General features: G+C 39.4%; 2 protein-coding genes, 1 long non-coding RNA gene and 1 pseudogene across 9 annotated transcripts in view; 1 reads left to right on the top strand and 3 right to left on the bottom strand.

The window, feature by feature from the left end:
* The window catches only part of LOC144050585 (uncharacterized), a 961-nt gene extending 119 nt beyond the window's left edge, over nucleotides 1–842 (bottom strand). The window contains exons 1-2 of the long non-coding RNA XR_013293874.1: nucleotides 693–842; nucleotides 1–620 (exon numbers count right to left, since the gene is read on the bottom strand). The exon at nucleotides 1–620 is cut by the window's left edge and continues 119 nt beyond it. This is a non-coding gene — a long non-coding RNA (uncharacterized LOC144050585). The remainder of the gene's footprint in view (nucleotides 621–692) is intronic.
* Nucleotides 843–6,537: 5,695 nt separating this feature from the next.
* On the bottom strand, nucleotides 6,538–9,277 carry LOC144050584 (retinal cone rhodopsin-sensitive cGMP 3',5'-cyclic phosphodiesterase subunit gamma-like). 2 transcript variants are annotated; one of them, XM_077563969.1, is made up of 4 exons: nucleotides 9,146–9,277; nucleotides 7,212–7,345; nucleotides 7,110–7,144; nucleotides 6,538–7,030 (listed from the first exon to the last, which is right to left on the bottom strand). In XM_077563969.1, exons 2-4 carry the CDS (start codon nucleotides 7,322–7,324, stop codon nucleotides 6,954–6,956), a joined length of 225 nt encoding a protein of 74 aa, XP_077420095.1. In that variant the 5' UTR covers nucleotides 7,325–7,345; nucleotides 9,146–9,277; the 3' UTR covers nucleotides 6,538–6,953. The 2 variants fall into 2 exon arrangements, with proteins under 2 accessions (XP_077420095.1, XP_077420096.1); XM_077563970.1 differs by having other exon boundaries at nucleotides 7,212–7,326; nucleotides 9,146–9,275.
* A 21,549-nt stretch (nucleotides 9,278–30,826) lies between these two features.
* LOC144050878 (ras association domain-containing protein 8-like) lies at nucleotides 30,827–44,634 on the bottom strand (annotated as a pseudogene). The gene is made up of 5 exons (XR_013293962.1): nucleotides 44,501–44,634; nucleotides 42,736–42,863; nucleotides 35,236–35,873; nucleotides 34,896–35,152; nucleotides 30,827–34,801 (listed from the first exon to the last, which is right to left on the bottom strand). The product of XR_013293962.1 is annotated as a ras association domain-containing protein 8-like (transcript).
* A 4,297-nt stretch (nucleotides 44,635–48,931) lies between these two features.
* Nucleotides 48,932–72,089, top strand: part of tpcn2 (two pore segment channel 2) — a 41,614-nt gene continuing 18,456 nt past the window's right edge. The window contains exons 1-8 of one of the 5 annotated variants that reach the window (XM_077563073.1): nucleotides 48,943–49,049; nucleotides 49,123–49,305; nucleotides 58,929–58,981; nucleotides 60,559–60,635; nucleotides 66,148–66,325; nucleotides 66,408–66,524; nucleotides 67,588–67,694; nucleotides 69,694–69,766. In XM_077563073.1, the coding sequence (XP_077419199.1) occupies nucleotides 49,167–49,305; nucleotides 58,929–58,981; nucleotides 60,559–60,635; nucleotides 66,148–66,325; nucleotides 66,408–66,524; nucleotides 67,588–67,694; nucleotides 69,694–69,766 (744 nt within the window). In that variant the 5' untranslated portion in view covers nucleotides 48,943–49,049; nucleotides 49,123–49,166. Of the gene's footprint in view, nucleotides 49,306–58,612; nucleotides 58,743–58,928; nucleotides 58,982–59,944; nucleotides 60,075–60,558; nucleotides 60,636–66,147; nucleotides 66,326–66,407; nucleotides 66,525–67,587; nucleotides 67,695–69,693; nucleotides 69,767–72,089 lie in introns of those variants that run through there. The other 4 variants (XM_077563075.1, XM_077563074.1, XM_077563078.1 and 1 more) reach the window with 4 other exon arrangements.

Genomic DNA, 72,089 nt, shown 5'->3' with positions numbered 1-72,089 from the left:
TTGCAAAAACCAAATAAATAAAGCAGAACACACTGGCCTGGTGCTTTTATGACTTCTTTAACTGGGCGTACAGTACTTAATGTTACAAGTTTGTTGGGCTTGCACAACAGTTACCATATACTAAAAAATTCTTTAACCAAATTTTCAGGTAAAAAAAAAAAAGAAAAGAAAGAAATTCACTATAATTTTTACAGTAGTAACAAATGATTTATTGGTTGATGTAATGGTGCAAAAATAAATGCTGGTTTCTATAAATTAGTATTTGTGTATATTTTGGAGGAATGCTCTTTGTCAATTTCTTGAAAATCTTTTTAAAACATTATTTGCATAAGGGAATTTGTAGATTGAGACGTGACATTTGAATAGCAGAAAGAAGAGAACCCTTACAGAAAATACAATCCAATATGGCAGGTCGTGACAAGAAAACCTCTGTGTGAACCTGAGCTTCAGATATTTTTCCCACATGTATGAATTGACTATTCAGTAATGCTGCTTCTATGCATATATTGGAGACGTCCATCCGATGAGGGCCATCCTGCGAGTCTAGACAATGCCAAACTGAGCCAGGTCGCTTAGCTCCATGTCTCCAAATGCCTCCCAGGGACAGATCACTGCAGAGTCTGAAGAGCAGATGGACAAAAACACTTATAAAATGTTAAAGATGTCCCAGATTCAACTTCTAATCTACTTACCCCCAAGACCCTCCATCCCTGGAACATCATTGTCAAACCTTTTGAGGGAAAAATAGTACATATCAGTGTGTTCTGATAAACAATGTCCAACTAGGTGGAATATTATCAAGCTTACCCTTTCTGGCCAGCTTTGGGAGCCTTGCTCTTGAACTGTCTGTTTTCCTTCTGTTTGAATTTAGGAGGAGCAGCCTTGTTTCCTCTTTCTCCTGCTGCTGCGTTCATCTTGGAAAACTTTCATCAAAAATGGTAAAAGGGAAGAACTTTTTCCAACAAGATGCACTTTCAAACAGTCGTCTTGTGTTAGACTGCGCCCTCATAATATTTTCACATGTCTTATGTAACTGATCAGTCTAATGCTAGTGCTTAAGTCAAAGGTCAGCTGTAACCGAATCAGCGTGTATTAGGGGCCAAATATTGCTTCTAAAAAGATCACACTAATCCATCTCATGTTCTGGGACAAAAGTGGATTAGGACAAGGATTATAATCTATTATTCACCAAATGATCAACAACATCAACACTAACAAGGTTTTCATGGAGCCACGTAATCCGATGAGAATTAATCCAAACAGCCAAACAAAATGAAAATGGTCCATGTAAACACCTCAATTGGAATGAAAAGACTGAACTCGATTGGAATTTTTGATTCACAGGGGTGGGTCACAGTGGAGAAGTTGTTGGTTCAAATATGCATGGGCAGGGCCTTAGTGCGTGGAGTTTGCATGCTCTCCCCCTGCCTGCATGTGTGGGTTTTCTCCGGGTACTCTTGTTTCTACCCACATTCCAAAAACATAAATGGTAGGTTAATTGGATACTCAGAATTGTCCATTAGGTGTGATTGTGAGTAGTATGTATGGTTGTTTATCTGTATGTGCTCAGTGATGGGCTGGTGACCAGTTCAAGGTGTACCCCGCCCAGGGTTATTATAGTTTTGGAATTTTCATTTTAGTTAGTTTTGATTTAGTTTTAAGTTTTGTTTTGTTTTGTTTTTTAATTCAGTTAGTTTTAATTAGTTTTCAGGGCTCTTCTGTTCATTTTTATTAGTTTTAGTTATTTAATAAGTGCTTAGTTTTTGTTTAGTTTTAGTTAGTTTCAGTATTAGTTTTAGTTTTAGAAATGTGTATTACTTGTGCGCAATATTAAAAAAACACCATGGTAAAAATAAATCTGCTTAACATCACATTTAAAAACATCCCCAAAGGCTCATGCATTAAATTAATTACCAATGACCAAAGACTAAAATGAAGGGCAGTTTCACTATACTTAATTATAGTTAGTTTAAGTTAGTTTGGTAAACGCAAAATGTAGTTTCAGTTAGATTTTATTATTTTATTTTATTTAGTTAACGAAAATGTTTTTTAAATTTTAGTTTTAGTTTTTGTTAACTAAAATAACATTGACCCCGCCTACTGGCCGAAGACAGCTGGGATAGGCTAAAGCACGCCTGCGAGTCTAGTGAAAATAAGCGGTTGGGATAATGGATGATGGATGGATGGATAGATTTTTGTGGAATTCGTTTAACACCTATAACGTGAAAACTAATTTGTGTGAAGTGATTTTAGTAAATGGAACAAAATTGTGTTAAATAAATTCTACATCATGGTGTTTAGTAAATTCCACATAATGATTGGTAAATCTAACAATGTCGGGTTGATTCAAAGATGATTCAATGACGTTTAATATATTCAACGTAATCATAGCCAAGTTTCCATCCATTTGTTTAGAATTTATTAAGCAAATTTACTGAAAATGTGCAAAATGGACAAGCAAATTATGCCTGTTTCCATCTGTTCTTCTTTTGCGAATATTAGGTGTAATGTAGGTGGCGGTATACACCATAGAGATGTGATCCACCAGTTAATTAAAAGAAGAAGAAAAGCAGGAAGCGACATTGTTTGCTTTTGTAATTCTTGATAAACCATAGCATTTCTTTGGTGTTTTTCATCTAAAATAGCATTAATATTTGCTTCTTTAATTAATTCTTAAAAGATTTCTGTTTTGTCGTCCCCCCAAACATACCTTACTTTATTATCCACCATTGCTTTGTGACTACAAACGTATGTGTGACGTAATATCCGGTCAAAACGTGTATCCGGTCTTGTCAGCGTTTATTTGCAAAACCTGTTTCCATAGTCAAAATTTGTATTTTCCCTTTTCCGATACGCTTCAAAATGCACCCCCTCCAAACGTAAACACTTTTTTGTGAATTTTGGGCCCTTTTTCAAATTTCCAGCGTTTCCATTTAGTTTTATTTTCGCATTACTTGAACTTTTGAATACAAATGGGTGGATGGAAACCCCACTAATGTTGAGTAGATTCAACATAACAGCACTGAACAAACTCAACACAACTATATGATGTTGTAATAAATTAAGAACGTCTGCTGAAATGTAATCATCCCAATTCTTCAAATTAACATAAAATAGTTTTGTGGGACCAGTTGACGTTAAATCTGTATTTCTTTGAGTGTACAAAAGAGCAAATGAGTTTTGCTCTTTTCACCTTTCTTTTAGAATTACATTTACCACAATGGCATTTAAGAAATGTTACATTTGCCTTGAGAAATGCTGAAGATAGGAACAATCCATACCAATTTTTTAAAATGTAATAAATAATAATCATCATATTGTGTAAGAAATATCACATACTTGACATTAATGTTTAAGAAAAAGTATCTCTATCAGAAAATCACACAAACAATTCACTTACTTATTTTGTAGGAGTGCTGAATTTCAAAGAAATTTCTCTTTGCAGAGAAGAGTCAATAAAGTAGCTGCAAGACAAAGATTGAGCCTTCTTTCTTCTTGCAGTCTCTCTATTGGTCATGTCATTATGTTATCAACTTGCCTTTATAGCCATGTTTTACAGTAAGCACCTCCTCCCAATGGTTTAGTGACAAATTTGGTGGTCATACAACTATAGGAGGATGAGGGTATTTTGAGTGTTGACTTAAAGGGGCAGGGGGATTAAATCATCATCTTCAGTAATCCTAGGGTCAACAAAGGTAAATAAGACACTGTAGACCAACCCTGAAAGAACAAACAAATAAGAAAGTAATCAGTCAAAAGTGTGGACTTCCTTATTATAATGAAAGATTGACTAGTACTACGATCTGGTTTGAAACCCTACTTAAGTCAATACAAATCTCTAACGAAGGCCATATTTGTGTTCTTCACTTTGGTTCCTCAGTGGTTTCTTGATTTATTGTGCAATGGCTTAAAAATATTTTTCTTCAACCCCAACTGATCAGTTGTGGTTGGTGAAAATGTATTGTTAGTAGCAATGCACTGACGCTTCATTTGCAAACATTATACAATGTGAAAAGTGTGACATCACGCACGTCCCTGCTCTTCACTGATTTGAGCAGGATTATCTATACGGCTGGCTCAAAATATACCACTTTAAAGACAGAGGTTATGAATAGATTGCTTTCATAATTAGGGGAGAGTGGGGTAAGTAGTGCCAATTTTTACTTAAAGTGCATTTTACGCAAGGGGATTACAGGAATGCCTCCAACTAAAATATGTTCATAAAGTTTAAGATGTTGTGCAAGTTTTACTTAAAAGTGTCTTTTACACAAGGGGATTACAGGAATGCCTCCAACTAAAATATGTTCATATAGTTTAGGATGTTGTGGATCCCTGTGAGCAATCACTTTGGATCTTCAATAAATTGTTTGAGAAGTATAGCTTTAGAAAAAAAAGTGTTTTTGTGGCACAACTTGCCCCCAGTGTGGGGTAGGTTGTGCCATTAGTCAGAATTCAGTGGAGTAAATTGTGCCATTGATAACTGAAGTAAAAAAAGAAGAAAAATAATAATTTTAATCTCACAAACGATAATGCTATATAAAATGAAAAGAAATTCAATACAAAACTTTGATTTGTAGGTTTCAGAGGCCTTTTCTTCTTTCATTCTTTTTTTCTTGTTCAGCCCTTTTTATCTTCTCTTTTTTTGTGATCCTTCTCCAACTCCATCTTCTCAGGTGTGTCAGTCACAATTCTTGTTTTCACTTTCTTTCTTTTTTATTTTATTTTATTTTAAAATTATGTTTTTTCTTTCTGTGGATTTTGGCAAGGGAAAAATTACTTCTGAAGACACATAACCCAAGTGAGCAGAACAACCAGATTTGTTACCTAGTGAATGCTTGGGAGGGAAAGCCTGAGCCAGTTTTTTTTCTTATCCCTATATTTTTCTTCTGGCCATTCTGCAGATTTTTATCTCTCCAACCAGACGTATGGTCTTCCCCTCTTTCACTGCTCTTTACAGCTCCTCAAGAGGAGTTGAAACCCTGTCTGTCTTCCTTTTGTATCTGGTGACATGATGAATTTTGGTCAAAAATTAAGAATGGCACATACCTTCGGTGACCCAATGTTAGAATACAGTTAACAACAACAATAAAATACAATAAAGTAATATATAGTAAATAATCACAATTTAGGGGAAGTGTGTGAAGTGTGAAGTTGTGCCATTTGCACAACTTAACGCAGGTCGTTTGGCACATATTACCCCCAGCACACAATTTTGAAAAAAATGCATCCACCAGCATCATGCTAACCATATAGAGTCATGATGTAGCTTACAAAAAGCACTAAAACGTGTGTTTTCAAAGTTGTCTATCATTGTTCAAACACAGCCATCAAAAAACCTTAATCATAGAAATTTTACTTTGGAGGGCAAAAACATGTTTTTTTAACTTATATGTGCTTACCTCTCAAGCCATGTGTCTCCCTTTTTTACCGGATGAGGAAAATGGATTGGAAACTCTTGGGAGAGAGAGAAAAAAAAAAGCATACCGGACACAGTAACCGAAGCATGTGGCAAGAGAATTTTCGTATGATCTACAGGTTTTATAAAGACTTGTATGAAACAGCAGAACAAAAGAAGGAGGAAGTCACTACCTGACAACCCCATCAAAAACATGATAGGTGATAGACGTACATTTGAAAAAAAAAAAAAGAAGATGATCAAGGTCATACTGTATATCAAGCATACCGCACACTAACGGTAGTGTAAATATTACTTTAGGCAGACAAAATAGATACATATGCAACAAAAATATAATTCAAGTCAAATCAGATTTATTTGTTTAGGAAGCCCTTTATCACAAAAGAGTCTTCTTAAGTCAAACCCACTGTTGACAGAGTTTAGAGAGGGAGGAAGGAAAAACTCAAAATCCCATTTGAAGAAAAAAAGAAGAAACTCTTTCTGGTTATGAAAATATATAATTTATTTACATAACTTTTAAGCGAGTATTTCAACCGATTTCAGATTTATGGATTTAAGCACATGCCATCAGATTATTTACTCACTATGTATATAGGGAGTATTTCAACAGATACCTATAGGATTTATTTCAATAACTCTTATGGAGTATTTTCATATAATTTCAGGATATAGTATAACTCAATTTTTTTTTACTCATGCCGTTAGGAGGTAAAGCTTAAAATCAAGGGCTTTCTATGACTTATGCAAAAATTGGTTTGTTCCATGAAAACATTATAATCAATTGATAACTTATTGTAATAATAATAAATCTAAATTAAAATAAAGAAAGCAGTCTTAACTCAACAATATATTGATTCTGAACAGACATTTTTGCCTTGACTTAACTAGAAGTGTATTTAAGTTAGGACAACCTAAAAATCTCAAAACCGTTCTTTAAAAGCTGAGTACAAGACGGACGTGCCTGGACAGCAGGGCAAACACGTTTTACTATTGATAAACACAAAGACGGGAAATGTGATTTTTGTAATAAGGTGGAATCAATAAAAAATGGAATGTAAAAAAATATGAGAAGAAGAGTGCTTTAAACAGAAGAGTAGAATGAGTAGAAGAATAATGGTTGATATGTTAATATAATAAAAAAATTTAATGCAACAATCAGATGATGTACAATCATTAGATATTGTTTTCAATTTTTGAGGACAACTGGACTGTATGCGAGAATTTACAATTTGCAACAACATGTTATTGCGCAACCATTATACAGTACATGTACTAAACCCAAAGCAGTACAGTGTGTTACACTTTTACAAGTGCTGGGTTAAACTGGATGACAACCTCACAACAGAGACCTCTTGGGATCGACTCAAAAAAGGTGATGCTTACAGCGCAAAATATGAAAAATCATACTTGTCCAAGAATTCCTCCATTCATTTCAAAACATTAGCTGTTCCCACTTAATAACCATACCAGCCTTGTCTCCATTAGTCAAAGAGAGCAATGAATATGCTATGAATAAGTTGCATTTTAGTACCACAATTTAGACGATGCCAAACTGGGCCAGATCACTCAACTGCATGTCCCCCAAAGCCTCCCAGGGGCAGATGACTTCTGCATCTTCAAGAAAGAAAAAATTCTGAAAAGTTCATAGGGTGATGGGGCTGTCTCACTTTGTGCTTATTCTTGTGATGGTTACCTCTGATGTTCTCCATCCCAGGAACATCATCAAATCTAAGAAGAAGATTCCAATGTTTTATTCAAAGTTAATGAGCGATATTAGTGGTGTCTGTCAACTTACTCCCTCTGTCCAGCTTTGGGAGGCTTGCTTTTAAACAGTCTGGTCTCCTTCTCCTTCAATTTGGGAGGGTTGGCGTTGGCACCCTTGGATTCTGCTGCTGCTGCTGAATTCATTTCTATAAAACCAATAATTTGCTGCAAAATTTTCAAACAAAGACAGAAAAACACTTCATATACAGTATGTGCAGTTCAAAAAGGTAATTATAAAGTTTTTTCTACATCATGCATGCTCCACCAATGCTCAGATGAGTACAAAATAATAGCCCTGACTTTTTTTTTACTCCGACAGCGCCTACTAGCTTGTATATTCCCTTCAGGGTGAAGTGTTCGGGACAAACACTTTCTTGGGAGAGGGGTCATGCTTGTCCCCGCGGACATTTAGTGTTAGTGTATGACAAGATTGGGATGGAAACTGGAAAAAGAAACAAACAAGAGGCTGGCTTCGAGCACAGGCCAAAAAGAAACCAATGAGCAAATGTACATTAAAAGGGATAAGACATTTTACACTTCACAAGTTACACCAAGTGAAGTTAAACCAGCAAGATTAAGGAAGCTAACAGTGTACTTTTATTTTGAAAATGTATTCTCACCACTTCTGGTGCACTACAGAACTGACTGACAGTAATCGTAGGAGGCTTTCCCATCATGCTTTGTTGCTGGTACTAATAAATCTCGTGATGGTGTTTTGCCTCTTTTATGTGTAATTTTTGTACAGACAATGTTAAATATAGTTATATTGTTATTGTTTCTATTCGTGGATTAAAGTTTTGCTACTTTTGATAATAGATTATTGTAACTCGGTGACACCCTTAGTAACAAAGACAGGCAGTCAGTGCTATACTGTATATAATATAATGGCCTGTAAGGATGATTGGAGTTACAATGAGATTAAATTTAAAATGATGTGGACACGCTTTATTCACAGGCTGATTTTGAAACGAATGCGTGGGCTCCAGCCTGCCGATTCATGGGTAGCCCACCGGGAATTGTCACGCCCTCCAGATGGCCCAGTCCAGGCCTGTTGACAGACTAGAACAGTAGTTTGCCTAAATAGTCATGAGTCTGAGTGAACAAAGATTGCATGCAGTGTTCCACAAGGCTCCATTCTTGGACCACTTCTATTTACGGTAATATCAACACACCGCTTCTTGCACATATTATGGAGCATCACAACATCTCGTATAGACTCAAGCAGATGACACGCAACTTTACATTTCCGTCTCATAATAATATAAATATATTCGTCAAATCATTGAGTGAATGGACCAGCATTTTCTCCAGCTCAATTCAGACAAGACGGAACTTGTAATTTTTTTGGGACCTAAAAATGAAAGGTCCAAGATGAGCGGTCACCTTGCCCCTATGTCAAAATGCTCCAAATCAAGCCAGAATTCTTGGTGTAATTATTGGCTCAGATCTAAATTCAAAATCGCATTACACCAACTGCAGCCACAACTTCAACCCACTTTCAATTGGTCTAAGATTAAACTTCTTTCTGCCACCAAATTGTGGGGGGCGTGGAAAAGAAAACACCCTCGGTCCGCCCAAAAGTGCAGCACGACGCAATGCAGTCAAATTAACTAGATTTGCCCTGGAACAAAAATCTAGATGTGCCAATTTTTAGCCGTGTGTGCTTTGTGCGCTAAGAAAATAGAGCCCTAAATCTTCTTAAATTTCAATATAAAAAACTGTTGTGTCAAAAACAACCTTGACTAACCTTGGGTAAAAGTAACCCAATGTAAAAGTAACCCAATGTCCTCAAAATTCACAGCTACCCAGCAAATGGTTTCGGAAAACAACCCAGCATTGTATGGTGTATACAACTGACTAGTCAGAATTCTTATGCCCCTCCACTATAAATCAATTATCAATCTGTCAATCTACAAAGTTCAGAACAACTCATAAAATAATGTGTATTGTCAGCAGGATTCTAACCTGTATGTTAGATTGGGGTTTGTTTGAATCCAGAAGAAGAATTAGTCTGGAAGTCCTGGGAAGAAAAAGATGCAAAACAAAGAGACGTTTCTCTTTCTTTTTGCACTCCCTGTTCTGTGCTTTCACTACGTCGTGCGCTTTATATAGGGGATATACACAAAGCCGTTAATACAGCTGAGACGGAGATATCATCATGGGGGATAATCTTCAGAATTTGAGAACAGCATGTACCTGTGTTGGAACATGTGCCTCATCTGTTCATTCATGTTTGTTTGTTTTTTATGTGCACTGGCTGCTCATTCTCACCAGCAATTATGCTTCTTTACAACAACCTGGCTGTATATATCACAAATTTACTACTAACTACAGTACTCAAGTTTGATCTGTATTATGGTTGTAGTAGTAGGCCTATTGGACAGTTGTCCAACATCATAGAGCAACAGGAAAATAATCTCCTGATTTTTAACTACAGTACAGTAAATTAAAGCTTCATGAAACACCTGCAATAATTTTTAAACCTCTAGATCAGAGGTGGGCATCGAGGGCCGGAGTACTGCAGGTTTTGCAGGTTGCCTTTCTCCAACACAGCTGATATATGATCAGCTCATCAGCAAGCGCTGCATAAGCCTGATAACGATCCTGTTGATTGGAATCAGCTTTTGTTGGAAGTGAGAAACCACCAAAACCTGCAGGACTCCGGCCCTCGAGGACCGAGATTGCCCACCTCTTTGAGATTGCCCACCTCTTCTGATGCTTTCCCAGATAGCAAAATGTGGTTGAATCAATGTTGAAACATAGTTCATCTTAAGTACTGAATCTACGTTGAGATCTAAAGTTTAAATTATACAGAAAGCGCAAGGTTGATAAAATGTTGAGTCAACGTTTGCTTTTCAACCATAAATCACACAATATCAATGTTAATTCAACCATCATCTAAATTAGAATCTTCATCTATCCATTCATTTTCTTAACCGCTTGTCCTCACAAAAGGTCGCGGGGGGCACTGGAGCCTATCCCAGCTGGCTTCGGGCAGTAGGCAGGGTATACCCTGAACTGGTTGCCAGCCAATCGCAGGGCACACAGAGACAACAAACAACCATCCACACTCACAATCACACCTATGGACAATTTAGACAGTAGAATTAACCTGCCACGCATGTCTTGTCTTTGGAAATGTGGGAGGGAACCGGAGAAGCCAGAGAAAACCCACGCAAGCACAGGGAGAACATGCAAACTCCACCCAGGAAGGCCGAAGCCTGGACTCCATCTCTTGTCCTCTGCACCGGGAAGCGGACATGCTAACCAGTCAGCCATCGTGGCCCCCTAGAATCTACATGCATAATAATAATATTTGTGTAATATTTCAGTCACTTCCTTCACCTTATTAGTGAACAAATACTTATTTGGAATAGACCAGACAAAGGCTCATTTATGCTTAACGTTGAATACGGATACAGTTACGTACATTATATGAGCCTTTCAAATGACAATGTGAAAGTGGAGGACTTTGCCTAGGAGTGTCGCGTAGAGATGATCCTTATATTCACGTGTCGTCTCAGCAAGCTGTATAACATTCTATAAAATGTGTCCTTAACTCCCCACAGGTTTGAGTTATTAAGCATTGAAGTATGAATTAGGGTTAGTCTAAAGAGTGAGAACTTTGAGTAGCAATTATTTGGGTTGCCGTAATAGCTTAATGAGAAATTTAGACAATACTGAGGGGAGTTATAATTTCCTCATATAGGCATTCGGTGGAAAATCACGTGACCGCGGAAATGAAGCGTTGTTACGTCACACGCGTGTCGGCCGTGACTGTCATGTGTTGTTTAACTCCAGGTAGGGAGGGGTCGAGTCTGTCAATTTGATTCTGAGTCAAACTCACAATGCTTCTTGGGGGCAAGATTGAGACGAGGAGAGCTTTTGTGCATATTGAAGTCACTGAGAATGAGGAAGGGTGCACTAAAAACAATGAGTAATATTTGCTTGGGGGGAAAAAATCTAGGAAAGTGTTTTCACTCCAAAATTAAGTAAATTTTTCAAGTAGTGTTCCGAGTTCATCTTATCAGATTGTTTGTTTTTTCCAATGAAAACTAGGATTGAGGCACGAACCCACAACCTTCAGTGGGTGACAGCTACGCTAGGAGCTGAGTCACGCCACTCCTGCTGTGTTGCTGGTGTCAGGTGGAATCCTCGTACCTTCAAGCCATTTTTTGTTCCGTTTAGTCACACCAAAAATACATTTAGCCTATAATGGCAAACAACAAGACTTATATGGCTCACATGATTGAGTGTCTGCCTACCAACCAGAAGGTCATGAGTTCGCTCCTCAATAAATAAAAATGTAAATAAATGAATAAACTGGGAAAATGTACCCAAAACTCTCTTTAAATTTATAATATAATTAAAAAGTTTAATAGCTTTTTTTTTTCAAGTAAATATCACTCACTCCCCCATCCCCCTTTTTTTTTTGACTTCGCAAGTGTAATTTCCAAGTTCAAGGGGACGTTCCTGTACACACTTCTTGGTTTGAACTCGGAAAGTCCGACTACCGACTACCCTCGAATGCAGCATAAGTCCTTGTCTTTGTCACACCTTGTTTCCTGCACCTATGAGTCCTGTCTGTTTTCTTTTGTTTTGAGTAAGTTTATTTCTGATTATGATTTGTACTTTGTAGATTGTTTTAGACATTGTTTATTTTTCATTATCACAGTACCTTATTTTTGTTTTGTTTTTTCTTTTTTTACACCTACCTCACTTCTCTGCTTCCTCGCTTTTGGGTCCACCACCATACTCAAATGTGACAAATTGAGATTCTTAATTGTTAAAATGGATTCGATTATATAGCATTAGATCAGACTAGAGCAGAATATTCTCATGTGCATAGTTTTTACAAAATATATGATATAATTCACCAAAGCAGAACCACAAGCGTTTAAAAGTGTTCTTAAAGACAGCTAACTTGTTACAGGTGATACACGGCAAGATAGACACATTATCAATGTCACAAACAGCATTTAATATGGAACATGCTGGTAAGTATTTAATTGGATTACACAAGGTGGCCTTGATTATGAAAGTATTATGCATACTACAATCCTTTATGTTAACCCGTGGGCAGTATTTTATTTTGAAATGGCTTTGTCAAAACCATCAAATTTCTGATGTAATCTCCTTTCTCAAGATGGTGAATTTGGGATTTTCGTTAGCTGTGAAAAAATAATAATCAGTGGCTTCTCTGCCATGAAAAAATGAGTGGGGCACAATAGTGGGCTATGGAGGTAAATATGGTGCAAAAGTAACTTGTACCTGTATCGCAATTTCGCCTATCGACTCATCAGGGCTTCTTGTCTACCCCAAGAGCGTGTACAAAGCCAGGCTATGCAAGCCTGTCTTACGTTAGCCTTGATTAGACGCGGCTGCAATGGGTTAGTGGAACGACTTGGCGCTTTATTTGGAGATGGTGTTCACTTCCAGCCTCGCTTTTTTGCATGAGCCTCGCTTTCTTTAGCTGCGTTGCTGGAATGCCCCCCCCCCCCCCCCCCACCCCTCCCGATCTTCAAATCAAGGTTGACACTACCACAGTAATGGATGCAGAAACAGCTCTTCTGGACATCAAATAAAACATTTCAAATAATGCACAATCTTGTTTATTGAATGATACATGTTGTTATTTGATCTGACTATTTCAAATAACTCTCAATATGGATTAAATTGTACTCCTTTAACATCAACTCAAAATTGGAAGACGTCTAGAAAGCATAATTTCTTCACTTTCCCAAAGGTGACTGCAGTGAAATTCTCTCAGAACAGTAACCAGTGTATCGAGGATTCTCATTTGTTGGACTTCACAGCCACTTTGAAGCAGGTTTGATGTAACACCATGTACCACGTCTAGAGATGAATCAAGAAGTAGCTTTGATTGACTGCATGCTGGCATCTGTGCAAACAGAATGTTTGGGTCAGCATATTCATACAATAAAAAAATTATCATAGCTTCCTAGCTGGGTCATTATCAAAACACAGCCACTGACGTTATACGTAATCGGTTACACGTTTAGCTTTATCTTGTTAACCAGAAAAAACCCGAAGATTTTGTCACATCTTAATATCAGAAATAGTGGTAATACTGATAGACACAGACATTGTTCATAAACATTTCCATTTGCATTATTTTTATTTGGCTTCAGTGTTGAAAGGCAAATGTGTATGTTTTCAAGTGTTAAGAATGATCATTTGAATTTCACTGCAAAACTTGTTTTAACAACATAGGATACTGTATGTACAGTATAGGCTTTTGAAATAAAAACGACAAATATGTCATCTTGAACTCACATCATATGAAAGGGTGTCGACCTTAATATATCTCAATTCAAGTATACAGGTAGTTTTTGAAGACATTAAAGAAGTGCAGGGACAAGCTATTGATCGTATGTTTACGCTGTCTCAGCTATGACAATACAAATGGACCAGGTAAAAGGAAATACATTCAGGACAGAAATTCACAGTCCTAAAGTAGGCTTCAAATCTTTAAATGAAAATCGTGACTTCAATGTGTTAAGTTTTTGTGACAATTAACAACATGAGATGAGCTAGCTAGCACCGGATTATGAGCTATGATCGTACCATAAATCTTACCTTCATACTAAAACTTCTTTCTTTCTGCCCACTTTGAGTGCTCTGCATGTCAACCAACATTTAAGCTGTTCCACACGGTGTTTGTACATTGAATCATGTTGAATTTTTCTCGCCTGGGACGTCCTCTTCTTCCAAAATGGCGCGTAAACTGGTGTGGCTACTCTGTTTGAAATTTCGGACTTGTGCATATTAATGATAAAAACATGGCGTCATTTGAGATCAACCCACTGTCGTTCGCTGAACCAATGAGGTTGAGCTTTAGCCCACCCAAATCCTCCCGCCCTCTTATCTATGAGTACAAATCATGGAGCTCTACAAGAATCAGTTTTGCACCATCTTTAGCGAGAGATTTGGTGCAAAAGTCAAGTGACTGGACAGCAGCAGAAAAACCACTTGTGACTCCTAGTGGTGACTTCTTTGACTACAAGTTGTTATTTCTACAGGTACAAATCACGACTTTTACAGATACAAATTTACACTTTTTTCTACAGGCACACATTTTTTTTGTACATGTCCAATTTTTTTTTTTTTACAGGTACACATTTTTTTTTACAGGTAGAAATCACGACTTTTACAGATACAAATTTATACTTTTTTCTACAGCATTTTTTTTTAATACAACTAAAAAAAATTGTTTACAGGTACAAGTTACTTTTCCACCATATTTACCTTCATAGTGGGCACTTAGCATCCACAAGCAGCAAAGCCTACACAATAAATTCTAATTTAAGATCACAATCCGGTGAAAAAGCGCTATATAAATTAAAAATAAAAAGTACCATTTATTCATAGCCTTACAAATTAAGGCTATATGAATAAAACCTTCGAATGGTTCAAAATAGGGGTGTGCAATTAATCGAAATCCAATTACAATTTCAATTATTACACTCCACAATTATAAAATTTGTATAATCGGAAACAAAATTAAAAGATTATTAATACATATTTTGAGCTGTTTAAACATATATACGTGCACCTTTTTTATTTTAAAATGACTAATTTAATAAATCTTGTTTGCTCCAAAAGGAATTTAGATAATTATAGTGTTTCAAATAATTTTATTTGTCTTAATATTTTTTAATGTTTAAACATTTTCTTGTTGTATAAAAAAAACAAAACAGTTTGAATAATTGTGATTATTCAAACGAGTGGCCACTCTTGCAAAAACTCTTCAATTGAACCACAAGCTTCCTTCATAACGAGACAGTTTCAGTGTTTTGCCCCCTCCGTTTCTGCAGCGCTGCCTCTCTCTCTTTAGCGATGATGTCATCAAAGAATCTACTTCATTCATATTGTTGGATTGCTATGGGTTAGATCAGACATGGGCAAACCCCGGCCCGCGGGCCAAATACGGCCCGTTATGTGTTTCAATCCAGCCCGCCGAATTTATCCAATAAGGCTAGAAAAAAAAAAAAATCAATTTTTATTTTTTATTTATTTTTTATTTTTTTATTTTTTTATTTTTCTTTTTTTTTTATTTTTTTTTTGTTCGGCCGAGTGGTTAGAGTGTCCGCCCTGAGACTGGGAGGTCCTGGGTTCAATTCCCGGCCGGGTCATACCAAAGACTATACTAGACTATATAACTTCTACACACCCGGAAAATATGATCACTGGGTCGGGGTCTCACTGATAAGCTCGTTTACGCACAGAAAGATACGCAGGGTACATTCATAACAACGTTTGCAATTTATTAAAATAAACGGGAGAATGGCAGTAAGCTTATCTCAAGATAACTGATTGAAAAAATATAATTCTTCCTGGATTTGGACATTTACAGCAGGAGACGGCACGGTTTTGTGTTGAACACAGCAATAATGTCCTGATAGTCCAGAGAATCGGTCAATTATTTTTTGAAAGAAAGCAGGGACAAAGAGTTCAGTCTATGAGTCACTGTCACTGTGGCACTGTTGCGTGTTTTGATCCTTTTGACAGCCGAAGATAGTCTTTCTACATGTTGTCATGGGTGAGGTGAGGAGCGTGCATGCCGGAGACTGTTGATATTGGTGAAGACATCCCCGGGCGTGCGTCGAGCACTTCTATGAGCATTTCCTCGTTGGCTTTTGGCTTCTTTTTGAGCTGCTGCACAAACACCGTGTGCTATGCGTCCCCCACGGAGATGGAAAAGTGGTCAGAGACGGATTGGATGTACGCGCTTTGTCCTCAGCGCGTGACAGGCAGCAGCGGCTATCATGCAGCCGCATGTGTCACACGTACTGTGGGCCCGGGTTAAAAATGGGTGGGCCAATGGAAAAAAAATCTTTAACTTTACGTCTTGAATTGAAATCTATTAATAATAGATGCAGTCACCAGGTTTGACAGATCACAGTGTATGTGCTATTATAATCTATTTATATTTCTCCTCCCACTTTGCCAAATAGTGTGTAAATGCCGCATCTTGCATATTCATTGAGGCAAACGTACTACCTGGATTAGGGCTATTTTATAATCATCATCATAATAATAATAATACATTTCATTTAAAAACAGCACCTTTCAGAACACCCAAGGTCACTTTACAAAGCATAAAAACACAGCAAAAGTTGAGCTAAAACAATAAAAATGAAGCTATTGGAAAAGCTGTTTTAAATATGTGGATTTTGCACATTTGAAAAACGCAGTCCTAAGTGCACACTATAAGTAAATTGGGTTGTACATTTATCTGTGTGTTTTTACTGTGCTATGAGGTCCAAATGCTCCTGGTCCGGCCCATCTGTCAAAATTTCAAACCCATTGTGGCCCGCAAGTCAAAAAGTTTGCCCACCCCTGGGTTAGATGCCATAGACTTCCGACTTCCGGGTTTCACACATCAGCATCGTTTTTGGCCACTGATGGCCACGTTCCAATACTCGCAACCTCACCCCTGCGTCCCCCCCAACCGCGCGCACACGCCCTCCCACCCATCGGCGGGAGAGCGCAGGGCGTCTCAACTCTCTGAAATGCTTCGGACAACTGAGACAGACAGACTACACATTCACACTCGTTGACGGGAACGCACAACCGAGGGGTACAAAGGTGGAAGCACTCGAACTGGGACGCGGCCCACACGTTGAAAAAATGATACGGAAACAAAGCTGATGTGTGAAAACCATTTTATTTAAGATTTTCCCCTCATACAATAGAACAACATACAAATGCCCTTTTTAACTACATCCTTGCCTGGCTGCTTTTGCTCCCTGCATTTGGGTCCTCCACCAAACTCCACCCTCCTGACAGTCTTGACAATGAATATCTTAAGACATCTTAAGTCATATTTCTATGCAGATCTTAAGATGTCTTGAGACATGGTATCATGACAGAAGCAGCACATGGGATTACTCCCAGACAAATGTTTGTGTCTTGAAGACGTTAAATGTCTTCAAGACGTCTAAACACATATTTCCTTTGTCTTAAGACATGCACATCTTAAGATGGCTTGAAACATGCAGGTATCATGAGAGAGCAGCACATGGGTTGCCCCCCATAGAGATGTTTGTGTCTTGAAGACATTGAATGTCTTAGGACAGCTTAAGACATATTTCCTTTGATTTAAGACATGCACATCTTAAGGTGTCTTGAGACATGATATGGATGACTCAAAGAAATGGTCAAGCTATCTTGTTTCAATGGCAGTATTATGATGATAATGATCTATTGATATTTTGCTGTAAAACCTTATTGGAGTGTCAAATAAAAATTTAATGTCTCCCCCACCCAATATTTAACTTACACTATTTATAATTTAGAGCCCTGTGTAACGGAATTATTATGGTACGAACTAAGAATAATTACCTAAATAAGTTATGAATAAACAAGCAATGTTGGAAAGATATGGTGATGTAGTATGATTTTTTTTCTGCAAAAAATATTCTCAAAATGAGATGAAGATAAACTGGAAGTGAAATAGTTGTTGTTTTGTGCTTAGTGAATAAATTATTGAACTAAATTAATATCACGCAAAGAATAATCTATTTTAAATATACAAACACAATTCATTAATAATGATTACAACAATATGTCATAATGTCTTCAATAAAATGTTGTCATTCAATTTAAAATATAGATTTGAATAAATTAATCTATGTCATTCCATAGAGATTTGAGAACAAAACAAAACACAATCAAACAAATTCAAAACGTAAAAATTTTAAATTAAATTATATTTTAAATTAAATACCACTCCCCCCCCCCACACACACACACACGCACGCGCGCGAGGGGCGTGGGTGCGCTTCCACAGGTGGACGTCAATGAATCAACATTCTCTCAACCCGAACAACAACGAACACGCGGAAGGACAAAGAGTGTCTATTCCAACAAAATGGTGACTCCCGACGTAGGTTCTGGTTGAGGTGTTTTTCAGCAGACAGAACTTCTGGCGCCACAGTAATTGAAAGGTAAGGGGACATTTATCCTCCTAGTTGGTTTTCTCTCTGTTGACTATACTCCGAGACTTTTAATTTGATTTGTGACTAAATTGTACATGAGATCTAAGTGAACAGGTATTAGTAAAGTATAAAATAGAAGTTTGTTTCGTTCCGTTACGGAATCTCAGAAGCACGAAGTCCTTGGTTTTGGATTTTACTAAGACATTAAACTATACAAGGCGGTTTTGTTATCATGGAAACCTAAGTCTTTGTATATGGAAGTAACGTTACGATGAATTGTGCGCAGCTGAGTGAAGAGAAATAAGAGATATATGAGAGTACAGATTGAAGCAGTGGTTTTACTAAATTAAGGAAAACACATGGCAGTCTTGTTCCGTGATGAAATCTCAGAGATCGTAAGTCCTTGAATTTCTGAGGCATTCATTTTTGAGATAAGAAGTTAAAGCTTCGGTCACTGCTAAGAAATCGAGAGGTCCGGACATATTTATTCGAGGAAAACACATGGCAGTCTCGTTCCGGGATGGAATCTCAGAGATTGTAAGTCCTTACATTGCTGAGGCATTACATGTTTGTTTGTTATTATTATTTTATTTTTTGGAGGGGACATCACTGAATTAATAAAAAATAAATTAATAAATAAAACACAATAAAGGGAAAAATTCTTAGGGACAGTGAAATGGTTAAATTTACGGCAAATACCTAACCATTCTGAATAAGTGTCTGCCAAAGCGCTGGGGGGGAAGGGGGGGGGGGGTTGCGTGCGTGTGTGTGTGATTGCGAGAAAGTGAGTGAGAAGGTGTGTGTGACTTTAAGGGACTATTATTTGTTGTAAAATGAACAGGGTCAATTGTATGGTTGTTAGTGTATGGTGCATACCTGTTGTGTGTGTGTGTAGACAAAATTTGGTATCGAGTAATGTCTGAAGAGTATGCGTTACGTGCAATGTGTGTGACGTGCACACAAGATCGTTTCTGTGTGTGTGTGCGTGTGCGCTTGTATGTGTCTCAAAGAGGAAGAGGACGATTGATGGAGAGCGAAAGTGAATCAGGAGAAGGTCAAAAAGTTACTGTTAAAATTAAAAGGTAGAAAGGGGAGTGGATGAGAAGTGTTGCGAGAATGGATGTTTTTCTCTCTCTTTTTTCAATGTCTTCAACTGTGTGTTTGGTGATATTTATGAGAGAAAAGGAAAAAGGCTTGTGTTGGAGGAGTGGCGGCTCTAGAGTTGTCTAAAACTGTTGGATTGTCTATAGGGGGAGGGTAGTGGGAGGGAGAATGATAGGAAGTTGTGGGGGCATTCGAATGAGGAAGTGGGAAAATAGTTGTACATTGCTCAGTTGCAGAATCAAGTAGCAGAATTAAAGTGTCATGTCCAGAATCTTTCAGGTGCCCACCCGAACCAGAGGAATCTTCCAAAGGCCCAGCTTTTCCTCCTCTTCGGCCAGTGGCTCATTTCCATATCGTGTCAGGCACCCCGCTGATAGCTCTTCTATTCGTTACAAACATTTCTCTACCATTGAAATGAGTGTGTGTTTATGCAGAACTTTTCTCCCATGCAATCTGGTGGTGCCAATTGGCTTCAAGCAGTGCAGAAAGCTGTTACGGAACAGATGTTAATAGCAGGTGATATCCGTGTTCTCTTTACACAATTATGTCCGCTTTTATAGTTGAATGAAAAAAATTTAATAAATTTATTTTATTTTTTTTCTCTCTCTTTCCTCCCTGATAATTAGGCTCTTAGGCGAGAAATTTATTTAACCTTTGTTTTTCCTCCCTGAGTATGTCATTCCAGATCTGGTGTTCGCTCAGCCATTTTGAAGGGCATTCTCAAGTTTGTGGCACGGGCCATGGAGGGATCTTCCCGATGCTGAGGTTGACCGGTGGTTGTCACATATTAAACATAATTTAAGGGGACATGTTAAAGAAAAAGAGTCTAAGGTAGACAAATACGGAAGTACAGAAACACTACTTGCTATGGTGCAGTTGAAAATTTTGAAAAAGCAGGAAGTAAACACTCTTGCTATGATCTCATCTCCCTCTGTTGATTCTGAGTGCATAATGTATCAAGCAGGTACATTCATTGATCAAAGTGCGCCCCTGGGTGGCCCAATATGTGCTTCAATTGTGAACGGCCTGATCATTGGGCCCTCGATTGCGGACAGCGACTTCAAGCGTCTGGGTGGAGAGACAGAGACCAGCCAGGAGAGAAAAGCAACCGCAGCAGCAACAAGGATATTCCCTGAATCCACATGCTCAGTGACTGTTCACAGACTCTTTTGCATTATTTTGTGTTTTGCTTTTGGGCAGAGATCTCCTCTCATCAAATGCAGCCCTGACTTATCCTGGAATTTCCGGATGATAACACCTACTGCTGTTCTGTCTCCAGTGCCACCTCATTGTTGAACAATGCCCTGTGGCATGCGCCACTGCCAACATCTACTGGGAAAGAGTTGATATTGACTCCAGTGATTGGCTCGAATCTAAGCACTTCTGAGCTCTCTGGTCACTTTGGGTTCGTAACCTCAGATTTTATGATATGGTGACTGATTGTATGCATTGCACTCTGTACTATGACAAATCAGGGGATGAGGTCTATAGCAAGGCATTTCAGGAAATTGAAAACAACATATGGGGATTTGAAATAGGATGATTGGCAAAATTTATTTCAATCTTAATTACTCTATTTCCCGTCACTTGATGCTTATTGGATTTAGTCTAATACATTTTTACCCACTTTCGTTTTGGAGCACCAGCTTCTGGATTGGCACCATGGAAATGAAACAACCAACAGCGATTTTGCTGGTTACTTTTTGATTTTACCCCACATCACTGTGGTCCATGGATCCTACTGATGTTGATCTCTGTAACGTCTCACCTATTGTGTTTCCCCAATACTTTGTAAAAGAGGTGGGGATGATTAGCATTTCAGAAATGATTGATGGTTTGCTCAAAGCAGGAGTGTTGTGTGAAATTTTCGGCTCTGATTATAACACGCCTATTTTCCCCTTTGAGAAGAAAGATATTTGAAAGTTTTGTGTGATTTATGACCTGCAAAAGATTAATACGGCCGTCTTAACTCCTACTTTTTCTGACCCAAAGTCCTCACTCTGCATTATCTTAAGTTGCATCAGCTCACACTCATTTCAATTGCGTTGAACTGGCTAAGGCTCCCTTTTGCATTACAATCGCCTGCCTCAAAGGTTTTTGTCTCTTTAACGACTGTCTTCGCCAGTTGCTGGCTCCACTTGGCTCCTGGTGTTTGGTGACAGCTCCAATCTGACACTTCTTATCTAAAAGCCACGAGGTCTCTGCTTTTCATCTCTTTGAAACAGCATCTTTCCACTGCTACAGCTTTGATGATTCTATCTTGACGTGTCTGAAAAGATTAAGCTGAGCTTTATCAGAAGGGGGAAGTCGACAAGTTTATCTGTATGCCTCAACTCCACTGGAAAAATATACACACATGACAGTTCATGTTGAATTAAAAGAATGGAAATGAATTAGCAGATCAAACAGCAAAAAAGGTTGCGGGGTACCGACCTACACTTCAACTAACTGTAAGTGAGCCTAAAATGTGATAATCCACAGGAGGTGATCAAGCTATGACAGAAAAAGTAAGTCCAGAGGGGGACAAAAAGATTAAGCATATGGCGGAAAGAAGGTAAATGTATTCCATCTCAGAAACAATTGAAAAATCTAATTTCTGGAGCCCATGGAATATGCCATTTAGGTGTGGAAGAAACATTGAGACATTTACACACCTGGTGGCATCCTTTCATGAGACAAATTGTTAAAAATGAACTGCAGGACTGCAGTGTTTGCAAAAGGCATAATAGTATGCATACATCTGAACCTCCCCAGGGCGCTCACGGTCCGGCCGGACGTGACAGCTCTGGGGTCAGATGTTTTTTGATGGATTTCACTGACATGATAAAACCAGTGTCAGGATACAGATATTTGCTGGTAATAGTGGATTCCTTTTCATGATGAATAGAGGCATATTCATGCAAATCTAAAACAGTAAATATCGTGGTAAAACATTTGATTAATCATTACATCCCATCACATGGGTTTCCTAGAATTTTTTTTTTTGATCAGACAATGGAACCCATTTCAAAAACAAACATCTACAAGTGGTAGAAAAGGCATTGGGATTAAAACACATTTGGTTCAGTGTATTATCCCCAATCCCAATGACAGGTTGAGGGAAGAAATAGAAACATTAAAGAAAAATAGAAATATTAAAGAAAATTGGCTAAAGCATTGACCTAATCAAATTTGAATTGGCTACAAGCTGTTGCATTAATGAATGTGCAAATGTCATTAAACTCAGCCAAAGGCTGGACTATGATTGAATGTCACACACAGCAGACCTTTTTCCGGCTCCAAACAACTCCATTGGAAGAGACGCACGTTCCAGGACCTCCAGAATTTAAACAACTAACATTTACTAACTCCCAACTAACAAAAAAACAACCAGATGCTCCTTCAAAAATTAATGATCGTGAATATGTATGGTTAAGAGTGATTTAACGAAAATGATCTGAGCCCAGGTGGACTGGACCCCACAAGGTGACGGAGAGGACATCTTCTGCAGTTCGCCTGCACGGAAAAGGGGACACGTGGTTCCACATCTCGTCTACACGGCCCGCCAGATCCGCTTCAGGCTCAGCGATCCCACCACCGGAAAACCCAGGCTCAGCAATCCGACCACCTGATGACCACCTGACGACCCGACCGGAAAACCACGTCTACTGATCCAGTGTCCAGCTGCCCCATTGAGGACATCATTCAACAAAGATTGAGTCAGCTGCCCCCTATTGAGGGCATCATTCCATCAAAATTGAGTCACATTTACGGGCAAAATAATCCCGGTGACCCATCCTGGGACCTGGCAGTCTACCCTAAGGTCCTAATGAAGCTGACAATGCCCTTTTTTCATTCAACAAAGAACATCATTTTGAGATGGCTTCAAAGTGGGAACGCATCTCCATCTGCTGCTGCATCGCGACACTCTTTCTCATATTGACTATGCCAATCTGATATCTCTGGAAGTCCCTCAGTACAACTTTGAACACAACCACAACACATCGTATTAAACAAAGTATTGATTCTCCACAAACTCCCTGGCACCCCATGGAAGGGGGACATCTCTTAACTATCAACATGTGATACACATATGCTTATTCCGCTGAAAAATCTTTTAATGAATCACATTGTTCTTTAATGCCACATAACTGCTAAATAACCTCCTCTCATTGCTAAAGGGATGTTTCATTGTTGCGTGCTTCTGCTTCTTATTCTAATGATAATGTCCAATCTTCACACACAAACCTTGCTTAATGTTGTGCCAGCCGTCTGCAACGATGACACCGCAATTTTTTTTATTTTTTTTATTTTGTTTATCTGCTTGTGTCGGACTCTTTTAAGTCCGAAAGTGGGAACGTTGACATTCTTCTGTTTTGATTTAGTTATAACTGTTTAGATTTAGTCATAACTGTTTTAATTTCCTCAGGTGAGTGTATTGAATGAGGTCTGGGGATGGGGCCTCGTCTGTTTCCACATCAAAAGGGCCATTTGTCAATGTGTATTGAATGATGTCTGTCTTAGCTGAGGGCTGGTGGATGGGGGCGAGGGGGGGGGGGGCTTAAGGACTGGAGGCTGCTTCCTGAGGGGGGGGGGGGGGCTAGCTAACAACGATAGCTATTGTAATATAAAGTAGAGCATTTCTGTCGTGTTACTTTGAGTTACCCTCAAACAAATGTATGTTTCGGGTGTTGTTTTATCTCACGCTGTGCTTGTGCACGTGTGTGAGGAAGCAGGTTTAGTAAGATGTTGTGAAGTACAGTTGAGTACTCGGGGCAACTGTCCAACTTTTTGGTCAGAACAACCAAATATTGCCAGTTTACAATCCGGCTGAACCACTATTTTACATTGTTTAGAAAAACATTTAAATATTTTAGACCCAAAAATATTCAGTACAGGGCAAAGCCAAAACAAATGTGCAAGTGAGCCTAGAGCAGTACCACATCTATCACACAAAGGAGACACAGATCGAAAAATTTTACTTAGTCTGGTTTTGGAGTAATGAATCCCGTGTTAAAACTTTGAACTGAATTAGTCTGTAGCTGGATTTAACAGAACATGTTTGTATTGAAGACATTTAACATTTTCTATGCATATTTTTACTGTTTATGAATTTACTTATAGTATATAGATGCCATATAAGTGTGATAATGTTTGTGTGAAATATATTGGACATATAACTGTAGTGTAAGGAATAACACTTTTCACTCCCTTCCAGCTGGTGAGATAGGAATGCACATGGGAGGCATGCATGTTCTCAAGTTGATAACACTGTGGGTCTTAGGGAGTCTAGGTCGCAGGGTCGTACCTGGCTAGTCATATATTTCCGGCTCTGGACAAGACTGGAGTAAACATGTCAATGAATCACTTGTCTGTTTATTGTAATTGCTAACCCTTTGTCCAGCCTCAGAGGAGGAGTATGCTTTTTTCCTCTATAAAGCGACTGTGTGTTTTTCATATGGACACACAGGAGGCTTAACATCACCTTTGAATGTAAGCATTTACTCTTGTGTCTTTTAAGAGCTCTTAAAATAAATTCTTTATAAAGAAGGCTTTTTCATCAGATCTCATCTTTCAATTATTTTTGAACACGCAAAGATTACACTTAATATAGTAATTAAATAATACCTTCAGTATGCTAACCAGTCCCTCCTTCCATAACTCTTCTGAAACATCAACACCTAAATCTACAGCCCAGGCTTCTCTTAGGCCCTGTCCAGACGGAAGCAAAGCTGGCTTTGTTTGTCAAATAAATCTCGTTCACACAAAAGCATTTCAAGACTTGCGTGTGTCCAAAAGAAGATGCTGAGGACGATTAATGGCTGTAATGTACATGCCAAGTCCGGAGTGGCGCTGTAGCGCAGCCACTGGGAGTTAACGGAAAGCATAGAAGAAGAATGAGCGAAGAAGACGAACACTTTTTTTTCTAACTTTATTGCAATCTACAGAACAAACATGGCTTTGCATGTATCAAAACAACATGAAAAAGATTAACACAGGAGAAGTGACAATGGCGGCTGATTCAAGTACAACACCGCTTGTTGAACGTGGGAATAAAGAAGCAAAATATTTTGTTGCAAAGTCAAGCTAAGAAGGCTGCGCAAAATGATTGACACGGCTATCCGCCATTGTTGTTGACAGACTGACGGTTCGCGCGCAGTCATGCGAGAATTGGCGCATTCATCATCAATCTGCGACACTGCATCATCATCGAGCTGCGACCATTACATCATCACTAGAGGAGTATCTTGCATATGGTGTCCAGACGGAAGTGTACAGAGTGCATTTTGAAATCAGAAGTGATCGGTTTCAAGCTCCGAAACCGCGCCATCGTGTGAACGAATGGCCTAACCAGCAAGAAACTTGTGAGGATAAATTGAAACTGGCTTTCGTGTGGACGGGGCCTAAGATAACTGGTATCCACCGGTGTTTTAAAAACACTAATAAAGCAAGGGATCAAATGTTTCGACTGTAGCTGTAGAAGTAAAAAATCATAAAAGCTGCATAATGGTTTGGCTATGAATTCTGGGATATCCTGCACAAAATGCCTCATTTGGAGGTAGCGAAAAAAATGTGAATGGGGAAGATGGTATCTTTCTTGAAGTTCAGAAAAAAAATTTTTTTATTGTTGCCTGTCATCTATCTCTCAAATCCTCAAAAACACTGTCCATCAACCCAGGTTTAAACATGTGATTTTTTTTGTCAACGGAGCATAGCTTGAAAACTTTGGGAAACCTTTTTTTTTTATCTGCGTCAAAATTTGTGAGGAACTTTTAAGAATAAAATTGCCAACTGTTCGTTTAATAGGTAATAGACTACAAGAAAAAAGCAATGCTGCAAAGGGATGTATCTGAAGCCAACACGGATTCAACTTTTACCATAGTGGGATAAAATATGACTTTGGTCTTCCATATTGGAATTCGACTGCCAAAAAGTAAGGGTCCTCAAATTAGCAGCCCAGTAGTAGTGTCTAAGTATAGGAAGACCTAAACCACCTTCCTTTTTATCTTTTTGTAAATGAATTTTGGAAATACGAGGAGGCTTATTTTCCCAAATAGATTCTGTTATTAATTCATCTAACTGTTTAAAATATATAAATGGCAAATATATAGGAAGGTTTTGAAACAAATACAGAAACCTAGGAACCATTTTTATGGCATTAATATGACCTATCAATGAAAGAGGAAGAAAAATCAAATTTCTTATATTATTTTTAAGTTTATCTATAGCGTGCAAAAAGTTTAATTAAAATAATTGCTTATGATTTATTGAAATTTTCAGTCCAAGATAAGTAAAATTATTGGAACGATTCTTAATGGCAAAGAGTTCAAAAAACCCTGACTCAAATTATTCGTTAGAGGCATAAATTCACTTTTATCCAATTAATGGTGTACCCCGACAATTTACCAAACCACTTAACGTATTCCAACAAATTTGGGATAGAGTTCACTGGATTACACAAAGCAATAAGTAAATCATCTGCATATGAACTCACAAGATTTGTAAAATTCCCAAATTTTATACCATGAATACCGGGATGACTCCTAATTCCTATTGTAAGCAGTTCGAAAGCAATATTAAAAAGAGTAGAAAAGGGGTCAACCTGTCTAACGCCAAATTGAAGACTAAAAGATTTAGATTTATCTGTATTAGTAATTACGAAAGCCATTGCTTTAAAGTAAATTATCTTGGCCCACTCTATAAAATGTTCCCCAATTCCAAATTGTTTTAATGTTTCAAATAAAAATGGCCATTCAATTTGATCGAATGTTTTTTGAGCATCCAAAGATAGTACAGCAACTTCTGTATCATTTTAATGAGTGGAATATAATGTGTTCAAAAGTAATTGAATATTACTAAACAGAAATCTGCCGGAGATAAATCCTGTTTGATCAGGATGTATAATCTTAGAAATATGATTACAATATATGATTAATGCACCACACACACACACACAGTTGTATATACACTGGGTGAGGTCACATCCACGGTGTAGGGGTAGAGTTCGGGGTAGAGACGGCAAGCTGGCAAACTCAGTAACAGGGTTAGCTTTCACTAAGTACGCTGGCGTGACGACCGGGGCTTTTCCCCGCTGGGCCTGGGGTTGCCGCTCGTCTCCCAGTGCTCCCATTTCCCCTTCCGCCCCCAGTGTTCCGCCCCACCACGCGGCTGGAGGTGGGGTGGGAGCGGGGACTGTGGGCCGGTGGGGTGCCTGGCGGGCCTGCCGTGTTCCGTTCTGCTTCGTTGGGCTTGGGGCGCGGGCTGTGTTGGGGTGGGGGGCGCTCCTGGCTCCTGGGGTTGCTCTCCGGCCGGTGGCCCCTGCGGGGCCCGGGGGTTGTGCCTTGGCGCTGCCGCGGCCTGAGGGGCCCTGTGGGGTTGTGCTTGCTCTGTCCTGGCCGGGGTCGACGACTCTCCTCTTTGGTGGAGGTTTACATGCATGCCAGATCCACCACACGAGCATCTATCGAAAATTCAAACACAATCTGCTTCTTCCTCTGGTCGTTGAATCAGTGGAAGCTGGTGTCTGTGGATCTCACTCTGCTTCATCTATCCTTCCTTCCTTTCCTCAGTCTTTCCTTTGGTCTCTTAAGGTCTCCCTAGTTTATTGGAGTTTAGATGTTCCTGGGGTTGGTGAAAGATTCTGGTTGGTAACCCGGTGGGTTGTAGGTGATGTCTGGTCGGTGCTGGATTTCACATTCCTTTCTTTTCTGTGATCCTTCCTTCGGTCTCCTGACAACCTCACGACTGGCTGGATTCTGAAGTATTCGGTTTATGTGAACGGTATGGGATTTTTAATAGGTTTTAGGTGAATTAATTAGTACACTCACACGCACGCACACATGCATACACACACGCACATGCACATACTCACTCACATACTGAAGCACATACAAAAAACAAAAGCAAAAAATTTATGTGATTACCAAGTCTCATGGCCACCACTTTAGTTGCATTTTTTTAATCACAGTTTAAAACAGCAATAGGTCAGTAATTTGTAGGGTCAGTTTTCATATTTCCCTTTCTTTGGAATTAAGCAAATATTTGAATCATAGAGAGAATTAGGAAGCCTCTTATATTTTATTGATTCATTCACCATTCGCATTGAGAGGAATCACATATTTCTGAAAACCCTTATAAAATTCACAGCCAAACCCACCTGGCCCTTACAAGATCTACCTCTTGAATTGGAGAATCAAGTTCATCTCTTGAACTGATGTCGAATTGAGTAATATTTAAATTATTGTAGAAATCTCTAATTTCAGTTACAGTAACAGTACTCTTACTTGCATAAAGTTCTTCATATAAGTCTCTAAAACAACAATTTATTTCTTCTAAATTAGTAACCAAATTCCCTGATTTTGAATTAATTTGATCTATAGTACGTTTTCTTGTTCATTTCTAAGTTGAATTGCTAACAAATTTTCAGGTTTTTCTCCAAGTTCAAAATGTTTCTGTTTAAGTTTAAGCAAAAGGTTACTGATACGTTTATCTATAATAGTATTATATTCAAGTTTAAGCTTTAGGATTTTGTTGTAATCAGATTGTGAAATGGAAGTTCTATATGCTTCTTCCAGCGTGTTTGTTCAGTTTCTCTAATTCGGGTATTAGGTTTTTGTTTCTTACATGATTCGAATGAAATAACATAACCCCTCATAAATTACTACCTTGAAAGTCTCCCATAAAATCATATCGGAGACTTCCCCATTGTCACTAGTTAACAAAAACTCATCCATACGCGCAGTCATATACTCCACAAAGGAGTTATCCTCCATTAGAAGAGGATTAAAACTCCATCGTTATTTGGATTTAGACAAAATGTGATTTAACTGCAATGAAATTGGACCATGGTCCGATATCAGAATGTTGTGGTATGTGAAGCTTGTTATATTGGCAAGCAATTCAACTGACATTAAAAAGAAATCAATCTTGGTGTATGACCTATGAACATGAGAATAAAAAGAAAAATCTTTGTTTGTAGGATGTTGCACGACCGATTCCCCTCACATTCCACGAAACTATAGTTAAGCTACTGCCGCTGTGCATATTAATATTCAAAGTTGACATTGTGACTGAAATAAGAAATATAACACTTAAATCAAAAACATAAATAAAAACATTTGACCTCCAATAAAACGGTCGAACAGCACACATATAAACATACACACAAACATACACAACTATACACCCACCCACCTGCATTGTACTTCCCCCATAGAAGCACAGCAATCCCTTCAAACTTGGATGCACTAACTAACAAGCTAAACAACACAAGGAGGACTTCACTCATACTCCATTGTCCGCCATGATATGACTCAAAATTGTTGTCTCTTGTACAAAAAATAAATATGTAAATAAACAATACAAAAAACCACAAACACACACACACAAAACCTCTTAGTTTGTGAAACTAAACAAAAAAGTCAAAAATATGGCATGAACCGCCCTTAAGGCTACGTTCACACTGCAGAGCGTGATGCCCAATTCGGATTTTTTGTTAAATCCGATCTTTTTATGGACCGTTCACATTACAAAAACAAATGCGACATCTAATGTGAACGCCACGCGCCCGTGATGCGACTCACATGCGCAAAGAGCACACATCAAATGACATACAGTACACCCAAAATGAAGTCACGTTGCGATGTTCACGGAAGTAAATATTGTCCCAACTCGCACTGTTTCAGCTCCAGTCAAGCCGCTGAGGCAAGTGAGTTTTATCAGTGTCATGTGCAAATTTAGCTGTGCCAACGCACGCTACAGATTGGTGGTCTGGTCGTAGGAGTTCGATTCAAATGTCTTGTCTGCATTCATTATGCAAATTCAGCTGTGCCCGCGCTCCTGGTTAGTGGACAGTTTTCACGCTCGCTCCCGGTTGGTTGCTATCCTCGGCTTCCTTGTGCGTCAGTTTTACAAACAGCAACAGAAATACGTTGGACTTATTTTTTCATCTCATGTCGCCAGAGTAGCGAGGTTGGAAGAGGTAATTTGGGGGAAATGAGGGGACACTCCTCAACCTCCTCATTTCATTGAGAAGTCTACCGAAGAAGCGTCATCGCCTTTCGTGGTGAACCGTCTGCAGGGCTGAATGTCAACTTTATGTTTCATATTTCAAGTGTGATTAAATTAAAGACAAATAAAAATTCAACACTTACTCAAAACAGCTTTGTATATATTCACAGACGTGTCAGTAGTCTCCCTTCCAAGCACTCTCTCCTGCCCGCCCGCGCAGAGTGTACATCACGCTTTTGATGACGTATGAATCGGATGCGTGCGGATGAGCGTTCACAGTGCAGATGCATCGCATACATATCCAATATATATTCACATACGAATGATGCCCGGGTGTGGAAAGATCGGAATTGTACCGTTCACACTGCATGAAAAAAACTTGTGAAAAATCGGAATTGAGCTGCAGTGTCAACGCAGCCTAAGATGCAAGTAAAGATAACCGTCTTTTAGGACACCTTCAAGTCAGAATTAAAGAATGTAATTGCTTCATTTGGTGTAGCGCACTGTGATATGAGTGGCTCATCCACTTCAACACACGTTCATGGGGCCGGCCCTCTCCTGTTTAGAAAGTTAGACCATTGAACTTGACTTTGTATTATACGTATGTTTATAACAAAATTACCTTAGACACATAAAAATGTAGCCGCAAGGGGGCACAAGCCAGTGTCTTCTTGTGCTGGTCCCTTGCCCGAATAAATACAGAGGGTTGTGTCAGGAAAGGCATCCGACGTAAAAACTGGCCAAATCAAACATGCAAATCAAATATATGACTTCCATACTGGATTGGTCGAGGCCCGGGTTAATGACAGCCATCTGTGCTGTTGACTTACAGGGTGCCGGTAGAAACTGGACTACTGTTGGTCGAAGAAGGAGAGGAGGAAGGTGTGTTTGTAGGAGGAAAGAGAAGAGGAACACCAAGAGTCTAGGACTAAGAGTAGGGACTTTGAATGTTGGAACTATGACAGGAAAAGGTAGAGCTCTGGTTAACATGATGCAGAGGAGGTAGGTGGACATATTTTGTGTTCAGGAAACCAGGTGGAAAGGGAGCAAAGCTAGAAGTTTAGGACCAGGGTTTAAGTTATTCTATCATGCTGTAGATAGGAAGAGAAATGGAGTAGGAGTTAACGTGAAGGAGAAGTTTGTTAGGAACGTCCTGGAGGTAAAAGAGTGTCAGATAGAGTGATGAGCCAGAAGCTACGAATCAAAGGTGTGATGATCAATGTTGTTAGTGGGTATGTGCCACAGGTAGCAGGTGAGCTGGAGGAGAAGGAAAACTTCGGGTTGGACCTTGATGATGTCACGGTGTGGTCACGGAGCGGCGTGGTGTCTGTCGGCGTGTGAGGTGGAGGACCCAAAATGCAGCGAGGCAGGAGAACCACAGCAGGAGTGCAGGCGAGACTGGCGTGCTTTTTTTACAAAACACACTAACCAGTGTACTGGTTAATGCTAAACAAAACAAGGAACTGAAAAGATACAAAATCAAAGTGACAGACAAGACTCCGGGGGTGACCGTGACAAGCGACAATGATCCCACACGGACTGATCACCACCCGGGAACTAAATGCACCCACACTAATTGGGTAACTAGCCACACCTGGGGCCAGGCACAAGTGGCTGAGGGCCTGGATTGGTCAACCCGCGGAAGGGCAGGAACCCACTCAGGGCCCTCAACCAAAGCCAGATCTCCCCAGACATGACAGATGAAATGATGCAGAGCATCCCTAGAAGTGAGAGAGTTGTCATTGGTGCAGACTTCAATGGACACATTGGTGCAGGAAATAGAGGTGATGAGGAGGTGATGGGCAAGTTTGGTATCCAGGAGAGGAATGCAGAAGGAGAGATGGTGGTTGACTTTGCAAAAAGAATGGAAATGGCTGTCGTGAATACTTTCTTCCAGAAGAGGCAGGAACATAAGGTGACCTACAAGAGTGAAGGTAGGAGTACACAGGTAGACTACATCTTGTGTAGATGGTGTAATCTGAAGGAGATCAGCGACTGCAAAGTAGTGGTAGGTGAGAGTGTAGCCAGACAGCATAGGATGGTAGTGTGTAGGATAACTGGTGGCGAGGAAGACAAAGATGGCAAAGGCAGAGCAGAGGACGAAATGGTGGAAACTGAAAAAAGAAGAGTGTTGCATAACTTTCAGGAAGGAGTTGAGACAGGTTCTGGATGGTCAGGAGGTGCTTCCAGATGACTGGACAACTACAGCAAATGTGATCAGGGAGACCGGTACGACAGTCTTTGGTGTGTCATCTGGAAGGAAAGGAGATAAGGAAACTTGGTGGTGGAATGAGGAGGTGCAGAAGTGGATCCAGAGAAAGAGGTAAGCTAAGAAGAAGTGGGACACAGAGGAATGAAGAAAGTAGACAGGAGTACAAGGAAATGCAGCGTAGTATGAAAGTATAAGTGGCAAAGGCCGAACAAGGGGTTTATGATGACTTGTATGCTAGGTTGGATAGTAAGGAGGGAGAGACTGATCAATACAGGTTGGCAAGGAAAAGAGACAGAGATGGGATAGATGTGCAACAGGTTAGGGTAATAAAGGAGAGGGATGTAAGTGTATTGACAGATGCCAGTAGTGTGATGGGAAAATGGAAAGAGTACTTTGATGAATGAGGAAAACGAGAGAGAACAAAGAGTAGAAGATGTGACTGTTGTGGACCAAGAAGTTGCAAAGATTAGTAAGTGAGAAGTGTATTGAGAAGGATGAAGTGTGGAAAGGCACTCGTCCTGATGATATACCTGTGGAAGTACAGACGTGTCTAGGAGAGGTAGCAGTAGAATTTCTGACTGGGTTGTTCAACAGGAGCTTAGTGAAAAGATGCCTGAGGAATTGAGGAGAAGTGTGCTGCAGCCCATTTTTAAGAACAAGGAAGACGTACAGAGTTGTAGGATTTAGAGAGGAATAAAGCTAATGAGCCTCACAATGAAGCTATAGGAATAGAATTGTTGAAGCTAGACTGAGGGCACAGGTGAACATTTGTGAGCAGCAGTATAGTTTCATGCCAAAAAAAAGAGTACCACAGATGCAGTATTTGCTTTAGGATGTTGATAGAGAAGTACAGAGAAGGTCAGAAGGAGCTTCATTGTGTATTTGTAGATCTGGAGAAAGCTTACGACAGGGTGCCCAGAGAGGAACTGTGGTTTTGTTTGAGGAAGTCTGGAGTGGCAGAGAAGTATGTTTAAGTGGTGCAGGACATGTATGATGACTGTAAGACAGTGGTGAGGTGTGCTGTAGGTGTGACAGGAGTTCAAAGTGGAGGTGGGACTACATCAGGGATCAGCTCTGAGCCTCTTCTTGTTCGCTATGGTAACGGACAGGATGACAGATGAGGGTAGACAGGAATCTCCATGGACTATGATGTTTGCAGATGACATTGTGATCTGTAGTGAGAGCAGGGAACAGGTGGAGGAGAAGCTAGAGGTGTGGAGGTTTGCCCTGGAAAGGAGGGGAATGAAGGTTAGTTGTAGCAAGACGGATTATCTGTGTGTGAATGGGAGGGACCCAAGTGGAAGAGTGAGGTTACAAGGAGAAGAGACCAAGAAGGTGGAGGAGTTTAAGTATTTAGGGTCAACAGTCCTGAGCAATAGAGAGTGTGGAAAAGAAGTGATGAAGCGTGTGCAGGCAGGCTGGAACGGGTGGAGAAAAGTGTCAGATGTGATGTGTGATAGAAGAGTTTCAGCTAAAATGAAAGGAAAGGTTTATAAAATTGTGGTGAGACCAGCGATGTTGTTTGGTCTGGAGACAGTGCCACTGAGGAAAAGACAGGAGGCAGAACTGGAGGTGGCAGAGATGAAGATGCTGAGGTTCTCTTTGGGAGTAACCAGGTTGGAGAGAATCAGGAATGAGTGCATCAGAGGGACAGCGCATGTTAGAGGCTTTAGAGATAAAATCAGAGAGGCCAGACTGAAATGGTTTGGACATGTCCAGAGGAGAGATAGTGAGTATATTGGCAGAAGGATGCTGAGTTTCCAAATGCCAGGAAGGAGGTCTAGAGGAAGACCAAAGAGGAGGTCTTTGGATGTAGTTAAAGAGGACATGAAGGTAGTTGGTTTGGGAGCAGAGGATGCAGAGGACCGTAGGGTTAGATTGAGGCAACTGATTGACTGTGGCGACCCCTGAAGGGAAAAGCCAAAAGGAAAAGAAGAAGGCCTTACAAACATAATTGGTATTTATTTGAATATTATTATTCTTGACAAAATAAGATTTTATAAATTATTAGCCTGCATACTGTTTAACAGCGCCATCTGGTGGGGCCCAGCCCCGCTGGCCCCAAATGCAGAGACGTCACTGAAAATAATTATAATCATAATGGCATTTTATGTGTCTTTGTGTCATGAACTATATTCAGGAGTTTCACATTATGTTCACTGTAAACTGCAAAACAGCAAGCTAACTATTACAGTCCCATTCCATAATGCCAGAATTTCTGAGGAAAGCTTCAGCGACAGGCAAAGAGTTTGTCTGGTCTCCAAGTGAAGTGCCACTGCTCTGCTGGATGAAATGCTGCAAGTTACATTGTCTCAGCTCCTTCTTCAGCTCCTCAATTGTCTCCCATTTGCCCTAAGGAATGATGCATATAACAATTGCAAAAAAATTTACATTCATAAAAATCTTGCTGAATATGTTGATCTGCAGAGAAAAAGAAAATCCATACCTTAAACCTGTCCTCTGTAGTTTGCATCTCTTTCAAATTCCTTGACAATGATTCATCGAGTTCCTCGCTCTGCAGCATGCAATGGCTGAATTCCCATTTCAGAGTCCTCAAGATCTCTTCAGAGTGCTGAGGGTCCACCTGAGCGGTTTCAAGTTGTATGTTGTGCTCTAGATTTGAAGAATGGTCCAAAAGTTCTTTGATTCGATAACTATTATCAAGTACTGATGTCTCGATCTGGTGTAGACCACTCTGCAATTCTGTTGTGGTGCATGAAGACAGTATTTTGTTTTAAGATGGTCCAAAAGTACACACATTTCCTACAATATAAATATTATCTTACCTTGTTCTCTGTCTATTTGTTTCTGTAACCTTTCTCTCCATAGCTGATTCTGCATTAGCTCTGCCTCATTATTTTCGAACCATTGTTTCAATCTGTCTAGTTCTTCTGCAGAGCCCAAATTCTTTCCAGAAATTGTAGCAGACACCATTTCCTGTTCCCACCACTCTGTCTCATCCTCCAGATCTTTAAGATGAAGCTGCAAGTCTTTCAGTGTCCTCTGTTGCTGCAGAATCTGCCTAAATATCTCCTCCTTGGAGGAGGAGTACGAAGTCCCATTTACCTTTGGTGTGTAGTGAGGATCAAGAAAATTTACAAGGGAAGGGTTCAGTTCACGTGAGGCCCTGGAAGCCTGACTGGATGTAGTCCTTCTGGATACTTCTGGCGCACCAAGACTGAAAGTGTGAGTCTTGTCTGCCTCGCTGTGTTGCAGGGACTCTGACTCTTGCGAATTGAGCAGAGCAGGATGAATGACTCGGGATGTTTTCTCATCGGGCTGGGACCAGTCCGTCGCAGAATGAACTGGACCTCAGCAGCCAGCTGTTCGAGCTTATTTAGATGCTGCAGCGGATGTTCATCAGCACCCAGCTGTCTCTCTGTACCCCGCAATTTCAAGATTAGAATGTAACAACCAGTTTGCCCTGCGTAATAGAAATTAGGTTAATGTAAGCCACAAATGCATACATACATAAACTAATCCAAAAATATAAACACAACACTTTGTGAGCTGGAATTGAAGGTCTAAAACTTGTCATGGTTTGGGCGCGCTTCCCGCTCCAAAAATTGCATGGGAAGTCAGTAGTCAGGTTTCCATCCAATTGTTTCAAATTTTTAAAGCAAATTTACTGAAAATGTGCAAAATGGACATGCGACTTATGCCCGTTTCCATCTGTTGTTCTTTTGCAAATATTGAGAGGGGACTCCGCCGCTGTAGGTGGCGGTATACACCATAGATCTCCACCATCTTTTCACAGATATGTTTATATCATTTACAAACTTGCTCCAGAAATACAAAATAAAAAACAGTTTTTTTTTACATTATCTGCAAGTTAAAAATATGATAAACAAATTCCAACACTTCGGGGTACGCTCCAACCGCCTGCTTTAGCTAGAGATATTACAAAGCTCCGACAACAACGAAACTCTCAAAAATATATGTTACTTTCGTATACAGATAAAATGTATTTACCCATTTCAAAATGGGAGAATGACTTGTCTATAGCTTCGGAATTTGACTTTTGGACTCAAGTTTGTGAAAACGTATTTAAAAAGACAAAACACACAAATTTACAACTTACCCAATATAAAATTATTCATAGAACATATATTACTCAGTATATGATGAAGAAAATGGGACTCTCAGACTCTGACATTTATTTTCATGCTTTATGGTTATGCACACACACACACTGGTTATGTATTTCTGGACTAAAGTCTTAGAAAAACTTTCCGCTCTCTTGGACTGTAGGATCTCTTTATCTCCAAACTTTTGTTTGCTAGATGACCTAACAACAACTGACTTAGCACGTAAATTATTTCAATCTACACCAGAGGTGGGCAATCTTGGTCCTCGGGGGCCAGAGTCCTGCAGGTTTTGGAGGTTTCTCAATTCTAACACAAGCTGATTCCAATAAACGGGATTGTTGCTGATGAGCTGATCATATATCAGCTGTGTTGGAGAACGGAAACATCCAAAACCTGCAGGACTTCGGCCCTCGATGCCCACCTCTGATCTACACGCTAAAAAACTATTCTTGTTAACTGGAAAAATAAACAAACTCTGAATATCGATAATGGTCTAACCTTCTCATAAATCACATTTTAATGGAAAAAATATCTGCCTTGAATAAAATCCAAATACTAAAATGTATACAAACATGGTCTACGTATATAGAATTTTTTAATCTAAATCTGGTCACTTAATTCTGCTTGTTAGTGGGAGACACCACATCTCAATAACTTATATTGCTGTTTCTGTATTTGGCAAATTGTAACTAATGGTTGTGCTTTTATAGGCAGGAACCCAGTTGCTGCCAGCAGGATCGAGTAGACCACATCAAATGACACCTTTCACCAACTCCTCAAGATTCACTTCCAATGGGCACTAATGGGCATTGAGCCTCCTGGCACCTCGGGCAGGCCCCAGTCTCCAGGGGGCGAGCCCTATCGCCCCGCCGTGCTGTCTACATCTGCCCGCTGGGGTCCCGTTGGGGTGTGGGGGTGTGGGGGGTGTTTGGTGGTGCAGTGGGCGGGTGCGCCTCCTGCCCCTGCCTCTGCCGGGTTGGGAAAGGCCCCGCTGGTCGCTTCTCTTAACTCACTGCACTAGTTTTGCACATTACAATTTATTAATAGACACATAAAGCACATAACACACACTTTTTTTTAGGGGGGTAGGCCTGAGACACCGTCTTCGCCCTACAACTCCCCTCCAATTTTAATGCACCCCACAACTAGGAGTGGCGGGTGTGTCGGGTTGGAGAGCCATTGGTTGGGCAGATCGCAGTATTAAGCAGTGCTGCAGTCCCCCCATCTGTATCCCCGCTGCGCCACGACGCCCCCCCCCCCCCATTTTTTTTTTTTATGCACCACATACACTCACCGACACGTCTGGCAAGCAGGTGGATCGGAGTGGGGGGGATATCATTTCCCTCTGCTCCATCTCACCTGCTCCCAATTTTAATGCACCACACACACACACACACACACACACACGCACACACACACACACACACACACACACACACACACGTATATACACTGGGTGGGGTCACATCCATGGTGTAGGGGTAGAGTTTGCCAGTCGGCGAGCTGGCAAATTCAGTAACAGGATTAGCTTTCACTAAGTACGCTGGCATGACGAACGGGGCCTTTCCCCGCCGGGCCTGGGTCTCCCGGTGCGCCCATCTCTCCTTCTGCCCACAGTCTTCCACCCCACCACGCGGCTGGAGGTGGGCATGGGTGCTGTCCGGCCCCTTTCCGGCACCGATGCCTGGGTATGGGGGGGTCCCCGGGGATTGGGCATCGGGGTTTGAGGGGTTGGCGGAAGTGGGGTAGGGGGGCTTGGTGGGGGGGAAGGTGGTACGAGTGGGGGGGGGGGTGTTTGGTCTCTTGGGTCTCCCTAATTGGTTTGAATCTAGATGTTTCTGAGGTTGGTGAAAGATTCTGGTTGGTAACCCGGTGGGTAGTAGGTGATGTCTGGCCGGTGCTGTGGTTCACTTTTCTTTCTTTTCTTTGATCCTTCCTCGGGTCTTCACGATTCCAGCGGGATTCTGAAGTATTCAGTTTAAGTGAATGGTTTTAATAGGTTTTAGGTGAATTAATGACCACACACTCACACGCACGCACATATGCACACACACACCCGCACACACACATACAAAAAGAAAAGAAAAAGAAAAAAAAGAGAGTGCAATGATGATGACATGTCGAATTGGTAAGATTACTGAATGAACAATACTGAGCTCTCTCAGAAGGAAAAAAAAGTATGCAACCATAGAGATGTGATCCAACAATAATTTAAAAGAAGAAGAACAGGAAGCGACTGCGCCATGCGGTGACGTCGTATGAGTTTGCTTTTGTAATTGTTGATAAACCGTAGCGTTTCTTTGCTGTTTTCCATCTAAATTAGCATTAATATTCACTTCTTTAATTAATTCCAAAAAGATTTCTGTTTCGTCCACCCCCCAAATATACCTTACTTTATCGTTTTACATTGCTTTGGGACTACAAACGTACGAGTGACGTAATATGTAAATGTGTGACGTGTATCCGGTCTTGCCAGCGGTTATTCGCAAAACCTGTTTTCCTAGCCAAAATTCGCAATCCTTATTTTCGATACGCTTCAAAACCCACTCCCTCTTTTTTGAATTTCTAGTATTTCTATTCAGTTTTATTTTCGCATTTCCTGAAAATTGGAATTAAAATGGATGGATGGAACCCCAACTAGTGAGTAAAATGAATTGAATAAAAGTTATGCAAAGGAGAAAAGGACTTAAAATATAAACATATCCCAACCCTAATTTCTTGAGAAGAGTACTCTTTTTGATACAACAGCTCCTCAACATACGCAATTGATAGTATGCATGTTTCTGGAGTAAACCAGCTCCCCACAGTTTACAGAACAAAAATGGATGTTGGACTTGTTTTTGAAATGTTCTTTTAAATGAAACACAACATATAAAATATATTAACTGACATTAACTTAATATAGAATGTTTGTTTTCTGACTACAGTATATATTGCTTTTCTGTACCATGTTATAAAATCATACATTAACATACACATCAGAAAATTGCGCTTGAACCACAAAATAATAATAATAATACATGTACAATTCTGCGTATGGGTGAAGTGCAGCCACATCATATAAAACAGTACTTAACAAAACAAATTGATTTTAGCATTTTTTTGTCTCTGCATTTTTACATCTTTGTTTGCTGAAAAACAATCTTATGTCCATGATGCTCCATGAGGCTGCTTTTTGCTGATGCTTGCTAAAAACTGTAACAAAATTTCAAAAAATAATAACTTTGAAATATCGCAAGCATTTTCTTGTTACCAAACCCCTTCCCTAAACCCACTATCTTGAACAATAGTCCAACAAACTATTATTCTTGACTTCTGATTTAAATATTAGTTACCCATCAGTTTGTTGGGTAGTGTATATGTAATAAAGCTGTAGTATGAGTACAAGTCCGGACTCGACACGATTTTTTGTTGTCTCTGACTTGACACGGATTCCTCGGCATTTGACTCGGACTTGCCTCAGACTCATTTGGACTCGCAAAATATTTCCAACTACATTTTTATTTCTGAAAAGTAACATCTCCTTCAAAAGATAATTTTTTTTCAAGATTATCAAAATAGACCAGCATTGACATTGGCTCCTCAATAACCATGGCTACCGGGCTGCAAGCCATCTGATTGTGGACCGCTTGCGCCGAAAAACTCAGTCTTTTTCTTTTAGTCATGTCAGCCAACAGCGGGGCTATAAAATTTGGCTTTACCAACCATCGAGAACTACCGTTAGCCACAACATCTTAAAAACAAACAAACAAACCGAGATGAACCAACCTGCAGATTCTGTACGAATGCAATTTTAGACATATACGGCACCATGTCATACTTAAGATGCCGCCCACTGATATTCGTTCGGAGGCAAGCTCCATGTCTGTCCATCCATTATTATTTTTGTATTTATTGTATTTTACGGAAAGAAAATAACACATTCCCACCCGTTCTGCTCTCACCGTTCAATAAAGAAACATGCTTTCGAAATTGTTTTTGTTATTTATCTGCACACTTTTTATAAAGCAAAGGGTTACATGCCATCTTAGAACAACAACAACATACTGAAATCTCTCTAATTTTGTGTTTATGAATGTAGTATTTTTCTGTCTTAAGCTTTACTCTTGCTCTCATCTGGACTTGGACTCGGAACGTGTGAACTCAGACTTGACTTAGACTCTGACGTTTGTGACACAAACTTGCCTTGGACTCAATAAAGGTGGATTTGACTACAGCCCTGGTATGTAAAAATATGAAGAGGTACATTTATAAGGTTTCAGTCATAATGGCCATCCGAGGGAAACCATGACTACAAAGTACAATGCGGCCCGTGACAAAAATTTGTTTGATGCCCTTGTTGTATGGAATCGATTTGGTACACTGAATTTGTGTCTAATTGATTTGTAATCATATTAATTTGTAATCATATTAAAAATATATTCACAGCAGGGTTTTTCCTGGCTCAAATTGAGGCAGAGGTGGTACCACCCTGACATAATGGGCAACTACCGATACCAGGTATCGGTGCCAATACAGTCTTATTTGAAGGTATTGGTACTCACGGCGGTGACCGATACCATTAACGGCCGCCCTTCTGCAGTCTTTTTATGATTAATTTCATGCAATGTTAAGGAAAGATTATATATTGGGATATAAAGGTCTTTCTTTAAAATCATCTGTAATTTTTGGGTCGGGAATTTTATTTACTAGAGGTATTGGTATCTGGTATCAGTATCGGTGACTACTCAAGAGTTCATCCTTAATCCTGACTATGCGCCATGGCGTGCATGTATTCTGTAAATTAATTGTCTCGCTTTCATTTTTTGCAGCCAACATATAATACTATAATGATGATGATAATGATGATGATAATGATGATAATAATAATAATAGTTCCAATAAGAATGTTGGAAACTATTATATAGTGATAACTATTATCACGTTAAAGCATTCATTCATTAAAACGGTTCTGCCGTAACATTTCACAAGTGGGAAGTATCGGCCACTGTTTTTTCCAGGATTCAAAATATGAATTTCCGTTGCACGATATGGCAACGTTTTAAAGTATAGCCCATGAAATGCACGTAAGCTTTGACATATAGATGAAAAATGTATTTCCAGGTTTAACCAGCATGACAACGAGACACCCGACAGCCAGCCAGCATCATGTCAAATATGCACAATATATATACAGACTACAAACATTTCGCATTTCCACCGTGGATGAAATATTGCCGTCCTGACACTACAGGCACGTGAAGCTCACCGCGAGTGCTCAAATGGAACACACCCTCACTCACCGGGCAGCTGAAAGCTTCCTGCGGTTTCTAAAGCCGCCATACTCAAAGCTGGAGCCATGACCATGGGCCGGCCAAGCAGAAGCCCCATGCTGCGGCTAGCTTGAGCGCTTATTTAAGTGGATGGCCCGGTGTTGTGCGGTCTGCCACGACTCGCAATTTTTTTTTTAATACAATCTTTAAAAAGTCATCCACTAGTACATACTAAATTGTAAATATTGTTCAGCGATGTTGTAAAACACTATTATATTTATTGTATATACTGTGTTTTTATGACTTTGGCGATGGCTGGAGCGCGCCACCTCTACCTCAAAAGCAGGAAATGGCCGTGTGCAACAGTTGCTCCGTGATCTGTTTCTTCTTCGGTATGATAAAGAAAAAAAAAGTTTCTTCTTCGGTTGTTGTTCAAGTCTTTCCGGTACACTGCTGTTCATACAGCGCCTCCATAATGGTGCAATGCTGCAACTACATTTAAAATACGTTGCTGCCAAACTGGAGCGCTGCGGCTGTGTTGAGCGATATTAGTCGCTCAGGCTGGAGGCAGCAAGCAACTTAGGTGGTGGCAACCGCCTTCAAATTTTCTACATAGGAAAAACCCTGCACTGTAGCACCCAGACCCTTACACGTTGCTGTAAGAACACGTCTGCATGGTAATGATTATTTGGATAGTTGCTCAAGAAAACAAATTTGACTAACATTTTTGGTTCCGTTTCAAGGTGTAAAGCAGGGGTGGCGAGGTTCGGTCATCGAGAGCCACTATCCAGCCTGTTTTAATTGTCTCCCTCCTTCAGCGCAGCTCATCAGCAAGCTTTGCAGAAGCCTGAGATCCTGATCCAGGTGTCTTAGTGCAAAGAAACATGGAGGCTCTCGAGGACCGAACTTGGCCACCCCTGGTGTAAAGTGTGACAAAACTGCTTACCAATTGCTTGCGCAAGAGAAATGACAACATCCTGACAAGAAGTGGTGTGGGATACTCCACACACCACTCGGGCCACACCGTCCACCCACACCTTCATCTCCATCGCTGACACGCAGCACCATAGGAAGCTAGGAGAACAGACCGACAGTCAAGGTCAGTGACTTAAACAGCACTTTAGCAAAATGCAGCCTTCCATCCTTTTTCTACACCATATCACAATTCACATATAGACAAAATAAACTACTTACTCTCATAAGTACACCATCACGGAGTGTAAAGTGAATCATTACACAATCAGTAAAAGTCAGTCATATATGATATGCCAAGGATGGGCAACTTAATTGCTGTAAGGGGAAATTGTTTTTCATTGGTGATTCTCTAGGACCATGCGCTTATGACAAAATGCTATTTTAAATAAAATGTGCATACTGTCCGTGCAAAATACGCTCTTAATATTATTGTATTTTTGACAATACATTTTTCAATGCATGTATGAAGGTCCACTATCCTAACCCAACAAGTCGAGTGTTTGAAGCTAACAACAACATGAGCATCATCTGAAAATGTTCCCCAGTGCTAAGGGCTCTCTTGCATATAAAGTTAACACAAAGACAGAAAACCAATATTAAGCACAAGAATTCATTTTGTGCATTTTTTTCTTCTTTACAAAAATCAACTTACTCAAAATGTTAATGTTATTTAAGTATTATGTTTGTCCTGCATATGATTCCAAATCCTCCAAAAAAATATTGGGCCTTCATGTTGTAGTATAGAGAGCAGTATAAGACTGTGTAAATGCTACAAAGCCATATCTGCAATCTTGTGGTGATTGGTTATATTACAACTTAAGAATTACACTTGAACCCTGCACATTAGCAGTTTAGCACTTTTTTCTTTCTTTTTTTCAATATCTTTTCACAATTTGGATTTTTCACGTTTTTTCTGAGATTTAGTCCCCATGTTCCTCCATTTTTCATGCAAAACGTACATGAAATATTATTGCGTTTTTTTGATAGTAGGCCACAAGTTGCCCATCTGTGCATTGGATCATCAGTGATCTAAGCAAAAGTCAATCATATGTGATATGCAATCCATACATTCAAACATAAAAATCTATAACACTGTCCTTTTATCATTTTGATTTGTATTGCTGGATGAGGATGAGTGCTTGAAGAACAACAAGTCATGTTGAGCATTATATAATGAAACAAACCATTATCTGAACATTCTGTTTAAATCCAACAAAAGGAATTTGAGTTCTTACCGGGCAAGTTTATCTTTCATACATGAGAACAGATGTTACTGTGTTGGGGTTTTGTCTCTATGTACACGTTTGAAGGAGGCAGGAATGTAGCAGAACACGGCGACATTCCTGATTGACTCAGACTGCATACTCCATTTACAATATTCAAAACATCCTCGGTAGCATCAGAACATTCCAGAAAAGAGAATACAGTATTTGGAAGTTCTCTGAAATTATCGTGAGAATGATAAATCCATTTTTGATTGATTGCTTTCATTAACAAATTGTAATTATTCCATTTTGCTATGCGATTCAATTTGTCGTTCAATTCTCTCTGGTTGTTACTTTAAATTTGGTTCTTAATGATTGTAATCTGACTGATTTTTCTACCAAGGATGGGATTGCTGTTAATGGGTGTGGCACATTTACAGTATTTTTGTCACTTAAAGAAAAAAGTTTTCAGCTACCAAACGTGATGTTTAAAAACAATCAATACCAACTGCTACTAAAGTGTACACTTACCTCTTAGTTAAAGTCTCTTGATCTTTGATACGCCCGATTCTGTACCTGGAGTTGTGTGGTTAAGTTTGTGAATGTGCAAAGCAGGCCTCACATATTCACCTACGGACTCACTCCAGTTTAGGAAGAGAAATGAAGTGCAGGAATGTGGACCGGTTAGGTGTTTTGTGATAAAAAGTGATGTAATTTGTGGGAGGAACCTTTGTGTATGTACTGCTTAAAGTTTTGCTATTTCAACTGAAATGTTCTTGTTTTTGTAAATCACACAGGTATTTGAATTTTACCAGACCATGAAAATTCACGCACTAACAAATGTTAATGAAAACATTTTGTTTTCACCTACTTGGTGTGTGTGTTAAGGTTGCCCCCCAAGTACAGTGGTAAACAAAGATAAGCACGCACATACCACAAACTTGTACAAACATCATGGGGAGGAGTGAGTCAGTATGTTGAACCGTTGCTGTACTAATAATGGCATTATATAATAATGGCTTTAAAAAACAACAACAATCCAAGTTTTTTTTTAAAATAAAACACAACATTGTTATTAATAAAATAACAGTCATAATAAATGAATGAAATGTATACTTTATTAATATAGGTGGTCAATTAGTGAAATAAATTCCTGAGCCAACAAATAAATATGAAATAAATAAGTGTATTAAGTACAACTCCTACACTATGTTCCCCAGTGAGGTAAATTATATAGAAATATTAAATGTTTAACATTCATATGGCATTCATAAAAAGCATGATACAATATGTAGTGCAACCTTTCACATCCATTTTAATCTGTCCTTCAAAACTGGTATTTTCCTATCTGAAATGAAAACAGCAAAAGTTATTCCAAATTATAAACGTGGAGAGAAACATCTATTTACCTTTTTTTTTTTTTTTTTGGGGGGGGGAGAGCTCAGTATTGATCATTTGACATGTCATCATCATTGTTCTCCCTTTTTTTTTTTTGTATGTGTGTTTGTGCGTGTGTGTGTGTGTGTGTGCGTGCATGCGTGCGTGCGTGCGTGTAAAAAAAAAAAAAAATAATTCCCATACTGTTCACCTAAACCGAACACTTCAAAATCCAGCCAGAGTCGTGGGGACGCCAAGAGACCCGAAGAGGGACCAAAGAAAAGAAAGAAAAGCGAAGCCCAGCACCGACCAGACACCACCCACCGGGCCACTAACCAGAGTCCTTCACCAACCCCAGAGACATCTAAATTCAAACAAATCAGGGAGACCTCAAGGGCCCAAAGGAGAAACTGAGGAAAGGTAGAAAGGACAGACGAAGCAGAGTGAGATCCACAGACACCAGCCTCCACCGAATCAATGACCTGAGGGAGAAACAAATTGTGTCTGAGTTTCGATAGATGCTGGTGTGGTGGATCTGGCATGCATGAAAATCTCCACCAAAGAGGGGAGCCGTCGACCCCCGCCAGGACAGAGCAAGCGCAACACCTCAGGGCCCCCCAGGCCGCCAAAGGAGAGCAAACCCAGGAGCAGGAGCGCCCCCCACCCCAACGCGGCCCGCGCCCCCAACCCAACACAGCAGGACGGGGCACTGCAGGCCCACCAGGCACCCCACCGGCCCACAACCCCCCCCCCCCCCCCCCCCCCGCCATCCACCCCAACCCAGCCCCAACCGCCCCCAGGTCCCCAAATCCCCAGACACCCCCCACCCCGGCACCCCCACCACCACCCCCCCCCCCCCCAACCAAACAATGAAAAATCAAAATAGTTGAAGATAACTTTTGGGGTCCCCCAAGGGTCTGTGCTTGGTCCTAAATTATTCATTATTATTATTCATTTATTCATATTCATGTTAATGATATCTGCTGTGTCTGTATTTTATTTTATTTTTTCAAATTTTGCATCTGGTATGGCATCCGCAAGTATAAAGTCCATATTACACTCTAAAAAAAAATGGGTCAAAAGTAACCCAATTATGGATTAAAAATGGACTGATCCACTTTATGGGTCAATTTGACCCAACTTACTGGGTTGTTTTATACAAAATGACCCAATTTTTTTGTTTGAGTTGTTTTAAACTAAAAGACCAATTTCTTGACTCAAAGTTGGATCAAATTGACCCAAGTAGAGGATCAGTCTATTTTTGACCCATAGTTGGGTTATTTTTGACCCAACTGTTTTTAGAGAGTATGAAAGACACAAATAGACATTTTCTTATAATTCCGAATTCCTATGGGCCATACATACTTTTCGAATTTCTAGTGTTTCCATTCACTTTTATTTTTGCATTTCTTGTAAATTCGAATAAAAATGGATGGAAGTGGATGGAAACTAGGGTGGCCAGGTATTCTGATTTAGGCAGGACAGTCCTAATTTTCACTGTGTCCTACGTCCTGCTCAACCCTAAGGAGGACGCTAGTTTGCCCCCATTTTAAAAGAAAATGAGCCTCGGTTGTGTCTATGTGACCCAACATCAGAACCACCCCACATTTATCACAACTGGTCTGTGATTGGCCAAGAGTGGCTTAACGGCAAAAAAAAGCAGCGCTAGCAAAAATGCCAAAACGCCGGACAGTCGGGGCAAAGCAGCCAGAGAACGTCACGCGGGGACGGAAAGCATAAAAGCAAGAAGCGAGCAACAGCCTAAAACAAAAAGCAAAGACATTTCAATCATTACAATTTTAGCATGTGCAGTCACCATAATGTAGAGTAAAAACCAAAGATAGACTGTAATGGTAAAATTATTTTCAATTTGAATTGCCCAGTTCTTTTCTCAATACAAGTCAAGTCAAATCAGGCCAGGTTTATTTACAAAGTTCTTAATCACAAAATATTTTCAAAGGACTTCAGCTGATACTTTTGTACTGTCAATACTGTGATACTAATACTGTCAAAATTGCTACATTTTGCTATAATTTTCTGATGGTATAGATGAACAAAAAGTGCAGCAGAGCGTACCAGCCTAACTTCTGTTGCACAACACCACCATCTACCGAGGAATTTAATGTACTACAATAGGGGAGGCTATTGTCAAGTGTCAAGAGAGCAAATGTATTTTTGTCTGGCACTTTTAATATGCCCTCTCATTGTCCATAATATTGCTCATCTATTTAATATATGTATGTACTGTATTACAAACATACGTTAACAGTAAGTAAGATGTAAAAATGTAAAGTAAGATTTTTTTTTACGCTACATGCACTTATAGTAAAATCATAATAGCACTACTTGTGTTATTTAAAATGTAAATTTCATGTACATTTTATATAATCATTTTTATTTATGTATATTTGTTGTTCATAATTAATTATTCATGCACAAATGTTATAAAATGTATTTTTTGTGGGTGATTGTCATTTGCATTGCAGAAAAAAAACAGTTTCGTCATTGGGATTTATTGTTTAGCCATTATTTCAATTAAGAATTTTTCTATGGATTTTTTTCCCACATGCACGCATGGCATGCACATATATACACACATACAAACACACACCCTCTATCAATTTTTCATCACCCTCGGCTCCTTGCCCCACCCACAGTGGATCGGTAGTGGCATGGGTTCTAAGTTTGAACCCCAAGTGAGTGTGCCCCTTTTTTAAATATATTTTTTTACTTTGAGCACCTGACCCTCTGAAGGTCACTGCATGCCCCTGATCCTGTTTGAAATGTAAAGGCCTATCAGTTTGATACACACTTCAGAAATGTGTTCAAATTACTTTGCATTATATACGATTAATAATCAATGAAATTCATCTACAGTATCTGAAGACACTGAACACATTAATGATGTGTCATAATATTTATCAACAATGATTTAACAAGGTCAGAAACATGAATATCCATCCAGCCATCCATTTTCTTAATCGCCTGTCCTCACAAGGGTCGCGGGGGCGCTGGAGCCTATCCCAGCTGGCTTCGGGCAGTTGGCGGGGTACACCCTGAACTGGTTGCCAGCCAATCACAGAGAAACGTGAATATCAATATGCAAAACTTTATTTTTCATTTTTCTTCTTCTTGTTATTATTATTTTTATTTCTGCAAGTGTTTACATTTTCAAATGATCACTTCTACAAAATTCCTAGGAAATGTCAATGTCCCATCAATGGTGAGCTAATTTTTGAACACCGCGGGGTATTCATGTGGTCCTTGGGGGCTACTTGATGCCTGCGGGTATCACGTTCAAGGTTAAGATTAAGTGTTTAGTTGAGTAGAAGCACATATGTTTCAGCGTTTTTACCTTATGGACCTGGATTCGCCAACCCTGCTTATTTGTTTGATCGTGCATTCCAATTTCAGTTTGCTCGTTGCCATTTTTCTCTCCAATACAGAGATAATTTATTCTATTATAATATTCTCCTTGAATGATAACAATTCCATTTTGTGTTTTTTTCCCCCCACCCCAGCAAGCTTTTGCAGCAGATTGCAACATACGCAGCCGGTGTAGGTGGAGTCTAGAGATTGGGAAGTCAGTGTAAGGTGACACGAGACAGGACGGAGGAAAAGCACAACAACAGTAACTTCCTTATGGCACGTTTCCCTGTCCCTGAACAGATCCGAATTTGTGATAGTGCTTCGTAAAATTTTGGTAAAGACTACGTTTGAAAGCTGGTCCACAGCGACACTTTTCACACCAAACAAAGAAATTATTACTTTTACAGCTGAGTGGCACAAGCGGGGAAATACCAACGGGCGGATTTCTTGAATGGAATCTAAGTATCTGCTGGCAGAAAGTGTCGATGCAACCCGCAGAGATTACGGATGCCGGTCGGGGAGAGAACACGGGGACTCTACAAGACCTACGTACCCGGTCTGCCTTTCGGGCAGTGTCTGTGAACAAAAAGGTGACCTTATCTATGTTTACTTTCAAACGAGTCACGACTCAGGAACGACTACGGACTCGATCCGGAAATGTCAAATTCCAGCGCTACTTTAGTGTTTTAATTCGATTACCTGCTGCTGCATTTAGATACACATGGTTAACTGGGGTGGCCAACATTTTCTTGACCGCAGTCCGGTCGAGTAGACGTAAAATGTCAAAATATGACGTGGGAAAAACTTTTGATTTCTGCCCCCCAGCAGCGAAATCATTTCTACGGCGGACCATGACGTAACAACACGCCATTTCAACGTGGGCTTGATCCATAAATGTAATCCTTTTTTAATTAATTTAACATTGAACTAGACGAGACTTTAATACTGAATTCAATCATGGAGTGACCAATATCAGTGTAAAGCATATGGGATATGCCCATAAATATCTTGCTGTACTTCTTTTGAGTACACTATAAAATGTTCTTGTACCATGCTTTTTCCACATTTCTCTGCAGCAAATTGGAGAATTATTTGGAATCGGGTATGTTGTAACTTGTCAGTGGTTTTGTGTTTGAGGGAAATGCAATTGATGGAAGGAGAACAGTAGCCACTTACATGTCCTAATTACTATTAAGCAGTTGCGCTTAAATTAGTCAAACTTTGATTTCCTGGCTATTTTTAATCTCACCATATAGTTTGTGCTGCCGTCGGGCCGAAACCTGGTAAAATTAGGTAAATTTCATATTTTTTCACAGATCCAAACTATGTGCCAAGTGCATGCGTGTGTGTTTTTGGGAGCTCTAAGGATTCCACTTGACACCAGCTATTTACACTCTAGTTTTTCTGCTACCTTTGATGAAACGTCCCCACAACAGTGAGCCTTTTGATTATGTACAGTGTTGTAAATTCAGACAGAACTATGTGTGTTCCGTTAACCCTCTCCCAAAAAGTAATAGAACAGGTAGGTCTATTTATTTAGATTTTTAGTAGATGCAAAATATTTGAGTTTGACCTCAAAAGATAAATGAGACCCCATGTGAAAAAAGGCTATGTGGTTAATGCAGTTATCTGCCTTACATAAATTAAGTAGAATTGTCTTTATAAGGACAGTATATGTCAAGTAAAATATCCAATTATGGCCCCTTTCATAATAAAAACAACCCATAAATCATATGGGGGATTTTCAAACTATTATGTGAATATTACAAGTTGCAAATATGTTATATAGTTTTAAACCTGCTCAATGCCGGAAATTGAATTTTCCATCGCGACTGCCGCCTGTGGCCGAAAAATGAAACTGCACACACCTTAGTCACATACACTGCACGCATCATGTCATATCCGCAGACAAAGAGCGGGAAATTCGAACCCGAATCCAGTCTGAAAACTATTGGCCAGAGGCTACCAGAAGTACCCATGGTGAATAGCTAAGGTGTTAATCTACTAATGAAAAGATGTTTGAGACATAAATGGTCAAATAAAAAGGCTATTGTAAAGGTATTTTGGGGCTAAATCCTCTGCAGAAATGAGAGGGAGGAGTGGTTTAGGAGAGTGTGGTCCGTGGTGTGATGAAGAGTTGAGAATGGGTAGAATGGCGTAAACAAGCTGCAGGGGGCACAGATAAGATGGCAGGCTAGAAAAAAGGAGCAAAAAATCTCTTGATCCAAACACTAGACAGTGGCTGTATCTACAAACACATAGGAAAGCAATGACAATCTGGCCGTGTGGTGGAGCCTGAGACTCGCTTAAATAGGACTGCTGACCCAAAAATGTCACTGTTTTTTATTTGAGATCTTTACAATGAAAATTATTTTTGTTGTGTTAAAATAGTTGTGTCTGAGGATTAGATGAAGCCTTGTTCCACTTCAAAAAAGCAAATGGTACTTTTTACATATCTAAACTTGAAATTGACCCAAACACAATACAAGGGTTTAATAGGTTGCAGCCACAGGCTCCTCCGGTGTTTACGACCTGTTTCCCCTTGGAATCGAGAAAAATGTAGTCCTTTGTACTGCGATTCTTACACCCATACATAAAACAGCTAGGCATGTTGATATTGTTTGAAACGAAACAAAAACAAAGCCATTAAAAAAAAAAAAAGGCACACGTATCTCCCGTTGAGTCAGTGCTGCGCACTCAACCTTTAATGTAGGCTGGAAAATGTTTAAACAAATCTTAATTGTTATATTTTCTTTATCTGTTGCTCTTATGGTGTGTTTACGAGTGCGTATTAGGGCCACGTATAAATATATTTTTTTAGAGGGTGGGGCAATATTCAGAGAAAAAAAACTAGGAAATTTGCCACTTTATAAAGTCGCAATTTGCCGCATTATGAAGTGACAAATTTGCAAGAAAAAAATTCATAAATTTGCGACTTTATAAAGTGGCATATTTGCGAGGGAAAATAACTCAGAAACTTACGTGAAAAACCCGTAGCATATATATTAATGTGAGGATTCATTTGTGGTTAAAGAGACACTGTTTATAAACTGAAAAGGCAGGATGGAGACAGATTCATTCTTAACTCTTTACTCATCAGACATGGCAGCTAGAGCGAAAACACATCAGCTGACTAACACTAACCAATCAGAAGCTAGCATACTTAAGGTAAATGCAAGTGAATGACAAAGAGCAGCAGATTCGACACATCAACTTGGTTACTTGTACTGAAAAATGCCAACATGTATGCATGTGTGAATAATAATTCTGGAAACATAAATGTACGGTTGTGTTTACAAACACAAACGGGCAAAACTAAAGACCCCACCTTTAAGCGATTTAACATTAGGACTCCTTCCTTTGTTCTTGAAACTTTGGGTGCTTTATCTACAGATGTTCAAGATGAAAGGTAAAAGCTAACTTTTGTTTTATTTAGTTGACCGTTGTTGCTCTCGCGATGCGCTGTTTACCATAAAAAAATTATGCTGATTTGGATCGCCTACAGTAAACATGTGAAAACATATGAAATTTTGCACACATGAGAAAATATATATATATTAGAGATTTATTGTTTGACTGTAAAAAGTTAAAAAAAAAAAGGCTCACGAGGCACTTGAATGGAACGAGGCTAAACGTGACAAGTGTCTTTTTCATGTTTATATAGGCCATTTATCAACTCATTAGCTAATTATCTAAATTATTACTGTTAAATAGGGGTGGGTGATTAGGCCCAAAAATGATATCACGATATTTCAAAGCAATTTGCGGTGACGATATTTTTGATGGTATTGGTAATAATTACTGAACAATAGATTTGTGATTGGTGCTTTGGAATAATGTAACTTTTATTGCAGCACCTTTTAAGCCACCTTTTTTTTATCACAATTGAATTGTAAACAATGTGCAAATATAGCAAACGTTTACTTACCAAATACAAATACAAATTAAACCTTCAGACGTCAGTGGCAAATTGCATGAGTCAAAAGTCCATTATTTTCTCCTGTGTGGTTGATCCTCATTGTAGAGGCAAAAAAATAATTGGTACGGAATACGGAAGCAGCCAGTCTGTGGCGTCATGCTCTGTACATCGCAGGCAAGTGTTTTGTTGAAAACCGGTAATCCTCTTGTGAGCGTTATTTTGCCGTGAATGTCTCTGATTGGTCAATAAGATGAGCAAGAAAATGCAGTAATTGCTTGTAGACAGCGGGTATTAATAACACAAATGTGCATGTTTACGCTGCTGCACAACAGCAACGTGCATGCGGCCGAGAGCACGTTAGCTTAGCGGCCAGTTAACTATGAGGAAAGTTACCGGTCACGGTAAAATAACCACTGCGGATTGTTTATCTTGGCCTAACAATACCCGACCGCTTCAGTATTATCCAACCACCGTCTTTTTTTTTTTCATAAGGGGTGCGTCTAATCAAGAGTGCTCCAGTAAATAACTTTTGTTCACGCCAAACAACACGAGCTGTTTCCAATCTTTCCATGTCTTCTTCGCGTGTCTTTAGACTGCGCATCCTCTTAACTTTAACGGCAATAGCTTACTCCCACTTTGCCGACAGAACTGGCTGCAGCTTACATCTTCACACGCTCCGACATTGTTTTTATGCAGCACCGAGCGGCGCTTGTACGTCCATACAAAGACGTATGATGTTACGCATTACGTCATCACGTCAATTTCGCGATATTTCAAGTTTTTATCACCCAAAAAAATACACCGGTAATATCCTAGAAGGTATGATATGGAACACCCCTACTGTTAAAATTGTTATTAGTGTTAATATATGACTGTAGCTCCATGTTGTAAAATATGTGTTTTTTTGTTTTTCAAAGTTGGTCTGTCCTGGTCTAAGGATGTCCTAAATTGTTTGCAAAATGCTCACAAATTCAAGTAGGAAGATTTTGATGAATCACACATTTCATGCGTACACACGTTTTGAGCACAAACTGTAGTCTACGCACGTTAGTGAATGAGGCCAAATGATTTTATTTTCCAGAAGGATTTGGCACCTGCCCACAAAGCCAAAACTACCAATACCTGCTTTAATAGCCATGGTACAACAGTACTTGATTGGGCAGCAATCTCGCCTGACTTTAAGCCCATTGAAAATGAATGTTGTATTGTTGTCCAGAGGAAGAGACGAGGGAACAGAGACCCTGAAATGCAAAGCATCTTGGGCTACAAGAACTGAATTGTGCCAAAGGCTGCAAATAGTTTTTGTTCCGTTTGCTGTTTGAACAAAATAAATAAATTACAAAAAAAGAGGGTACAACTTTGGTTTAGCTTTTCTGTCATTTATACATGTAAAAGTGTTCATGTAAAGTTTGAACTGTATCTGCATCCTAATGTCAGTTGTTTACCACAATGATACAGCTTGTGGTGTGCATCCTGTGTGAAGAGAAGTGACTCGTCATGTGTACTTGTTACTTCTGTACTGGAAAATTATAGTCAAGTGTCTTCTTGTCTTGACTTTTTAGTTTTTCGTTGTAGTGGAGGTATGGTTACCATGTCTGACTCAAAATTGTAAGGTTCTAGCCGGTTTGAATCTTGGTTTAGGCACTCTTGTGTGAAATGTGCATTTTTATGTTCTCTTCATTAGGCATAGTATTTTTTTAATTTGTGATTCATTGTGCAAATAATAATCATAAACTAGAGCATCGGTTAAAGTTCTCCGTCGTGGCGACGGATTTCAGTCATTTTGAAAATGAGACGGGGGTGCACCCAATAAACAAGTCCCTACTGCACGTTTGTTGTTTATGGTCCTATCACTAAACTGACATTGCTTTCACAGGGGCTTCATATTCTTAAAATCATTACATTTATTAATTTGGAAATATCACCTTTAAAAGGCTTGAAAAAGTATTGCATTTTAATATCTGGGTATTAAATTTCACGCTGTGTGTAACTTGTCCGTCGAGAAGCAGCAGCTCATATTAGGAGAAGTGAAGGGTTTTAGTGCGGACGGGACATATCGAGAGTCGAGTCTTCCACACACTACACGGCCAATTTGAATGCAGGCAGGGGAAGGAGGAAGTGGTAATCGCTATTCACTGTTTGGAACTTACTCACTGAAGTGTTACGGCGTCCTGCTACGGGGAAGCTAGTTGCTAATCCGTTACATGCTAACGTGAGTTACTAATCACGCACCGATGTACTATTTAAACACCATATTAACTAGGGCTTAACAATTATGGAAAATAATCTGAGATTTTTTTTCCCCAAAAAATTGCAATTGCAATTTCATATGCGATTTTTTTTTTTTAAGGTCCTTTTCAATTAATTTTTTACCCAACATAAAGTTAACTCTTTCACTGCCATGGACGTTAAAAGACGTCAAGTAAAAACCTACGGAGGGCTGCCAATGACGTTAATAGACGTCATCCAATTTTTTTAATTAATTTTTTTTGAAACGGGTGGAGGAAAGCCTTGCCCAGCTGTGGTGAAAGTTTCAAGCAGATCTAGTTAGCCTAATGACTATTTTTGGCCCCTAGATGGCAGCAATGACTCTCTTTTGACAAGATTGGGTAGGCGTCAGTAGAAGACGTGAGGCGGAGCTAGAGGGGACAATGGCTGGGGAAGGGAAGAGAACATGGCGACTGGTTGCAAGCAGCTCACGCTAGAGCAGTTTTTTTCAAAGACGAAAAGCATCGACCAACGCTAAAGAGCACATTGATGACGACGATGATCATCATCGATGATGATGATGGTGACTCCGAGGTTGGAAGCATTGACGCGGCAGTAGAAGACGTGAGGCGTAGCTAGATGGCTGAAGAAGCGAACAATGGCGACCGGTTGCAAGCAGCTCACACTTGGGATTTTTTTTCAAAGACGAAAGGCATCGACCAACGCTAAAGAGCACATTGATGACGACGATGATGATCATCATCGATGATGATGATGATGGTGACTCCGACGTTGACGCCGAAGTTGGAAGTGCTGACGCGGCGGCTATGACGACGTCATAAAGGTTCACGGGCTAGCGATGCTAACACCGGAAAACGCGGAGCACAACCGAGCACGCTCAGGCGGACGTTCAATCGGACGACGAAGAGTGCCCCGAGTCCAATGCATATTCATTGGAGTAGTGGGTACAGTCTGCTACTTGCTATTCCCCGGAAAAAAAGGCCGTCAAGAAAGTGTAACGTCTGCACGCGAAAGGAGCCATCGCAAGTGAAACTAATCTGTTGTGCAAATCCTGCTGCGTCTCCTTGCACGCATGGGAGCGTTACAAAAAGAAAAACTGTTATTTGAAACATACACATAATTGTAAATAGTACCACAGTTGCACACATTTGTAAATAGTTTGCGAAATTGTTTTGTCAAATTGTTACACTGTTGAATGGAAATAAACGTATTTTGCAACCAAAAAACACTTTTTCATTGTTGGTGATAGCGTTTTACAGAAGTAAAGCACTATTTAGGTGTTTGTGGCATCATTCATGGACAAAAAGAAGTGTACAATTCACTAGAGTGCATGAAATAACATTGTTTCACAAAAAGCTCTTTTTCTCCGCTTTTTGTTTCAAAACAGAGCATTTCGGTGAAACTAACCATTTTCTATTGTTGATTACTGAAGAACGGAATAAGGTAGAAACAAACTTTTTCTGTGGACCTTGAAAGATCAGTCAAAATGCTTAAATCGGCTGGCACTGGCGACATCCCGTTTCTGAAAACGTCTGGCAGTGAAAGAGTTAATTATAATAAACAATATCAGATCTATTATAGATTAAAAGATCTTAAGATAAATTCAAGTAAAGCCATTATATCACAGTTTTTTTCTTCTACAATTATAGTTATAGTTACAATTTACCACTTCAACATATCCAACTTTTCATGTTGCATTAAACATGCTGGATGCTCATGATCTTCGGGTCCTTAAACGGCACTGCACCGCAATCAGGAATGCTAACTGTAAGGGAAATCACAGAAAGGACTCAGCAATACTTCCACAAAACATTGTGGGTGAACACAATCCACCGTGCCAGCCGTTGTTGTCAGATGAAACTCTACAGAACAAAGAAGAAGCCATTTCTAAAGCAGACCAAAAAGCTCAGGCGTTTCTCTGGGCCAGGGGTTATTAAAATGGAGTGTGGCAAAGTGGAAACCTGTTTTGTGGTCAGACGAATCACGATTCGAAGTTCTTTGTGGAAAACTGGGGCGCTATATCATACTGACTAAAGAGGACAAGGACAACCCAAGTTGTTATTAGCACTCAGTTTATAAGCCTGCATCTGTGATGGTATAGGGTTGCATGAGTGTGTGTGGCATGGGCAGCATCCACATCTGGAAAAGCATCGTCAATGCAGAAAGGTATATTCAGATTGGAGAACATATGCTCCCATCCAGGTATCATCACTTTCAGAGAAGATCTTGCATTTCTCAACACAATAATGCCAGACCACATGCAGCACCAATTACAACATCATGGCTGCGCAGGAAAAGGATCCGGGTATTGAAATGGCCAGCCTGCAGTCCACTTCTTTCACTTATAGGGCCCATTTGGCACATCATAAAGCGGAAGGTGCAACAAAGAAAGCCCAAGACAGTTGAACAGTTAGAGAGACGCATGTGGGGATGCCTCACAGTGGTGAAAATGGCCTTGTCCCAACTTTTCTCAGATTTGTTGACACCATGGAATTTAAAAGCATCATAGTTTTCACTTAAAATGATAAATGTTCTTAGTTTTAACTTTTGACCTGTTCTCTATGTTCTATTCTGAATAAAATATAAAAATTTGGCACTTCCACATAAGTACATTACGTTTTTATTCACCAATAGTATAGTGTCCCAACTTTTTGGGAATTCGCCTCAGTGCAGAGGTTGTGGGTTCACATCTGGGCTCCGGCCTTCCCATTTGGAGTTTGCATGTTCTGCCTGGGTTTTCTGGTTTTCTTTTGTTTTTTGTTTTCTCCTAATACCCCCTTATTCCAAAAATATGCATCATAGGTTGATTGAACGCTCTAAATCAGGGGTGTCAAACGTACAGCCCGCGGGCCGATTCAGGCCCACCAAGGGGTTTAATCCGGCCTGCGAGATGATCTTGTAAAGTAAAAAAAAAAAAAAAGAGTATTGTTGGACCAATTAATCAGACAGCCAAAATCAAACATATAAATTCGTAATTTCAGAAGCAATCCTCAGATGAGGATGCAACTTGTATACGGAATTGATTTGGATGTCATTATTTTACACACAACCTAAAGTTAGTTTTTTTGGAAAAAATAAAAACAGACTAACATAAATCAAATATTATGCTGAATATGTCACACATTTAGCTACTGGTAACACAAACACACACGACATGGATTAACGTCCTATACCTTTATTAACTGTGTCACACAATGCATTCTGGGAACATTATATTTGCAAAACAGGACAACAGATAGATATAACACATATGGGCCCATTGTTGCAGCATTCCATTTTCATTCATGTTATTTTTTAGAAAAATATGAGCCCAGCTATTAAGGGCTGTCCTCACATCTGTATATAACTGACGTGATTTTACCAGTCCGGCCCACTTGGTAAAATATTTTCCTCCATGTGGCCCCTGACCTAATATGAGTTTCACACCCCTGCTCTAAATTGTACATTGTACATCTGAATGGTTGTCTTTTGTAACCTGCGATTGCCTGGTGACCAGTTCAGGGTGTACTCCACCTGCCGCTGAAAGACGGCAGGCATAGGCTCCAGCTTGTGAGGATAAGCGGTTCCGAAAATGGATAGATGGATGTTCTGAAACTAGTGAATTTCTACAAGTTGGCAGCGCTGTGGTAATCAAAGTGTGAATGATTCTTTCTGTCTTGGTGTTAGTCTTGCTAATGACACTGTAGCCTGTTTACGGTGTCCCCTACCTTTGTTAGTTAGCCCTTTCTTCTTGAATCCTGGCATTTTTTTTTTATCACAGCCAACTTAGGACTTGCCCCAACACGGAGGTTGAACGGTAACTTCTGTTATTCAAGTAGAAATCAAACCAGTCAGACCAGTTCCACTGACAACATTTCACAGACATTTCTGTTTATCTTAGTAAGTAAGTAATCTTAGTAGGGAACGGTTTTTAATGCTTTCTATTAGTCAGAAAGTACACTTAGACTCGTTACAGATACAGAACAGTTGCTATTATTTCGCAATGCCGTTAACTTTGGAATATGTTCAGATTGATCTCTGAGACAAAGATGATCTTGCTACTCACACCGGTCTCTCTTCCGACAGATGAGGAGCTCTACATCCAACAAGCTGTTGTTCTCATTGAAGATGCCATTCAGGTAAATACATTTTTTAAAATTCTGTGGCCTTAATAGAATAAATTAGGGTGTGAACATATGAAGGACTGTTTTGGTTCAGGGTAGATAATAATTAATATTCTACAATTACTTTCATGTTAACCTGAATAACATATGCTATTATAAACTATCTGACTTTGACAAACCAAGCTTTGATTGCATTAGTCTAACTCATAGTTTTTGCTAACATAACTAATTCGCAACTGCTATGTTGGTATTTACTTTAGGTATGAGGTGGGAAAAGTGGGTGGTTTTTTTCTTTTTAATCAGAACTAACCTACCACTTTCTAAATTTAGGGGAGACTGGGGCTAGTTGCATCACTTTTTATACTTTTATATATTTCTTGGAATCAATACATCATATTCAAACACAATCTATACCAGATGAAAGACCAAAATCTTGGGTATATTTTTTTTATTCTTGTCATTTTGATACTTTGTGTCAGTGCAGAGGCATAAGCCATCAAATAGAGGGAGTGAACATGTGACATGTTACCCCACTAATGTGTAAGTTGTCAAAGAAAAGTTGGAAAAGAAAAACCCTACCCAAAACACAAATGAAAAATATTCAGAAATATTTTTTTTTTAATTGAGGGGAAAATAATCAGCGAATATACAAATCCATGGGTGCCAAACCACAAATATGTGGGGGTCTACAATAGAAAGAATATTTGTCTTCTTCCTATTCACTTGGTCTAAGCCTATAAACATACAGCCATGAACCTACAATATTAATGTGTCACATGCTAAAACGATCACTACTCTGTGAAGTTGCACAAAGGCTATTGTGCTTTCTTTTTTAATTAAAGGATCTGTATCACATTATTTTAAGCCCTTCCACAGTTAACTATAGGCATATATATGATAAAATCTTGCCTCTGACACCATGGTGATGTAATTTTTTTTGAAATATGAGTTATTTTGCTCGCTATTTTTCTAACATGGAAGTAAAACGCCCGGTTCAGTAAAATCCCACCTCTCCCTGTGTGGCTGCCGCGCCCCTAAAACTCTGGAGCGCTCCGGAAACTGACCGAGCTAGCGGCGGATGGCTCCTTGGGCCAGCCTCCACTGCCAGGTAGGCCGCGAGAGAGCTGAATTCTATATTATGTTTGAAATATCCTCGCTGAAAATGTTTTTACTTTCTAGGCAATAAAATACAGTGTGCTGCTATGCACAGTGTGATTTTAAGAAATAAAAATAACTGATTATACTGCTTGTGCATACTTCCGTTCCGTACACAAATTCATACAGTAAATAAAGAAGTTATTTAAATAGACATATTGCTCCATCTTGTGATTGGATCATCATTGGTTATCTTTTTTTTTTTGAAACTCTTATCAGCCAAAAAAATCCTGATTGTGTAAAGCCTACTTTTCAGACCTCATTTTTAAGGGATGTAGCATTTAAAATATTGAATTTGTTCATCTCTTTCCTGCTCAGGTGGAATTTTGCTGTACTGCTTTCCTTTACACTTGACCATTTTCCCTTGCCTTATATTTGTCCCTTTTTACTGTATACAATATCCACTTGAGTCAACATGTTTTCTTGCCTGCTTCCAGTATCGGTCCATTAACCACCGGGTGGATTCAAGCTCACTTCGTCTGTATCGTTGGTACTACTCAAGGATATGCCAGTGGTTTGTTTAAACCTTCTTACTTTCTTCATTATCTTAAGATATGTGTTGTTGAGCCACTCCATTTAGCCCAAACTCAATTGGGTCTTTAAAAACAAGATTTATAACCAACCACATTTTCTTGATTACTTTATTTTTAATCAATATACTGTGGTATTTAGGATACAAACCAAATTCCAATGAATTGAGTTTTTTTTTTTTTTTCAGTCATTCAGGACAATTACAATTTTAATTCGATTTTAATCTAATAAACCCATCAAAAGTTTTTTTAAAGGTCTAATTTATTCAAAAAGAATTCCTGTGCAAAATCTTCAGACAACAATATTGCAGCCATTTCCACACAATGTTAAACTGGCCACCGCCCAAGAAGTTTCAAGAAATTGTTACGTATTTTAAAACTATAAGACACACTTAAAATTTGTCTTATGTGTGCACCGAGTTCCGGAGACGTTTTCCTTCCAGCCAAGTTTTGGGGCAAATGTTACTGCGCCAACGCACGTTTCTTTTTTTTTTCTTTTTTTTCTGGAGAGCTCAGTATTGTTCATTTGACATGTCATCATCATTGCTCTCCCTTTTTTTTTTTCAACGCACGTTTCTGATTGGTGGGCTGGTTCATGCTCGTTCTCAGTGCTAAGTTATTAACTAAGAATGTTAACACACAGATATGCCTACTACTATATATAGCCAGTAACCTCTCGCCAGTGACAGAAATACGAATGAATGGGACAAATATTGCTTATTCAAATGGGCCTTTATTCCATGCATTTTAGCATCAAAAATGTTACCGGACACTCAGTGTAACGATGCCTGATATGAATAACAGTGATCGGGATTAGTATCAAGACATTAGCCAAAAACGACTCGTCCACTTGCTGCGCTGCTAATCAATGAGCAGTGACGCATTATTTCACAGGGTGCAACGCGTAGCGTTAGGTAATTTCAATAACAAAATACGAACAATCCATAACACTAGTCAGCTCAGAAGATGGTAAAGCTGTCACTATCAATTATTTTTAGAATTGATTATTCAATCGATGGTGGCACGGTGGCTGACTGGTTAGCACGTCCGCCTCCCAGTGCAGAGGACGTGAGATCGAGTCCGGGCTTCGGCCTTCCTGGGTGGAGTTTGCATGTCTCCCCGTGCTTGCGTGGGTTTTCTCCGGGTACTCCGGTTTCCTCCCACATTCCAAAGACATGCATGGCAGGTTAATTGAACACTCCAAATTGTCCATAGGTGTGATTGTGAGTATGGTTGTTCGTCTCTGTGTGCCCAGCGATTGGCTGGCAACCAGTTCAGGATGTACCCCGCCTACTGCCCGAAGCCAGCTGGGATAGGCTCCAGCGCCCCCCGCGACCTTCGTGAGGAAAAGTGGTTAAGAAAATGGATGGATGGATGGATATTCAATCGATTGTTCCATGGATTAATCAAATAATGGGATGGAATTTTATTTTGCGTTAGTGTATTACAAAGCCATTTTCCCCCCAAAATTACTGTTTAATAACCAATCATTGTTCCTCCATTTAGACATTTTTAGTGATTAAAAACAAACAAAACATCAATACAGCAATATAAATAAGAGGAATTGATGTTATACTCACCAACCATTTGAAATTAATTGGTTGTTTGCAAATGTCTTATTTTGTTTCAATGCGTTTTTACCACAACAACCACTGAATCATTTGTACTTGTACTCTTTCTTAAAAATGCTTTTAGGGTGATTTTTGTCTCGTGTCCTTTTCACTTTAAATATCTTGTCTTGGTAGTGTATTAGGTTGAAGATGATTTGCAATTGTATTCTGTTTTTATTAATGTTTAACACAACGTCCCAACTTCATTAGAATTTGGTTTGTAAAAGCCGATACTGTACGTATGTGGTAGCCCACATTAAAATGCGACCACAATCCATTTGTCTGTCAAAATGATACTTTGATCATAAAATCTTTAAATTTTACATGCAATATTTTAACTACTATATTAACATTAATTGTCATGCAAGGACTGTATGAGTTAGTTAACCAGTCCAGTATTAATCAGTTGAAATTTGAAAGAATATTTCATAATAATAATTGTCATACAAGGAATGTATGAGTTAGTTAACCAGTCCAGTATTAATCAGTTGAAATTTGAAATAATATTTAATAATAATAATAATAACAATAATAATAATAATAATAGTGCATTATATTTAAAGGCACCTGTCTTGGCACACCGTACATTATGTTCCAAAAGACTAGATAAGAACACAAATAAAAGGGCAGAGCAAAATGGCATTCATTTGGGTAGGCAGTTTAAATTTTTAACATTTTAAACACATGAACTGTTACACAGTATACATAAAACATATTGACCATTTGCACCGACGTCACGTGATAACGTGACTGCCCTATGACCGACAGCGGAACAAAATGATTGTTGAATGGAAGTGGACGTGACCCGGAGCGAATTAGTGACTTAACGACTGTTATTTTACTAATTAAAAGTTATTATTGCCCATAGAGCCAAGGAATCTACTACTTCAACCAAAGTTCAGTCGAAGTTGCACATTTAGTCAGGATTCATAGAGAGCGATATTTACTTAAGTTGGAGATCGCTAGTTTGAAAACAGCCCATTTACCTTCTGTTGCTTGCTGTTTTTACCAAGTTAATCAAATCGCCGACTTGGTGGAGACACCATCTTCGCCCTAAAACTCCCCTCCAATATTTTATTTTCTTTTTTTCTTTTTTCTGGAGAGCTCAGTATTGTTCATTCGATTTGACATGTCATCATTTTTTTTTTAAATATATATATATATATATATATATATATATATATATTATTTTTTTTTGTATGTGGGTGAGTATGTGTATGTGCGTGCGAGTGTGTGTGTATTCATTAGTTCACCTAAAACCTATTAAAAAAAATCCCATACCGTTCACCTAAACCAAACACTTCCGGCCAGAGTCGTGAGGTCGTCAGGAGACCCGAGGAAGGACCAAAGAAAAGAGAGGAAAGTGAAATCCAGCACCAACCAGACACCACCCACCAGGCCACTAACCAGAGTCCTTCTCCAACCCCAGAGACATCTAAACTCCAACAAATCAGGGAGACCTCAAAAGACCAAAGGAGAGACTGAGAAAAGGAAGGACAGACGAAGCAGAGTGAGATCCAGTTTGAAAACAACCCATTTACCTTCTGTTGCCTGCTGTTTTTACCAAGTTAATCAAATCGCCGACTTGGTGGAGACACCATCTTCACCCTACAACTCCCCTCCAATTTTAATACACCCCGTAATTAGGGGGGGGGGGGTGTCAGTATTAAGCAGTGCTGTGGTCCCCCATCCGTGTCCCCACATGCACCACATACACTCACTGACATGTCTGGGAGGCAGGTAGATCGGAGCGGGGGGATATCATTTCCCTCTGCTGGGGCTGGGTTGGGGTGGATGGGGGGCGGACGGGTCGTGGGGGGAGCGGGGGCTATCGACTGGTGGGGTGCCTGGCGGGCCTGCAATGCCCTGCTGCGTTGGGTTGGGGGCGTGGGCCGTGTTGGGGTGGGGGGTGCTCCTGCTCCTGGGTTTGCTCTCCGGCCGGTGGCCCCTGTGGGGCCCGGGGGTTGTCCCTTGGCGCTGCCGTGGTCTGGGGGGCCCTGAGGTGTTGCGCTTGCTCTGTCCTAGCAGGGGTCAACGGGGCTCCCCTCTTTGGTGGAGATTTTCATGCATGCCAGATCCACCACACCAGCATCTATCGAAAATTCAAACACAATCTGCTTCTTCCTCAGGTCATTGAATCGGTGGAGACTGGTGTCTGTGGATCTCACTCTGCTTCGTCTGTCCTTCCTTCCTTTCCTCAGTCTCTCCTTTGGTCTCTTGAGGTCTCCCTGATTTGTTGGAATTCAGATGTTTCTGGGGTTGGTGAAGGACTCTGGTTAGTGGCCCGATGGGTAGTAGGGGATTTCTGGTCGGTGCTGGTTTATACTTTCCTTTCTTTTCTTTGATCCTTCCTCGGGTCTCCTGACGACCTCACGACTCTAGCTGGATTCTGAAGTATTTGTTTTAGGTGAACGGTATGGGATTTTTAATAGGTTTTAGGTGAACTAATGAGTACACACTCACACGCACATGCACACACACATACACATGCACATGCACATACTCACGCACATACAAAATATATATATATATTTTTTTTATTAAAAAAGAGATCAATGATGATGACATGTCAAATCTGTAAAATTTTCAAATGAACAATACTGAGCTCTCAAAAAAGAAAGAAAAAATCGCAGACTTTGCCGGAATTCACAGCGCACGACCTAAATCATTATGTAGCCAATGCCGTCTCTTGCCGTCTCTTCTCCTTACACCGGGGCTGATTCAAAAGCTTGTCGCTGGCTGAGTTTCTGGGACGAGATGCTCCGCTCACACCGGGGGACAATATACCTCGTAATGCAAAGGTAACATTTGTTTACCATGCTAACTGACCTATTTTTACACAGTCCGTTCTATATTGAAAAGGCTGTAATGTTATGTTACTATGTTTACGAGCATGAAACAAATGACTATCGTAGTGGCAAACTATGCAGTAATTTCATGAATATGACTCCGGCTCCAGAGTGAACTCCAAGCACAAAGATGAAATCCCCCATTATTAAACAGTGAAATGCACTTAATAGTTTTGAAGAAGGTGCATTTTAAAACTAAGCTGTGTGTTGGTGCAGTTGGAATGGACGCTAACTATCTGGCTTGTTAATGTGATTTGAAACACATAATTTGACACCTCTGCTACAATCTTTGTTAGAGTGTACGTTTACTAGTAAAATGTATGAACATTTATCTACTAATTACAACATTTATCTACTAACCATGCAAAAAATGATCGTTACAAATCCGTGAATACTTTGTGGGCTGCCAGTCCTTTCTGTTGATTGCTGCTATCAATCGACGTCATTCGTCTTCATTAGTTGGTATGTGATAAACAGCAACATTTGGTTTACTCCTTTGCCTGTCTGTACAACCGACCACACAGCAAGATATGACCATTTTATGAGATAATCGATTAGATAAAGGACTTTACGCTGTACAAGATTCAATGGTTACAATACAGGCAAGTGGCTCTTTTGCCGTCCCACGTCCCAGATGGGGCGTTCCCATGAGGGCTGTGACGTTACGTGTAAAAGGTCAATATCAAATGAAATACACCACACGTAATTTATTGTAAAAGGTAGACTGATATGCATGTTTTTATCACCAAAAATAGATTAAAAAATCAATCTTTGGAAATGATTTTTCCACAATAATTTGGGTACAAGTCCAAATTGTACAATTTTTCATACCACCAAAAGTTGTTGATTATCTGATTTAATAGCAGCAATAGCAATAACTGTGTGTAAGTTGATTAAATTAATCTGTGTTGTATTTAATGCCCATCAAATTATAGAATCCAATAATGCACATCATACGTATCTTTTGGCAGATTCCCATTTATATCAGTCCCACATCCTTTTGAAGTCTCTGTAATTTACCATTTATACCCATGCAGGGGCTTAGGCCTGACCATTGCGGTGGTGCTGTTGCTGGCGTTTGTGGAGCGTCCGTCTTCCCTTTCTATAAGCTCCGACCCTCGATATCGCTCTCCACCCTGGGAGCCTCCTTGCGGCTTCACTGAGACCATTGAGATAGTCTGTCTTATCGTCTTTACTCTTGATCTGGCTGTAAAGGTACATCCGTTCAAACCTTGCTTACAGGACAGCATATAAAAAGAAGTATAATCATCCTTTTCTTCTTCTGGTTCATTCTTAGAGCTACTTGATTGGCTGGGATGAATTCAGGAAGAACAAATGGCTGATGAGCTATACCATTGTCATTTCCGTCTCCATCATTGACTGGGTGTTGTCCATCAGCATGGTCTGTGATGAGGTAAAAATTTAATTCTTCATACTTACATACTAAAATGCTATCTATCTATCTATCTATCTGACTATCTATCTGTCTATCTATCTATCTATCTATCTATCTATCTATCTATCTATCTATCTATCTATCTATCTATCTATCTATCTATCTATCTATCTATCTATCTATCTATCTAATCATTGAGTGAATGCAAGAAAATGTCTGATCTAGCTCTTAAGTGCAAATGTAAACATAAACAGGAGAGTCACTTTTATTATAGGGTCATTTTTCAAATGGTGCTGCCATACAAGAACAGCTGCAGCTGAGTTTGCTCCTCTTATTGGTTAGTTTTAGGGCTATAGCTATCAAATATTCTGGTATTCGGATATCCTACTGAAAATTCTATTGAATCTATTATTGACATCTGCATGGATGAGATGAAAATGTTTTCATAATTCTAATTCAATAATCGTAAATATAAATTTAAAAGATTGCTAATAGTCAAAAAGTGCAACAAGTCAGGTCTTTCATAAATGTGAGAAAATACTTTTAAATTAATGTAAACGGTAAATTTAAAAAAACGGTCAGATACAAAAAATATGGCCTTTAAAATTATATTTTGTTGTTAATTTATGGGGAAAAAAAGAGATATTAAAATAATTGATTCATGGTTTTATGAATCGATATCACGCACGGAAAGGAATATCGATTCGATATCGATTATTTGATTTTTTTTAACCAAGCCCTACAAAATTATAATTATATTATAATTTATAAATGCAGAAAACATTCGTCAATAAAACGAGTGTCCATCAGCGACGCTAACTGTCCGCGGGCAGCACATTGGTGACCCCTGTTGTATAGAATGTGGAGGCCTGTCAACAATGTATTTGCTTTTCTTTTTAAAAGAAAGGTAAGGTAGGGCTTTTCTTTATCACACACAGACTAAAAAATTAATTGGAATTTTTATGTAATGTTCGAGAATCACAGGTTAACTCTGCTATGAAGTTGTTGTTTTTTTAAGTAAATGAATGAATTAAAAACTAAATTAAAAAGTGATATTTTTCTTTCTTTTTTTAATGGTCAGAAACTGAGAGTTCGACGACTTATTCGACCATTCTTCCTCTTGCAAAACTCATCCCTGATGAAAAAGTCACTGAAGTGCATCAAGAGAACTCTGCCTGAGATTGCCAGGTATTTACTTTTTTACATTGAGCAAAGACAAGTTCTGTTTTAATTCATCTTTCAAGATGGATCAAAAATATTATTGAGAGCACCCAATGTCTCAGAAGCAACTCCGAGAAGGAAACAAAAAGTGACAAACTTGGCGCCAATGTATAATTAGATTCACCACGTAGAAGTTTCATCATTTGAAATGAACTTCTAAAAAATATGAACATTTTGTATGATTTTGTGATTTGAAATGCGCCTTTCAAACTCTCATAACCAGAACCAAAGCTTCCAACTGTTCCGGATTGTCTGTATTTTGTTACGCAAATCTCTGAACCTCGTTACACCGGGAACATGTGGTGTTCTGGATATTTAAAAAAATAAAAATAAAATCATGGGTCACATTGCCCAGAAAGGTTGAAAATGAGCAAAAATACTTGGTAGATAATTGCGATCGATGTTTGACAACACGCCACCCTGCCGGTGGCTCGGGTGACGTCATCGTCGCTGTGGAAGCTCCACGGACGTTAGCAGAGTAGGAGACGAGTTCAAAAGTTAGCTGAAAGCTAACGACTTGAACTGACCATGAGCCCTGCTAGTTTTAAGGGATTTGTATCAGCGGCGAGAAACAAGAGCAGTCACTCAATGTGAAGTTTCATTGGCAGATTATTATGTCCAGTAATGCGCAGATAAAAATTCTGTGGCAACAACTCTATCCATCATAAACACAAACGCCATCACACTTAACGGCTCGGTGAAACGTAGCTAATGGTGAGTGACATGTTTAATCTTTTGTTTTTATTTTGGTCCTTGAAACTGTCTTTTCATAAAAATGTTTTTGTTTGAAAATAAAAATGTGTGTAAAGTGTGTGCATTGTTGGAATGTCACTGCAAAGTCAATTTAAGAATTTAAGACAGACAGTAAATTTATTTTCAGAGGTGGCAAATCCAGGTCCAGAACGTAAATATCCTGCCAAAATTTGCCTTTAGCCCCAGGTGCTAGCTAGCTAGCTCCCTAGCTCCAATGGTGCTTGTTTACCTTTTAGCTAGCGCCCATGGTGCTTGTTTACCTTTTAGGGAGCTAGCTAGCTAGCATCAGGGGCTAAAACCAAACTGTGGCAGGATTTTTACTTTCTGGACCTGGATTTGCCACCTCTGTTTATTTTAATATATTTATTCTTTGAAGCATTACTATAAATTGGTTCAATATAATGTCTTGATTTTAGTGAGGTTTGTACTTAGTCTCAGCCATTAATAAAGTTCCACTATATATAATAATTGATAATTACTCATAATTTGATATCTATAGTCAAGTTGTTTCTGTGTGCTTTGCACATTCCCTGGTAAACCAAATATTGACTTAAGAAAATTAACTCCGTGTGATGGAAAAATAATTTTGTATTTAATTTTATATGACTACATTCTCATCTTTACATGATTGATGATATAAATACATTGACATAAGTAATTATGATTCCAGAAAAGTGATTATTATGTAAATACATTTACATTGTATGTAATTGAATGGTGTGCAGATTTTTTAAATCCCACTACAAAATATACTGCATTTTAATGCAGTATATTTTCCCGCGGTTTTGTTTTTGACAAAAGGTTAAAAATATGGAAATTCTGACAAATTGTTCTGGAAGTGAATTTCGACAGGTTGACAGCTCTGCATAACTTCCCTAGTTAATTCAGTTAGCCTCCCGAGTAAAATGCCCAGAGCTACTTAAAAAAATTAGGTGATTGGGTTTCAAATTGGATCTGCATGCTAGTATATAATGGCTTCTCCCTTGATCCATGTGAGTGAATTATACTTTTGAAAATAAACATGTATAAATTAATTCAACCTGATTGCTCAAATGAACATCTTTTATTTATCTTACATTGGCATGTTTCATTTATCGATTGCAAAATGTGTAGTAGGACACTGTACCACGATTATCTATCGAAGCTTTAGTTACGTTTGCTGTTAAGCTTTTCAATGCCCATAACAAGTGTACCCTTGTTTTTGTACCTGCAGTGTCATTTTGCTGCTGGCGCTTCACCTCTGTATCTTTACTATGATTGGCATGTTGTTGTTCCCGAAAACTGAGGTGAGTTCTTGTAAGTATGTATACTCAACCCTTAAGATGGTCCTCAACCTTTTTTTGCCCCATGGACCAGTTTCATGTCAAGTAATACTTTGACTAGAATACAGTTGAGCTTGAAAGTTCACATACCCTTGAGCTAAACGTCGCTTAGTGACACAAACAAATCCTGTGAATCATCACCAAAATTAAAGCCGCTCTCTGTAACAATATTCTTTTCATTTGACCATTTATGACTGAAACATCTAATTAGTAAATTAACACCTTCGCTGTTAATAATGGGTACTCCTGCAAGACTTCAGTTTTCAGACTGGATTCGGGTTTGAATTTCCCGCCCTCTGTTTGCGGATGTGATGTCAACTACGAGTTGTACTTGTATATGTTAAGAAGGGTCTGTGCAGTTTCATTTTTTGTCAACAGGTGGCAGTATTAAATTACGTTTTCTGTGCTCAGTAGCTTTAACAAGCACATCTCTACTCATCACTACAACCTCTGAAAATATCAAAACGATTGCCACAGAATTTGGGATTTTATTGGCATTAAGCCTTTTTCTCTCCATACAGTGCGCTCATTTCAAGCACAACTGTATGCGTCAAGTTACCCGACGTGACAAGCACAAAAGTATGCGTTAAGTTATCCGACGTGCTGCTGCTGTCACTTCCTGTCATGAGCCTCCAGGAATTCTTTCTTGCCCACTGTTTACAGAGGTGATCTTAAATCTAGAATGGTGCATCGCTACCACCTACTGGCAGTTTTCTCTCATTACCACTTTTCAAGTGCTTGAAAATTAAAGGAGAACAGTATCAGGCACTCTACTCCTCCCAATGAATAAAACGTAACAAATGAGAAAAGTCAAATAAGAAAGCACCTGAGGCACTCTGCTGTAAAGCCTCTTTTCCACTGACGGTATCTACCCTACTCTACTCTAGTCTGCAAAATCCCCGTCTCCACCAACAAACCTACCCGGCTCTACTCTACTCGCTTTTTCTGGTACCTGTTCCTTTGCGGTTCTAAAAAAAACTAGCCCAGTTCCAAAACGTAATATAATTATTTTGAAGGCCAATGATTGGTTTGAGACATGCAAACCACTACCCTGGGATAACAGCTGCCGTTAACGATGAAGAGAAGACAACAATGGCTTCCAAACAGATTAATGCTTGGACTTTTGAGGAGGTGCATACCTTTTTAACATTATTGAATGCAGTCTTCTGGTTGCTGCAATATTCATTTGATGTCTTCAGGCTAAAATAAACAGGCACAAAACATTGTTTGCGCTCTCCATTGTTTTTGCCTGTGTGTGCAGTGCACGCTAGCTGCGATCGCTTTAGCATGACCTTCCATGGCAAGGTGAGGAGGGGCTCCCGGATGGTGGCCGTGGCAGTGGAGACTCACTGCTTTTTGGTGTAGAGCCGAGTAGAGTACAGTAGGGTAGATACATTCGGTGTAAACGAGGCTTTAGAGAAATTTATTGCAGACGCGTTTCGACTTAGTCATCATCAGAGCTAATGAGGCATAACAGGTGCGCAACACATTTAAAGTGACAACAGTCATGTTACATCACGTAATCCATGTTCACCGGAGAAAAAGAAAAAAAATAAATATACATAATATCTATATTAAAAAATAACAACAGCAGAGAATAAGATTAAATAAAAACAGACTCAACTGGAAAAAAAAAAAACTGACAAATTGCAGTTCAATGAACCAGTGTGCAACGCCATCAGTGACACTTATGTAAAAATCAATGGCTATAAATGCCACCATTTGGGGAACGCACAGTCAAGTAATTTAATTATATAGAGGGGAGGGGCCGCAAGTGTGGAAATTCCCTTTCCAGGATGACTAGGCTGCAATGGATGCCGAATGGGCAACAATAGTGCGAGAGTTCATTTAATAAGTTGGAGCACTGCAGGAAGACACCGTCAGGGAAGTGGTACAGCTACATAAGAACTGAAAAACAAGGCTGCCTTCGGCTGTGATGGACATATGAATTTGACCAAAAAAAGCCCACCATCAATGAAACATGAAAAACAAGAAACAACAACGCTGTAGACTCCAGTCTCAGAGATATGGAGAGAAGTCGTTGACTGTTGCCGCCCATGGGGTACTATGGGATAACTTCAATGAACATGGCTGGGTCTACTGCGGCCTGCTTTTTTATTATTAAAATGTTTTGCCATGAATAAAGAATGTTTTGAGTTCTTATTGCATATTTGCGTTCAGCCAGACGTTCTTTAATTTGTTTAAATTTAAAGGTCAGATTATTATTTTTTTGCCCACCGAGCTTGAAGAGCACCTGCTATGGGTAGTTTTTTTTGGGGGGGCGTTT

The sequence above is a fragment of the Vanacampus margaritifer genome, chromosome 4 (assembly GCF_051991255.1).
Source record: "Vanacampus margaritifer isolate UIUO_Vmar chromosome 4, RoL_Vmar_1.0, whole genome shotgun sequence".
Taxonomy (NCBI): Eukaryota; Metazoa; Chordata; class Actinopteri; order Syngnathiformes; family Syngnathidae; genus Vanacampus; species Vanacampus margaritifer.
Note: the sequence above shows the minus strand (reverse complement) of the source record. Positions and strands in the feature narration are given on the sequence as shown.

What these genes read in the sequence shown, in the direction of transcription:
- LOC144050584 (XM_077563969.1), bottom strand. Translation starts at nt 7,324, where the DNA reads ATGAATTCAGCAGCAGCAGCAGAATCCAAGGGTGCCAACGCCAACCCT. An exon ending in CCCAAAGCTGGACAGAGGGA is followed by an intron (nt 7,145 to 7,211) that starts GTAAGTTGACAG and finishes TCTTCTTCTTAG; the next exon opens with ATTTGATGATGTTCCTGGGA. An exon ending in TGGGATGGAGAACATCAGAG is followed by an intron (nt 7,031 to 7,109) that starts GTAACCATCACA and finishes TCTTTCTTGAAG; the next exon opens with ATGCAGAAGTCATCTGCCCC.